A 69,454-nucleotide genomic window follows, 5' to 3' on the forward strand; every position below is an offset into this window, starting at 1 on the left:
TTTCCCGCTGTTACCGGCAGGCTGACCCCCAAGTTCGGGGGACCCCACCTCTCTCTGCTGACTGTCTGACTTCAGAAAGCCCCTGAATTCGAGCGAGGGAATGACCCTCAGAAGGAGTCCGTGGGGCAGCTCCGGGTGGGCTGTATGTATGTTGTGGACCGGGCTGTGGCCAGCACGTTCTGAACAGATGCTGAAGGGACCCCTGGGAGGCATATGTTCCTTCCGGAGCAAGTGTGTGTAGCCAGGAGAGGGTGTGACGACGATGGCCTTTGTGGACAGTGGCAGAATTGATTTCACCCCTGACCCCTCCAATCAGGAGGCCCCCGCTGCAAAGGCATCTGGGATTCAAGTTGAGCAGAGACCTCGTGGCCACATGGACACGGGGGACCTCCGCAGCTGGCAAGAAAGCCAAGGTGCCCCGCGGAGCCAGACTTGCCCGCAGGCCAGCCTCCCTGCACACAAAGGCGGTATCCCGGGTGTGGCTAAGCTCCGGAATGTGGAATAATAGGAAGAGCCCACAGTGTGCCAGCGAGGGCCAATGACAGGCCCCGAAGGAAAAGGGAAGGAGGCTTCCCAGGCAATTAATTACACGGAAACAAAACCTCAATCTGCTCCTGTTCTCCTTCAGGTTGGGAGAGGGGGCCAGGGCATCTACAAAGTATGTGTTTTCTTCATTGGGATGAGGGGAAGATCGACCTTATCTTTACAAATAATAGGTTTTTGTGTTGTGGCCTTGGAACACATGTGTCAGAGTTTATGGGGTAAAAAAGGGGCGGGGGGTTAGATGCCAACCTGCTGCCAGGAGCCTCATGCTAAGTACAGGTCTCCTGACCTCTCCGGAGCCTCAGCCTTCCTGCCTGTAAAATGGGGAGATAGCATCTGACCTCGCCTCACAGGGTCATGGTAACATCCAAAGAGGACAGATGATCCCCGATCTGGAGAATGTTCTAGAATGTCATCATCGCTGCCCTTCAGTGCCATGGGGGACCAGGTGTGACTCAGGTACATACAGGAGGAAAAACTCAGGGCGTGAGGTTGGCTTCCAGAGAAAGGACTTAGTAGTGGTTTCAGGGGACTCCTGGTCTCCAGCTGTGATGGGATCTTGGGCTGCCCACAGCGTTGGAGGGAGTGGCTAGAGCCGGGCCCAGGACAGGAGGGCCTTGGAGGGGAGCGGCAGGGCCCGGCCCGAGCCTCCCCTGCTCTGGGCTGGCGAGGAGATGCATCAGAACCAGGCGCCCTCACGGGACCGGCTCCCAGGTTTGCAAAGGCCCGAGGCTGCGGCTCAGGTGCACTTATTTGCTTTGAGGAGAGAGGACAGGCCACCGGGGCAGCCAGTCCAGCAGGTTCTTCAGGCCTCCTTCCGTTTCCTGAGGCCCAGCGGCCCTTTCTTTGAGTTCATCTGCTTGCCGCCATCCCAGAGCCCCCCGCCCCTGGCCATCCCCGACAATGCCTGAGCTCTGGCTGCCAGCTGCAGGCCCGAGGGTGGCTTGACCCTACCTGAGGCCACCCGCTGTTAGGGAGGTCAGCATCCACTGACCTCAGCCGAGCCCACGCATGAAGAAAGGGCCCTGGGTCCGCGTGTCTGACCCGTCACGGGGGCTGCAGAGGCAGGACGTGTCGCCCAGACCTCACTTGCTCACCGGACTGGAAAGCTACAGTTTCAGATGTCCAGCCTCCCTCCCCACCGTGTCCTCCTGCCCATTCTCCCATCACCTTCTGAGTCTGACCTGCTTCTAAGCCAGCGAAAGCCAGGGCAGCTGCAGCTCCTGGACTCTGGATGCTCTGGAAGTCCACTAGCAGCCTGAATCTGTCCTCACCCCTCCCTCTGGGTCACCTGCCTTCCCCCCCACCCCACCCCCACCCCCACCCCCGGGCTGCACGACCCTCCCATCTGAGCCTTGCCTGGGGCCCTGGCCTCTGCAGGCAGGCCATGTGATCGGCCAGGCCTGCCACAGAATTCGTAGGACCACAGCGTGACACCTAGCTGGGGGCCCTCAGAGCCCAGGGCCCTGTGTGAGGCTGGTCACCTGCGAACGACAACTGAGTGACGTAAGGGTTAGCAGGAACCGACTTTCCAAGACGGGAAAGAGCACATCAAGGATGGAGCCCATGTCTCTGCTTTAGCTCGGTGACGGCGTTTCAGGAACAGGGGCGGAAATTTCTGGGTGGGCCAAGCAATGGCCGGGCCACGGAAATCACGGGAAGCCCAGGAGGCAGAGCCATTTTGATTTCTGATCGCTGCCCGGGAGGGGCCCGGGGACCGGGCTAGTGCCCACTCAGAAGGGGGAGAGCAGCTCCGCTTCAGCAGAGGACCCGGCAAAGGCCTGCGGGGCGGGGGACCCCTTTCTTACAGGGGGAGGCAGCCGTCCTGAGGCTCGAGCGGTAGGAGGGAGGGATGACTCCCCAGCTGTGCCACGGAGGCCAGGGGTCCTCACTTCTGCTTTCGGTTCCCCATTCGCCATGAGGCGCTGTGTTAGCAGAAGCCCTCCCCAGCCTCTCCAGGAGCCAGAACGCAGAACTAAAGGCGGCTGTGCCCCTACACCTTCCCCTGGGGGCGTGGCCTTCCCCTGGGGGCGCGGCCTTGATCCTCAGCGGCCTGACCAGCTCTCCCCAGAGGGTCTGGGCCTTTGGGGAGTGGGGTTCAGAAAGCCACGTCAGGGCATAATTCTGGGGGTACCGTGGCTTTCCTCCAGGATTTGGAGAGGTCCCTGCCCTTTCCCAGGGAGGCCTGGGCCCAGGTGGGACATGGGGTCAGGGGTCCCAAGAATCCAAGGCTGGCAGGAACATGTAGACCCTGCTGTCCCTATCCCACCCCCTACCCCAAGGTCCCCGAAAATCTGACAAGGAGGTATGTGCTCAGTCAAGCCACCAAGCCACATGGCTGGTGGCCAGTGGCCAGTCTGACCTGGGGTTTGGCTCTGAGCCCAGCGCGTGACCCCAGCTCAGGCCCCGCCCCCCACCCGGGGTGCGCAGGCTGCTGGCCCGGGGCAGACTCTCTGGCGGGGCGGGGCGGGGCCCGGGGTCACCGGGGGCAGAAAAGGGCGCCCCGCCCTCGGGGTGTGTCCGGGCACCCGCGCCACCACCTTAAGGGCCGGGCGGGGCCAGGGCCAGAGCACGGGGACCAGCGAGGCACGGGCAGAGGTTCCCGGGTGCGGGATTGGAATCGGGACCCGGAGCAGGACAGGAGCGGAAGCCATGGCGTCGTCCGTGCCAGCCAGGCCACCGCTGCTGCTGCTGCTGCTGCTGCTGGTGCTGCTGGCGGGTGCGGCACGGGCCGCCCTCCACTTCCGCCCGGGCCAGAGCTGCTACCGGCCCCTGCGCGGGGACCAGTTGTCCAACCTGGGGCGCAGGTCGGTACCAGCTTGGGGGGCTGGCCTATCCCTGGGGCTTCCCGTGCATCCCCGCCTCTTGGGGACCCTGCCACCTCCTTGGGGCGCCCTGCCTCCTTTGACCTTTGAGGGTCAAATCCAGTTTTGGAGGTCTCTCTTCCCTTTCACATCCTGGGGAGCCCTGGTTTTTGAGGGGCTTGACACGTGTGAGGCGGGCTCACGTGGATGGAGCGCCCACTCACCCTCCCTCTCATTTGGGGGATGGGAGGGGGCCCTCGGGAGTCCTGTCAGCGCCCAAAAGCCCCCGCACTGACTCTGTTGGTGGTGCTTCTCCACAGGACATACCCACGACCTCACGAGTACCTGTCCCCGTCAGATCTGCCCAAGAGCTGGGACTGGCGCAACGTGAATGGGGTCAACTACGCCAGCGTCACCAGGAACCAGCACATCCCCCAGTACTGCGGCTCCTGCTGGGCCCATGGCAGCACCAGCGCCATGGCGGGTAGGTGGGGGCCCATGGCCCCTCCACTGTGGGCCAGGGAGGCCCATCCAGGCTGCCTCCTTGTCAGCACAGGGTGGCCACAGCCCAGGGGCCTGGGGCCTGTCATTTGGTGCCAAGACTCAGCCTGGGATGAGGTGTCTGAGCCCTCAGACCCAGGAGAGCTGGCCTGTGCCTGCCGCTGCCCCCACCTGTGAGGGGGCCAAGGTGACATTGGCAGGAGGCCGTCTGCACTGGGGAGGGTCGGCCTGCCTGGGGCCTGCAGGTGGCGGGCATCACCAGGACAGGAAGCGAGTGACAAGTGGGTTGCAGGTGCCTTCTCTGTCCCCAATCTTGTGAACCTGGCCATTTGGGATGGAGCCAGAAATGCAAACTCAGGGAACCTCCTGCCGGCGTCTGGGGTGGAAATGAAGCCTCTTTTCAGCCCCATTTAACAGTGGGGGTGACCGCCTAGCCTGGGCTTGGGATGTCAAGCAAGGCTGGTCCCCTGTCCTCATCTGGGCTGTAGCCATCAGCCAGGGAGGAAGGCCGGCTGATGAGGTAAGAACCACTTGCAGAGGCTGCGGGGCCTGGCCTTGGGAGGAGGCAGCGGAGAGACCAGCCTGCAGGTTTATTTGGGCCCAGGCCACTCACCTGGTGGCACGTGGGAGGGTCTCTTTGTCCTCAGAGGCAGCCCGGGGTTCCAGAGGCCTGCCTGGCACTGGAAGTCCCTTGGAGGAGGGACTCTCCCACTGGGAAGCTGCCTCAGGAGGCTGGGGACACTGTCTCCTCCTCGACTTGGGGAGCCCGCCTGGGCAGGCCAGATGCCAGAGTGGCATCTGGCAGGGTCTCCCTGGTGGCCCTGCCCCATCTCTTTTGGGGGACTGGTGAGGAGACCCCTGAGGGCTTCAGTGGACACCTGACCCCTCAGGAAGGAGGAGGAAGGGGGCAGGGAGGCTGAGGCCCCCTGTGAAGGTGCAGGAACCCCCTGGGGAGCTGGAGGACCGGGAGACCGATTGAGAGCAGAGGTTCCATGCTCCAACTGGGCCCAGACAGAATAGAACCTCACCCTTCCTCCTGGCCCTCTGGCCCTGGGCAGAGGAAGTGAAAGGGCCTGTGTCAGGGAGGGGAGGGGGCCCTGCCCCCAGGGAAGGCGCCTGGGGAAGCCTTGAAGGAGCTGAGAGAGGGAGTCACGTGCCCAGATTTGCATTTGTGAAAGGCTGGGGCCCTGGGGGAGATCTCTGGGCCCAGGTCACTTCTCAGCTGGGTCAAGCAGCCACAGTTCTGGAGGGGAATTTCTCTCCTGGGCAGAGGACAGCTTCTCCTGCTTTCTCCTCGAACTTCTAACACCCACCCCTCCCCCACAGTGGGGTTCTTCTTCCTCTTTCACTGAGAAAAGGGGACTTCCAGGGGCACCAGGCCCAGCTGCCACCCCATGCAGCTGACCATAGTTTTTGCATTCCCTTCGGCCCCTAGCACATGAGTCCCTGGGCTTGGACTCAGCCATCCCTGGAAACAGATGAGCAAGGGTGTGACCCCAGATTGCCTCCAGCCAACCACCCAACTCCTCCAAGAAGAGGGTCTGCGGTCCCAGCTTCCTCCTCTCCATTCCTGAGTCCACTGAGGCTTCACTCTACAAATGCCAACTTTGCCCAAGTCCCCAGCAAGAGGCCGCCATGCAGCAGGTCCCGTGGTCAGCCCCGGGCCCCGCCTCACGGGCTGGGCTTCCTTGCCTCTCCTTGTACTGCTCCTAGCACTGCCCCGCCCCCTCCTGCACTCCCTGGGCTCCTCGTTCTCCCCAGGTCACTAATGAAGGTCAGGTTCCCCAGGACTGGGTCCTTGGCTCCACTCGGCCCTCCACCCGAACTCCAGCTTTACACCCAGCTGCCCACTCCCCCTCTCGCTTGGCCACCTGACCCTCAAACCTCATACGTTCAGACCTGACCGACCCCCTCACCCCCATGCACAAAAGAATGCCCAGACCTCTAGAGAGCGCTACTGGCTTTATTTGAGCCCAAACTGAGGTTCCTGGGGAGCAAGATCTCAAATGCCCTGAGGACAGTTTTACAGCTTCTTTCACGCCTTTGGAATTCAGGAGGGATGTGCAGAGGATTCCAGGGATGTGAGACTGCAGGTCAGGATTCTGTTACCTGAGGGTTAGCAAGGTCAAGTGCTCTCTTGAGGGTGGTTTCTCTCCAGGGGTCTGAAAAGAGGCATTGCAAAGGTGCGTTCCCAAGGAACAGTGCTGGCTGAAGGCAAAGAGCAAGCCTTACTCAAAAAATGTTATATCCCTGGGGCTTGTGTGCGCACCATAACCTGCCCAGCGGGGAATTTATAAGCTCACCCTGTGAGGTTACTTTCCATAGAACCCCATTTTCATCCACACCCCGAACCCTGTCTTCTCCGTCCTCCCCAGGGGAGCTCCCTCAGGGAAAACGTCACCCTTCCACTCAAGCGCTTCGCCAAAGGCTGAAGTCATGCCCCAGCATCTCTGTTTCCTTCCCCTCCTGCAATCCTGCAACAAACCTGGTCAATCCAAAATACCTTGCCAACTCCTCTGCTTCTTTTTATTTTTTAATTGTTATTTATTGTGTTTAGAAAAAGAGCGAAGGAGAGAGAAAGAAATGCTGATTTGTTGTTCCACTCACTTACGCATTAATTGGTTGATTTCTTGTATGTGCCTGGACCAGGGATCAAACCTGCAACCTTGGCCTATGAGGATGATTCTCTCACCAACTGAGCCACCTGGGCATATCCTCTGCTTCTTGCCACCCCCAGCCTGAAGCACCCCTTCCCCCCACCTGCGTGTGGCACCTAGCCTGCTCTCGGGGCTGCTAGACTGGTCTCCTTGCCGCCCGGTCGCAGACAGCAGACCGAGCTGGTCAAACCCGGGTCGGGTCATGTTTCTATTCTGCTTGAAACCCTCTGAGATTTCATGCAGATAAAAGACAAAATCCTTCCTGCACCTGTCAGAGCTCCCGATTCCATGCATGGACCCCAGGGTGGAGGCCAGGGGCCAGAGCATGGGGTCAGGGGTACCTTCTCAGGCCAGGACCCTGCTCCCTGCACCCTCCCTCCCAGGGGTGCCACCCCAGGGAGGTCCTCAGCCACCCTCTCTACATGTAGCCCCCACCCGAGTTCTCTGCTCCCAGTTTCCCTGGAATCTGCACCCTTCATGCTTGTATACTGGTTGTTCTCTGTCCCTCACCCCACAGGCCTCATGGCCAGAAGCTTTTGTCTAGAGGAGGGGCATGGCTGCCCAGAGGGGGCTCTGAGCCCAGCTTCTGGCTTGGATGACTTCTGGCTGCGGGGCAGGGTAGGGGGATGGGATGGGACAGGCAGAAAGTGAAAGGAGGCCCTGAGGGAGCACCTGGCACCTGTGAAATCACCTTGGGACACAGAAAGCCAGCCCTGGGGACCGGGGTAGGATGGCTGCAGGGCCTGGACCCAGGGTGGTATTCTCTCTGTTCACGGAGACGGAAGCAGGTCTGTGGGCCCCAGGTGGTCCCTGGCTGCCCGCAGTGGGGTGTGGGCCACCCCCCCAGGTGATGAGAGTGTCTACACTGACCAGATCCTGGCTGGCCACTCAGAACCCTCCCTCTGCACCCCCAGCCCCATGGCCCAGGCCCCACCAGCAGTGGGCGCAATTCCCTCCGGGGCGGGTCCCTGCCAGCCTCCCCGAGTGAGGGAGCTGGTGGGCCTGCCGGCACACTGTGGAGGGCGGGGGGGTCCTGGGCTGCACATGATGACCAAGGTGCCCACTTGTCTGTGCTCCTCAGCAGGCACCTGCAACCACAGCTCACAGCCAGGCTTGGCCCTGCCCTCAGGGCACTTCCGGGCGGGGGGCGGGGGAGGATGAGCAAAGGAGGCTGTGCCAGGGGAGGGCTGGGGGCAACTGCCCTGCAGAGCCCAGGCTTCCTTCAGGAGGTCCGAGCAGCGGGCCCTGCAGAGCAGGCGGCTGGGCACTGACTGCAGTGGGTGCGCCTGGCAGATCGGATCAACATCAAGAGGAAGGGGGCGTGGCCCTCCGCCCTTCTGTCGGTGCAGCACGTCCTGGACTGCGCGGAGGCCGGCTCCTGCGAGGGCGGCAACGACATGGAGGTGTGGGCCTACGCGCACAAGCACGGCATCCCTGACGAGACCTGCAACAACTACCAGGCCAAGGACCAGGGTAGGCCCCACTGCCTCTTCCAGGGAACGGGCGTGCCTGGGCCTGGGTGCTGGGGGAGGCTTGGACCCTGTAGGTTTGGGGGAGCAGGGAGCTAGAGCCCTGAGTCCTTGTTAAGGCCCCCTGGTGAGGGGTGTCTCCGGCCTTCTGTCCTTGTGGCCAGGGCTGGCTGGCCATGGTCTGGGGTTCTGATATGTTGGATTCTTGGCGGTTTCGTGGGCCTTTGTAAGAGGGGCGCAGGTGGCGGTTACCCAGGGACCAGTCAGTTTTCTGGGATCCGGATGCCCAGCTGGAAGGACGTGTGTGGGGGGGTGGGCCTGGTTCCCACCTCCCGGCCCCGGCCGGAGTACACTCAGGTGGGTCCGGAGCCCAGGGGCCCTGGATGGACCGCAGCCCCAAGCTGGCCTGGAATCCCTGAGGTTGGCACATTCCTTTCAGGCTGCTGCCCTTGGAAATGAAAGGAAAGAAAAGGTCCAAACCCCAAGCCCGTAATTGGCAGTTTTAAGTCACCTGCCTCTGTGGGGCTCCTTTGTAGTTGGCGCAGAGAGCTGGATCCAGCTCCAGGGCTGTGTGAGATCAGCGGGAGGCAGGGGGAGGCCAGGGGCTTCCCTCCCTGCCCTCTCCTTCTGCGCAAGGGAACGCCGGCCCCTGGGCCCTCTGGAGCACGCAGCAGGCCCAGGTGCCCTCCAATACCCACGGCCCTCAGCCTGCCTCCTGGGCCGTACTGCCCAGCCTCGAAGAATTCCCCCAGACTGCTCGTGCGAGTCTTGTTGAAGTGGTAAACGCGGCAGGGGTCAGAGCGCCTGGGAGAGGGGCAGATGAAGGGAGGAGGGGGTGACCACTAGGAACCAGGAGTCAAGCCGGTCCTGGGGCCTCACCCTGCCCAGCTCAGCCCTGAACTGGTCTCCTCTGGCCTCGGCAGCCCCTTGAACCCACCAGCGGGCAGGACGGGCCCTTGGAGCTCCAAAGGAACCTGACTGCGATAAACAGGCCGGCCTTGGTATCAGCGAACGTGGCCACACGTCCGGCACTTTCCAGTTGTTCTGGGCGTTTGGTGACTGTGGGGCCCTTTTAACCTTCCAGGGGTCAGTGCCCTGGCGAGGCACCTGGGCTGCACCAGCAGGCCGAGGTTCCAGGGGGCACAGGGAATGGGGGTCGGGGGTCTTACAAAGCTGAGAGCTGAATTTTTTTTAAAGCCTAATTCTTAATATCACCTCAAAGCAAAAATAATCAGAAAATGCTATTTTTTCCAAATATTGGCCTGTTCACAAAGTCATCTTATTAAGAGCTAATCATTTCATTACACTCTATCTTCTTCAGCTATGGAGGACTGGGAAAGGGCCCTTCTGGGCCCTTTCTCTCCCCTCCCTGAGCCTTTAGAAGAAAAACATCTGCCTTTTGAGTGCCTACTATGCGCTAATGAACCGCCTCCGCTTTCCGCCAAGGCCCAGGGAAGGGCTTTTCACAACTCCTCTGCAGCTGGAAGAGCAGCCCATTAAACAGCACCCGATGGAGGGGCGGCTTCTGCTATCAGTGCTGGTCAGGGAGCCGGGTGGAGGGGGGTCTGCGCCATGCCGTGCCGGGGTGGGGGTCACGCTGACTCAGCGCCCCCCCCCCCCCCAGAGTGCAACAAGTTCAACCAGTGCGGCACGTGCACGGAGTTCAAGGAGTGCCAGCCCATCCAGAACTACACCCTCTGGAAGGTGGGGGACCACGGCTCCGTCTCCGGGCGGGAGAAGATGATGGCAGAGATCTATGCCAATGGCCCCATCAGGTGGGCCACCCCTGCCCCCGCCCACGTACCGCCACGCTCCAGACACAGCTGTCCCTGGAGTTTTCTCCCTGGGGGAAGCTGGCTGAACCAAGGGGCCCCTGGGTTGGGGGGCCCTGAGAGTGAAGGGCAGGGTGCTGCAGCAGGGGGCGCAGGGCCGGGACCCCAGGCAGACTCCTCCAGCCTGCGTCACCTGGGTCGGATTTACTCTGATTCACACTGAAAGTGCCTGTTCTTTGCTTGCTCCCAGCTGCGGCATCATGGCGACAGAACAGATGGTTCGGTACACCGGGGGCATCTATGCGGAGTACCAGGAGCGGAGCTACATCAACCACATCATTTCCGTGGTGGGGTGGGGTGTCAGCAACGGGACCGAGTACTGGATCGTCCGCAACTCTTGGGGTGAACCGTGGGTAAGGCAGTCCCTGACCCTTCCTCACGCCCATGGGTCTGTGGGTGCTGTGGCTAGAAGTGCGGCCCAGGCAAGCACCAGTGACACTCAGGGGCAGAGCCGAGCTGTGTGGGACCATCGCTGGCGTGGCCGCAGGGCGTTTAGCAGCATCCTCTCCGCCAGTTGCCGGGACCGGACAGCCACTCCTCCCTGCCCCCGGGGTGACAACCAAACCTTTCCTGGAGAGAAATAGCCTAGAGGGGACTCCACGTGGAAGTTTCAGTTTAGCGACTTTATTCCTGCACAGCCACCCCAGTTTCTCCTGCCAGTCTCGGCTCTGCTCAGTAACCCGCCATTTTTTCAAAAACAGTCTGGATGTGGGTCACAAATCCAGGGGAGATGAGCTGAGTGCCAGAATTTCAATCTCTAAGACCTAGTGGGACTGTTAACGGTTCAAGACATAGATGTTCGTTATTAGGAAATGGGGGGAGTGGTTAATGTCAAGGCGGTGAAATGCCAGTACTTTCTATTAGATGACCACAGATGGAGGTATTAATGGGCAGTTAAGTCACCTGGTCCAAAGCAGCCACATTCTGGTTACCAGGAGGGGCCCCTGACATGCAGGGCATGCTCACCAAGAGAAACAGTTCACACAGCATGCAAGCAGGGCTCCTGCGTGGGAAAGGGAGGGGCAGTGGGCGGTGGAGCCTGGGCTAGTGACGGGGTCCGAGTGCTGGGAGGTGGGGCGGTGTGCTGACCAGCTGACGGAGTCCCTCCCCCGCAGGGCGAGCGGGGCTGGATGAGGATCGTGACCAGCACCTACAAGGACGGGAAGGGGGCAGACTACAACCTCGCCATTGAGGACACCTGCACGTTCGGGGACCCCATCGTTTAAGGCAGGCGTCTGGGACACAAAGTTCTTCAGGGAATATCATGAACCGAGACCAGAGGACCCTCCTGTTCTGGGCCCTGGGTTGGCGCTGCTGTGACCCAGAGGAACTGAGGGTGGGGGCACTGGGCACCCGGAGGGGCCCCGGCCGGGTGCCTGCCCAGAGGCACGTGTCGGACTGCACGGACCGCCCACCTGCGGAGGATGCGATCGGGGGACACGAGTTCCGTGACCTCCATTTCCCTCGACGGATGGTTTGGTGTTTACGCTTTGGCAGCCGTGGTCTATAAAGTGGCATTTACCAGCAGCTCTCTCGTCACCTTGCGTGAAATGGGGGCGCGGGCGGCAGTTGCAGGTCGCCCCAGTGACGAGTACACACAGGACTCGAGGGAGAACGGCGCCTGGGCCCCACTCACACGCAGAACACTACAGCACCCGGGTTAGGGCTCACCCAATGGCAGGCCTTTATTCGTTCTTGCAAAATTAAAACCGCCACATAAAATCTCTGCTAGTCAGGTTCTCGTGAGAAAGCTTGAGTCCACTTTGCAAGCGGTTCAGCTGTGTCTCAGCCTCTGCGCTCGCACCCCCATCAGAGCGGGGACGCGGACCCACCCCGCGTGGGGGTCCAGTGCCGTGGACGGCGGGGGGGGGGGGACTGGGGGGGCACTCAGAGCAGCGCTCACGTGTCCTGCCGCTGTTTTCCTTTTCACCAACGCACCTGCCTCTCCCCACACCGCGTCCCAGGCGCCAACATAGGCCCCTCCGGTCTGGAGGGCTCTGCGAGTCAGCTCACCAGGATGAAGTTGGACTTGCAGTGAGCTTCAACAGACAGGAGGAAGCAGTCAGTTAGCCACAGGCGGCCACACAGTGACGCTTGTAACTAGCAAAGGCACACGCGCCCACCCTACCAATGAACTCCGCCACAGGGTCGTGTTCACCCTCAGTCTTAATGGTGCCTGCGATGCTGTCGTTCTCCAAGATAGGGAGGAAAAGCTGCACGAAGTCAGAGGTGTACGGAGGAGCGATGACATCCAGCACCTGTGTGGGGAGGACAGCAGGTCACTCCTCCGGCATGCCCATGAGCAGCGTCCAGCCACAGGCTGATGAAATGCCAGTCTGGAGAAAACCGCCATGCCCCCCTCCCAGCCCCTTATTGCCCCCTGGTGACAACGGCCATCTCCCACATCCAGACGCCCACCCAGACGGCCCCGCAGGCAGGAGGTGCCTGGTGAACCAGTATCTGTGCCCCACCACCAGCACAGCTGTCAGAATGTGCCGTTCTCGGGGTCTGGTGCAAACTGCATGAACGAAACTCAGATGGGCACCGCCGGTGTCCACAGCATGAGACATGAAACAGGCAGTGGGCTGCTGACCTCGGTCACGAAGTAGCGGATGAGGGAGATGTCAGTGTCCAGCTTCTCCAGACACTTCCGGATGTAACTGACTACAGGAAGCACGTAACCCCGACTCAGCAGGTGGACCATCCTGTCCAGCAGGGTCTTCTTCAACTCAAGCTACGAGGGTGGACATGGAGAAGGGGTCAGGCAGGCCCCCCCTCACGGCGGCATGTACCCCTGGCCTTGCTCACCTGCTCCATCACATCCAGCTGGGAGTGCTCGGTCTCGAAGAGCTTCACAAGCAGCTGCAGGACCTGGGGGTGCAGCAGCTGGTGGCAGGTGCTGATCTGCAAACAGGCCAGAAGCAGCCCCGCTGAGCCCCAGGACCAGCTCCCTGGCTCCTCAGCACACCGAAACCACAGCCACTGTCGCCGCCACCACCCACAGCTTCTCCCAACAGCCCTGAGAGTGGCAGGCCTCGCACACAGCCTAGGGCCAGCGGCTTCTGAGCCATCTCTTGCCCTTTCAGGGAACCTGATAACGGACACATCTACACAGTCAACGAAACGAGTTCCCTAAAAGGAAAACCCTCGTTTGGGCTAGCCTCGAGGAGAACATCTGAATGAACGGGTGTGCCAGAAACACAGGCACAGTGTGGCAGGTCCCCGAATGACACTTCACTCAGCATAGCTTCCCTATGACGTGGACGGGTGCTGCTGGCACTCGGCCGTGGTCTGTGTGCACTGGCCTGTGAGGAGCCCGGACCCACTGCGTGCTGCGTGCGGCCCTCCGGCCCCTACCTCGTCCAGCAGCGCCAGGTGCACCGGGGTGTGGTCCGTCTGCAGCTGGAAGTACCGCGGCTCTGACACGGTCCAGTCCACCCACTTCAGCACGCCCATCGCTACCACTGGGAACCTGCCCGTGATAAGGCACAATGCCGCCTTTCAGCGACATTTTCCAAAAACAAACACCAAAACCAAACAAAGGTGTAAAACACGGACAACAAGCTCAATCCACCCCATCCACCACTTCATCTCCGACTGAAGCGCTCTGAAGAGGTGTCTGCTGCAACACCCCTCCCCACGTGCGGCCACCAGCGGCTCTCAGGCCTCAGCTCCTTCCGCCTCCTCACTGCACAGTGTGACCACTGCCTGCAGGGAGCCGGGGCTGCACGGCACTTAAGCTCTCTCCTGTTCAGCAAAGCCTCTCCTTGTCCCGACAGAGCAGGTTAACAGGGAGGGTCAGGTTCCCAGAGAACCCCTCTCTGTAAGAAGCTTCCCTAGTGAGCTCTTATTGACGTGACTGGCATAACTGCTGGTCTAACTTTTATTGTAAACATCAACAGACCCATCTCTCCAAATCAATTTTCACAATTCTGGTTGATCTTCCATCGCCGGTCTGATCTGTGAACAGCCCTCCTTGGTCCAGCTGCCCCTGAACATCACTCATGCTGCCCTCACAGCCTGAGGTTCTCTGTCTACGCCCCAACAAGGAAAATTAATAAAACCAGTAAGTATCTCTGGAGCTTCAGTGGGCTGTTCTGAACTTCCAACAGGAACGTCACCCCCCCCACCCCCCGCCCAAGGGCGTGGCCGGGCGCTCACCTGATGCATTGGTAGAGCGTGCCCAGCTCCGCCACCAGCTCCGAGGCCCCTTTGTTCTCATTGCAACACAGATTGTGCACAGTCTCCACCGCCTTGGATGTCGACTTCAGCTCGTCCTTGTTGATGCTCACGCGCTTGTTCTGAAAGCATACGCCCCTTGGTGAGTCCCACGGTGTGCGTGCCTGGCCGCTCTCTGCAGACCCCTCCCTGCTCTCAAGCCAGGAGTCCATCTACTGGTCACCCTCCCCAGTCACACCACAGAGACTCTGAAACCCAAGGAGACGGGGATTTGCGGTCTAGGGAACAGATATTATTCTTCAGCCCCACACACCCCGAGAAGGCGGGTGGCCTGTGCCCCAGAGTGCCCACGTGCCCCCGGAAGCGAGCACACCTTCTTCCAGGCCTCCACTACGCTGGCCGCGTAGGCCAGGATGTGGATGTACTTGTGCTTGTGGTCCTGGTTGATCCTGGCCCCGGGCTTGAAGAGCGACTGCATGAACAGGTCCAGGAAGGCGGGCACCCGGATCTGCAGACACATGACTCGTTCAGAAGGGATGCGGGAGAGGGAAGGCGGGCAAGCCCACACGCGCCAGTGGCGGAGGGGGCAGCCACGCCGTGCCCCGCAGGTGCCTGGTGCCTGCAGGCCCCGTGAGGGAGGGAGCTGCCCAGGAGAGGCACGGGAACATCCCGACAGGGGCTCGCACTCTCTGACCTGCGAGATTAAGAGACACACGGGCTCTCCACAATCACCCTTCCCGTGCGGGGCCCTGCTTTCCCACCGACATGGAGCGCAACTTACAAGTTCCACTGGAGGCGGGTCCATGCTGGTGAACATCTTGAACAGGACCGTGATGTCAGCGGGGTTCAGGGCCCCTTTGGACAGCATCGCCCCCAGGGCCTGGCAGGCCCGCGGGTAGGAGGCGGCCGTGCCGAGCGCCAGCGTGATCTGACTGGCATCATGGCCTCTGCGTGAGAACCACCACGGGCCCGGCGTCAGCAACCCCTCCCTCCCTCCTCTTCTCTCGTTTACCACTCCGACGTGTTGGGACCCCTGGGTTTTCCTATTGCTGCCTCTCGGGGGTACGCTGGCTGGCTGACCCGTGAACACAGCATTGGGCGCTCCCTGGGAAAGGGTTCTAATGCAGCCTGCAGGTTTTCTAAAGGGAACCGTCCCTTTTAAATACCTTCTTAAGACTCCACGGGTAGAAAACAAAGACAGTAAGAGCTGGTTTTGTTCTACGATATGGACTACAATATAACAGACTACTGAATAACTCTTTCAAAATTACTGCTGATTGCTGTCAATAAATCCCGATGTATGAAAACAGAGGTTCAAAGCCCAGGGAGTTGAGCAACTGACAAGCGCAAACGACACATCAAAGCGACACTTCAGGAAGCAAGCTCTGTACGCGCTTCCAGCTTGCTGCGCAAAGGGCGGTCTGCCTGCATGTCCCAATACGGGGGCCTAGGGTCCCGTGGGGGCCCAGTGGGATGGGGTGAGCCCAGATGCTGCCTCACTTCTCCTGGGCGAAGCGCTGCACCTCCTGGGCGACCCTGCGCACGGCGGAGCCGCCCTGCTCCTCCTGGGCCAGCACGGACATCATGGCCTGGGCGAACAGGTACGTGTGCTCCCCGTGGCACGCCATCTTCTGGAAAACGGCAGGGGCGGGGGTGTGGGTCATGGGGCAGCAAGGACAGTACAGGCGAGCGAGCCAGACTCCCTCTGCGCCACTGCAGGAAGCTGGGACCTGGGCAGGGCTGCGGAGCCGGCGTTCTCTATAGGGAAGGAGCACCTCACATCTAACAACGCGTGACCCGACCACTTCCTTCCAACCTGAGACAGGTGGAGAACTTACGGCAAACTCCGGAAGATTCTTTTCAAGGTTTTCTTCGCCCCCATCCAAGATGGTAGCCAGAGAGGTGCGGAGCACTCTAGAAAACACCTCCAACTGTTGGCAGGCGGTGGACACGCTGGTGATCTCCCCTTGGTAGCCGGCATCGGAAATGAGCTGCCACGCGGAAACAAGAAGCCAGACAGAGCGTCAGCGAGGAGTGACCACACCTGTCCTAGAGAGCTGGCTGCTGTCAGTGTCTGTGGTAACATGCCACGAGCAAGCACTGGTCTCTCTCAGGCGTCACGCCCTCCCTCACCCCAGCTTCGCCTCTCAGAGGCCTGTGGCCCCACTCACTCCCAGCTCCATTTCTTTGTGTGGGTGACGAAGGAGACAGGCCAGGCACCCCTAACACAATGGACTCCAGAAGCCTGTTCCCGCCAGACCCTGGAAGCACGGGACACGTCAATCCGAAAACACGGACACCCCTACGCGCTCTCCTTTCTCCACATGAGACTCACTCACGTGAGACGGTGAAGGCCTTTGCCAGAAAAGCACATTCGACCTCCCAAAGGAGGAAGACCACCCACACCAACAGCACAACGGCCCTCGCTCATCAATGCTTTTGCCCTTCCTTCGACGCTCGTCCTCTTCCTACCTTAACAGTGAAGTTGAGCATCAGACAGTCTGGATGGGCTTCGGCCAGTTTGTAGAAAAGGTCTCTCCACGTGGTGTGCGCGATCATCTGTTCCAGCCAGGCTGGGGTCTGCCAACAACAAACAACAGCGAGGGAAGAAGCCCCACTCCAGCGGAAGTGAAGGTCACGTCCAAACAACCGCGGGGCACTCCAGCTGAGCAGCAGGGCCCTGGGAGCGCCTGGATGTGGCCCCGAGGTCCCAGAGTGCTGATGCCACCCTGCAGCGGAGTGGCAGAGTTGGATGCCTGCTCGTAGCTCCTGGGAGACCTGACTCCACACAGGGCATGCCGGGGCACTTCCCAGGGACTTCCGAGAGGCCCATGGAAGCGTGCGCACAGTGGGGCAGCATCCCACGCACCATGACCTTGTGCTAATCAGCTGTGCCTGCGCACACAGAGGAAAAGGTGCCTTAAATGGCACTGGTGTTCTGTCCCTCATCTCGTAATAGGGCGTGACACGGGGCCTCCCCACCGTCCCACCAAGCAGCTGCCAGAGCTGGGGCTGTGCTCTGACACCCCCTGCACCATGGCCGGGCTCCCCTCTGGCCGCCCCGGACCAACTGAGGGACCGGCTCTGAGGGCAGACCTGCTGCCAGGGGACATTGGACGTTGGAGCTCCAACGGCAGGTGACTGTGGCTTGTGAAGACTGTGGTGGCATTGCTGACACTTTTTGACCACTGCACTATTGTCTGGGACTCTTCCAGCCCGCTGTCCTTCTCTCCCTCTTGTCTTCAGGGGTCCGACCCACATCACAGCTCCCCAACCCCCCTCCAGCCGCCACCATCTCCTCCACTGGTCCGTCCTTCAGAGTCTCCCGCAGTAACCCTGTCCTGACACCCACTTCCCGGAGGCCCATGGAGACGGCACGCCACGCAATGAGGCCACGCCCCAGAGTTCGGGTGAGATGGGTGGTGTGAGTCCCCTGTCCCTTCTCTGTAGCTCGGCACCTGCGTGCCTCTCCTCCCCTGACCAAGTGCGGCACTTAAAGGGCGACTCTGACTCAATGCGCCTTCCGTCTCACACCTGGGCTCCTTCCCCAGCACTCACACTTCCTACGTGACACGCCACGCCATGCCCCGCCACACACGTGCAGTCAGCAGAAGGCCCCAGGAGCCGGTATGAGAAAAGGGACCCTCACCTCTCCTTCTTCAGTGAAAATGGAATCTGCTTTGCGGGGGTCGAAATGTTTGATCAGTAAACTCTTCAGGTGATTTTCCACTGTCTCCTGCACCTGCACGGGCTCAACGCCTGAAAGACAGCGGCCGCCTCTCAGTGCACCGTCACTTCGGAAAGAGCACGCAGGTCAAAGTCCGCAAGGAGCCACTACTGACTCCGGAGTCTGGACCCTTGCAAAACTTCGTACTAATCAGAGCCAAGGTTCGAACCAAAACGAGCACAGAGCAGAACTCACAGGGACACTGGGCCCATCTGTGTGGGCAGGAAAACGTCTTCAAAACCTCACTAAGGACAAGGACGGGTGACCCAAGCAGACAGGAGGATGGAAAGGCACATGCTCCACAGGACAGAGAGCAGATGCCAGCCAGGAGACGCATTTGTGTCCAATCACAGTGGCAGCAACCAATGGACTATTTTCTGGAAAGTCCTCACCCAGTGACGTCATCTGCACCCCACTCAGTGACCTGCAATAAGGCTCTGCTTTGCTATCAGCTAAAAGCCATAATCACACTCAGTCCTACAGTGCCCCTCTCAGAAACGGCACACGGAACACCCCCTGCCCTCCGCCGGGCCCCGCGAAGCCCCGGGAACAGGCTGGCTGCAACCCTGCGTCAGCGAGTCAGGGACGAGGATGGAGCAGACGGAGATAGGCAAGCAGTGCAGTTCTGACTTACTGAAGTCTTCAAAACAAAGATGCTTTCCAATTTCTCAGCACTACAATGACCCAAAGATCTTTAAGAATGTCGGGGAGGTGACCAGCCAGGACAGGCCCCCCGCTCGAAGCACCTGTCTGAATGAGCCACTCGGCCAGCAAGTTGACGGTCTGGGCCACGGCGGTGTAGTTTTCCGACAGGAGCTGGATGACGTTCTCGGGAGACCCTCCTGCTTGGAAATACCTGGACCAGGTAACAGACACACTCTTACACCCACTGCATGGAGACAGGGACAGTGACAGCAGGGAGGTTGGTGAGGCGGAGGACGGGTCACTGAGATGTCTGCAGTGCGGGGGACCCCGGGATGCCATCCACTCTCATGTCACATGGCCCTTACTTGTACCTGTCCTCCTACGGGCCGCCACCCCCCGCCCCACCCCAAGAGCCCTGACGCGCCTCTTCAGCGTGTTGAAGATGGAGGGCTCCATGATGTAGTCCCGCGTGGAGAACGTGCGCAGGCACTCCTGCTGGACCTCGGCGTCATCCTCCCCCTCCGCGAACTCGTCCTCCTGCTGTGGGAGACACTGCGAGCTCGGCCACTGTCCACGACCACAGACATCCTGCGGTCTCACTTCTTGAATCTCTGTGACACTGTCTTTTCAAAAGTGCCCCACCCACATCGTCAATGGGACTCCCCTAAGAACCTCAGGAAGTGGCTGGACAGTGACACGTGGCTAAGAAAGTGGGACCCGTGGTCACACCAAGTGGGCCTGCCCTGTGTGTCCCCCCCGGGGACTTCACCCCGTGGTCGCACAAGCTACCTCGTTTGTGGGAACCCTCCCTATGAACAAAGGTCACCAGCTTGCCGACCCCCCTGTGGCCATGTGAGGATCCACGAGCTAATTTTAGGAAGAGCCAGGCACGGTACCTAACATTCAGTAAGAGGTCAATAGTCGTTAGCTATTATTGTTTCTATTATTATTATTATTAATTCGTATGTGCCGTTTCACGCTTTCCGACCAAGGCCATGCGGTGATTCTCCAAGACACGCACCGCCCATCTGCTGTCAGAAAGGAAAGACAGTGACCTGCTTCGAACGGGCAGGCCCGGCTGCACCCCCAGCCCCGCCCTGCATGGAGCTCTCCGTGGGCCGTCATGGACCCGTGAAGGGGGGACGACAGGGCCGACGGCCCCGTGGTGGGTCCAGCTCACATGCTGCTGCCTCATTAACAGGCATGTGCTTCTGAACACTTCCTATGCCCTGAGCAATGTGCTTGTCACCAGGGACAGAGGGAAGTAGAAGACAGGGTATGTCTCTTCCCACCTGGGGGTTCACGAACTAGCCGCAGAGACCAGCCTCCACGCACCCGACTCAGCAGCTGTGGCCCAGGGCCACATCTAGCCAGCCCTCCTCCTGTTTTTGTGAATAAAATTTTATTGGAGCAACACTCCCTTTCTTTTTTAACCCTCACCTGAGGATATGTTTATTGATTTGAGAGAGAAACATCGGTTGGTTGCACCCTGTACACACCCTGACTGGGGACCGAACCCACAACCCAGCTATGTGCCCTGCCTGGGGATCAAACCTGCAAACTTTTGGTGTATGGGGTAACGCTCCAACCAATTGGGCTACCTGGCCAGGGCAACACCCCCATTTTCTAAAAACAGTCTCTGCGGCTACTTACCCCCTACAACAACAGAGCCTAAAATACTTGCCCTTGGGCCTTCAGAGACATTGGCCTGCCCGTGGGGCCCAGGACCCTCTCTGAGATGGCACTGGACGGGGGCGAAGAGGGCCGGGCTCACCGGAGGCCCCTGCGGATGCCTTACTTAGCCTTGGGCTTCTGCCTGGGACCCCTGCTCTCCTCTTCCGTCTTCTCTTGGGCCATGCCACCTCCCTGCCCATGAATCTCGAATTAAGCTTGGGTCCACTGATGGATGGACGGATGGATGGAAACCCACCTCTCTCCCTGTCCAGACTCAAGAAACAGCCCACACTCATTTCCATCCAGACATCCCCCACCCAGTACTCCCAACTCACTCCTTCCAAAACTGACCTCGACTTTTCCCTCTAGCCAGGGGTATGCAAACCACGGCCCGCAGGCTGCATGTGGCCCAGGATGGTGATGAATGCGGCCAACACAAAATTATAAATTTAATTAAAACGTCATGAGATTTTTTTTGTGATTACATGCTACAATGTATTTAATGGTGGCCCAAGACAATTCTTCCAGTGTGGCCCAGAGAAGCCGAAAGGTTGGACACCCCTGCAAATAGATCTTTTCCCTGCAGCTGGTATTTCAGAGGATTCCACATCCACCTGCTATCCCAAACCCAGGACCTCAGGTGTCCCACTCCATTTCTCCTCCATCACCGTGTCCTCCCAGCATTGGTCCTCGGGGGCCCCTCTCACCATCTTTCCCTCCTTCATCAAAGCAAGCCTGGCTCCGCCTCCTCCGGCCTACCATGCCGATGCTACCACAGTCCTCTGCACAAGCCACCACCCTGATGTCTCCCTCTTGCTCAGAAGAAACACCTAAGCCCTCACGTGTCCACAACCTCCCAGGTGCTCACCTGGCCAGCCTCACCTCTCGCCACCCCCATGGCCATCCTGAGCTGTTGGCATTTCAGACGCGCTCTCAGCACCGTACCGTGTGGGCTCCACGACACCCGTGGACATGGCCCCAAGTGAACAGGATGTGGGTCATACAGATGGTCCTACCACAGACTTCCAAACCCCGGTCCCCTTTCTTGACGTTCAGCCCCTGCTCAGACAGTCACAGTTAGGATGACCGTGGAGGGGGCATCTGGTCCACCCCGCCCATCACGGGTCGAGGTGGAAGGAGGATCAAGACCAAAGCTCTCAGTCCCGGGTGCAGACGGGCTCCGCCTGGCCTCCCACAAAGGCGCGGACTCGCCGAGGGGAGCTCAGCCCAGCCAGCGAGGCCCGGCCCAGGCGGCCTGGGCATGCCCTGTTCTAATGCTCTGGGACTCGAAGGCGCCCTGGGACACGCGCTGTGGCTTTCTGGGCAGCGTGCTGTGAACCCCACCCCGCCTCCAAGTTCATGTCATCTGGACCACAGAGGTGGCCGGCGGTTGGATACACTGGCAACAGAGACCAGGGGCCTGGGGTCACTGCGCCTGGCACAGAGCCCGGCCCCAGGCAGAGGTCAGCGGGTCACCTCGCGCCACGGCTGGGCGCCGCCCCTCGTCGCCACGCCCTCACGTCGCCAGTGCAGGAGCAGGGCCGCGACGCCGCGTGCGTGACCCTGGCAGGCAGGGGGCGAGGGGCGGGTCCCGCCGGCCGTGGCTGGCAGTTGGCCGGCTGCGGGGCGCGCGGTACTTGTACCACACGGTGACCGCGGGGTCGGCGCGGCGGTGGCGGGGGCACCCGCTGCCTCTCACCTGGCCGCTGTCAGCCTCGTCGCCCCATTCGGCCGCGCTCCCAAAGTAGTCCTCGTCCATGATGGCGCCCGGCGCGGCGCCCGCCATCCTGTCCCACGAGCAAGCGCGCGAGCACGGCGCATGCGCACGGCCGAGCGGGAGAGCGCACGCGCGGCCCCGCGATTCTATTCCCCCCGCGGCCGCGCGCCTCCGCCTGAGCGGGAGGCTGGGACGCTGCGGACCTGGAGGAAGGGGCGGGGCCAGGAGGGAGGGGGCGGGGCAAAGGGAACTGCCCGGGGCAAGTTGATCCAGGTGCTCAGGGCCGGGTCGGTGTTGGGCGGGTGCGGGCCCGGGAACTTCCTGTATTGACCCAGCAGCACAGCCTAGCCAGAAGTTTTGAACTAGGCTCATGCTTGGCATGGGTTCCCGTCCCTCCCATTTCTTCCCTGCTACTTCCAGCCCTGAGAGCATCAGTTTCCTCGTCAGACAGCTGGCCACCTAGCATGTCTGACTTACCAGCGTCTAGCGTCCACGAATATGTTTTAATTTTTTTTAATCTGAAGAAAAATAACTATTGCAACAATGAGTCCAGCCTGGATTATATTAGGATATGTATAACTGGTATAAAGAACTAATGGAGTATAATATATAATTTAACTATTTCTTCATGAAAGAAGGGCCCATGAATGTCCTAAAGGAGCATAGAAAAGAGGGCCCACCTCCTGCAGAAGCTGCTGAGAATAATTGAGATATTGCTTTTTAAGCCTGTAGCACGGCCACGCCCCTGCCCTGGGGGAAACTACCTTATACTGAGAGAGCAGAATGAGGGGAACAAATAAATGAACAAACAAAGGCCAGTGTACTGAGATATCAGGAGAGAGTGACTTTGGGCAATCAGAGAAGGCATCTCTGGGGCGCATGACAAAGTGAGCCCAGCAAGCCGTGACCCACAGAGAACATTTCAGGAGATCAAAGCTGCTTGCATCTTGTTCTTCGAACCCAAAGACCATTGAGACTGGTCCCTGGCTGGCCAGGGAGAAGCCCAGATGAAGTGGACGAGGCAGACAGGGCCAGATCCTGGTGGGGAGTTAGGTTTTAATTGAGGGCTTTTAGGAAGGATGTAGAGCACTGAGCATGGAGTTTGCACACAGTAGGTGCTCAGTAAGTATTAGTTACTATGATGAAGAAGAAACGTTTGGGAGGTTTTGGTTTTGCTTGCTTTGAGGGAGCGGCAGGACCCTATCCGGGTGTTTGACGCTGTGTCCCATAGCTGATGGAAGCCTTACATCTGGGAGCCTGGAGACAGGAAAGGATGTTAGGCCTTTGTGAGAGTTAACTGGGCTGAGCAGGGCAGCTCCCAACGCATGGCTGCTGTAAGATGGAGGTTCGGTCAGAGAATAAGGCAGCATCTGCTGGGGCGGGCCCGTAGTGGACCATCCCCGTAGCAGGTTTCTGCAGGGGACCATCACGAGCTCAGATGGGGACGGGGACGCACAGAACTGCAGGTGCCACCAGGACCCCCTTGCGGAGCTGTCTTGCAGCTGGCTGGAGGTGGAAGTCTGAGACTCCAGATTCAGTGCCTGAGTTCTAGCTTCCATTCACGGAATGAAAGCGTGTTAAGTTAATGAATGGCTCTGCTGAGGGCTTGTTTCAGGGTTCGTTTTCACATATGTTCTGAAATGTTGCAAAGAATGGATGGCTGTTAAACTCCTACCTCTTCTCCTCTTGGATTTTCTTTTTTAAAATAGTGCCTGAATTGAAGGCAAATTAATATAAGTATAACTAATTGCTCACATTGAAGCAGGGATTATTTAACTCACCTCTCCCTCAATGAAAAGGTTACTCATTAAATGAATTAACAAACAGCCCCTAATGAAAGCATCACCTTCAGTAAGTCGCAATGATTTAGCATAATTGTGTGCATAGGTCTTGTCTCCTGAGCTATTGTTGACTTGTTTTTGAAAAGCCTATCTAAAATGTCCAAATTAGCTTGCAAATTACTTTAACATAAATACTCTAAATTCATTTAAGATGCTTTCCTGTTTAAGACAAATTTTGATGGAAAATTTCCATAGAAAGGAGGAGTTGGTTTCCCCTCACCCGTTCGAGGAGCATTTCCGAGTGTGCTGGGCTGAGCTGTAAACCACAGACACAGGTCAGCGCCAACGTCAGAAAAGAGAAAAGCTGTGTCTCAGGACAGGAAAAGTGCAGAGGGCAGGGGCCCATGCACCCAGAGCATGAAGGGATACCTTTCTAGGGAAATGACTTTCAGGCTGAGACGTCAGGCTTGAACCTGGAGCACAACGAGAACAGGGCACAGGAGAGCAAATAAAGGTGACAGAGAGAGGAAGGGGCTGGAGTGCAGACCTGAAAAGGGGGAGAGAGATGCCAGAGAGAAAGGCCAGAGCCAATGACCTCATCACATGCAAGAGGCTTGGCCTTTGTCCCTGTGGGCCCAGGTAGCCATTGAGAGCCTTTAAACATGAGAGGGGCAGGGTCAGATGGAGAGTTTTGAGAAGGGTGTTCTGGCTGCCCCAGAGAAAGGATCCAAAAAGAGCAAAGCAGAGGGTGGCAGGCCAGTGGGGATGCCGTTGACAAGATGTCCAAGTGAGACTGGTTGGTGACCAAGATTAAGCAGGCCTGAGTATGAAACGAATACATTTGGGAAAGGCTCAGGAGACCAGAAGACGGGGTCCGAAGGGTCTTACCTGGTGAGTGCGTAACAAACACCTGAATATTTAAGTTCTTCATCTTCTGTTTGTGTGTCTGCCCACTCCCCTCCTCTGTGCCCTTCATGCCACTGAACAGCACCTGCCAAGGCCAACCTTTTTGCCGCATTCAAAGAACACTTCTGTCTTCATTCTAACTGATCTTTCGACACACATTGGCACAGACAGCTCTGACCCTCTTGAAATACTCTCCCTCCTCTGTGTCCACAGCACCGCACCTGCCCGATCTGTCTCCCACCTCCACAGCTGTTCCTTCTCTGATGTCTTCCCCTGTCATCCCCGTACGTGTTCTCCAAGTATTTCCGTCCCCTGGGACCCAGGCTTGGAGTCTTCACTACCTCCCCTCTTTTCCTAAGGGGTCTCATCCTTCCCTCATCTGCAAAACCACCGTTGGGCCGAGAATTCTCGACTCTGTATCTCTAACCCTCGTGCCTTCTCTGATCTCCGGACTTGTGTACCTAAGTGACCTAATTTCCCCTTGATGTCACCACTGAGTTTCCCCATGGACATCTCCGCATCTCTGTGAGTGCCCCAACATGGTCCTTCTGCAGGAAACGGGCCGCCAGCTCCACAGTTCCCCGTACTGATCGCCTGGAAGTCATCCTTAACTTCTGTTCGCCATCCAACCCAAAGGCACTGCCTGGGTCAGTTCTGCGTTAAAAGTGCACCTTCCATCTGTCCACGTCTCTCTGTCCAGGTCTCCACTAGGTCTCACCTAGTCAACTGCAATAGCCTTGCACTAACCTGGCCACACCCATCCTTGCTCTCTTATAGTCCATTCTCCAAACATCCACAAAGTTTTGCCTTTTAAATTTTGCTAAATCACTTTATCAGGAAGAAAACCACCAAAGATTGCAAAACTCCCCCTGGTTTTTGCTATATTTTTGTCCCTCTGACACAAGTAAACTGGATAAATATTTATGGAACTTCTAGATGGAAGGGGAAACTAGATGGAGGTGAGTACGACCCATGCCTTCAAGGAGCTGCAAATCCAGTCGATCATATAAATCCCTGAAGTGTGCAGATAAGGGTGGCCTGCTGTCAGAGACGTGCTGATAACGCTCTCTGGAAATCCAGGAGAAGACGATCTCATTCCCAGCTGAGATGGTTAGGGAGTGTGTCTGGGAAGAGACAGCTTTTCGAGCAGACAGAAGGGAGGCAGGATTTGAGCATGTTGAGGTTAGAGAAAAGGGCATTTAGGGAGAAGGAACAAGAAGCAAAGGAAAATAAGAAATGACTCGGTTCAGTTGATCCCTAGGAAAGGGTCAAGGGCCATGAGAGAGAAACCTGAACAGCAGCACGAGACCTTGGAGTGCCTTGGATTGCGGGCAGAAGGTGTTAGCCTCCTGCTCTGTAGGGGCCGGACAATGGGAAACTTCTAAAGTTTCGAGCAGGAGACTCCCACGCACAACTTTACTGTGATGAGAATAACCCAGCAACTGTGCATAGGGTGATTTAGAGGGTGTACGGTTCCCATCCCTAAATTTCTGTTCTGCTGCTCCCAAGGGTTTTACTACCCCTCTTGACAAGAGGTAGGGCTTAAGCATGAGACATCACAGGCTAGGCCGTAAAAAGACACTGTGGCTTCCATCTTGGTCCCAGTGTCTCTTGGATCACCCACTTTGGAGGAAGACAGATGCCAAGACATCGACAACCCTACAGACAGAAGCACGTGGAAGGAGCTGAGACCTAGGGCAGCCAAGGAAGTCCCAGCTGACATCACGAAGGCGACCTCATGCGAGACCGTGAAACAGAACCTCCTAGCTAAGATGCTTCCAAATTTCTGACCTACAGAAGCCATGAGATAATAGACATGTGTTGTTTTAAGCCAATAAGTTTAGAGTAATATCTTATGCAGCAATAATTAACTTATACAAGTTTCAAGACTATTCTTTCAAAACATTAATCAGATTAGGTCCCTCCTCTGTTTGATACCCTCAGTGGCTTCCTGTTTCAACTGGAAAAAAAAATCCAACATTTTCTTCTATGTGGCCTGATGACAAAGCGAGGTCAACAAATTGTGCCCCCCGCAAAAGCTGGACAAAACTCAAAAATAGCCACTGCAGCCCTCTGGAAATAAAGACATACAACTAACTGGGAGGTGTCTGTTGATGACAGTTGCTCAACTCTGGTGAGAACAGTGTGCATCTGCGGCACTCTCACCTGTGCGTGCTCCTGTGCTTGAAAGCAACCAGGGAGACACCATTAACAACGGTCTTCTCACAGGAAACAAGGGAGACCGAAGGCAGGAGAACGACATACTCAGAATGGGGAAATTAAATTGTCCAGCGAGACTCTATACCCAGCAAATATAAAAAACAAAGGGCAATAAGAACATCGTCAGATAAACTAAGTTAGACCGAAAGAATTTGTTGCTAGCACACCTGCCTCACAAGAGATACTAAAGGAAGTTCTTGAAGTCGAAATTAACACTAGACAGTAACTTGAATGCGCGAGAAGAAATGGAGGTTACCAGAAATGGTAAAGATAAAAACTCTATAAATAGGTTGCATTTCTTCCTTGCCTTTTAAAAATATATAAGTTGGGTGGGGGTGAAGGAGGGTGTAAGGGGGATAAATGGTGATGGACGGAGACCATATATAGTTATGTAATTATATATTATAATTACCAGTTATATATATAATTGGACAAAATAATTGTACCACTGCATGATTGGGTTTGTTATAGCCAAAAGTATGGGGGAGAAAAAAAAGGGACATATTGGAGCAAAGTTTCTATATTTTATTGAAATTAACTTAGTATTATTCTGAAGCAGATTGTGCTAAGTGAAGATGCATATTATGATCCCGAGAACTATCACTGATAAAATAACTCAAAAAATGGTAAAAAGATCAACAGATAAATCGCAGTGGTTCGTGAAAACATATCTACCCTGAAATAAGGCAGTAAAGGAGAACAAGGGACACGTAAACAAACAGAAAACAAATAGCAAAGTGACAAGCACAAATCCCGTCACGTTAGGAATGTCATGGAGTGTGACTAGACTAACTGCCTCAAAGACAGATTGTCAGCCTGAATGACAAAGCGAGACTCGCCGGGTGTCACTGTAGGCTGCCTGTGAACAGACACGTCACGGCTGCAAAGACACCCACAGGCGGGAAGCAAAGGGGTAGGAAAAAGTTCTCCGTGCAAACGAGAACCATAAGAGAGCTGGAGTTTTTCTATGAACATCAGACAAATAGACTCGAGGACTGGAAAATAAATCATCACGATAAATGGGTGAAAACATGAGGTACACAGCAACAAGGATAAATGTGCATGACGTGGCAACCTCTGCTGGGCAGCCCAAAGCCAGCGAAGGGGAGGCTGACTGGGGTGAAAGGAAAAGCAGACAATTCCACAGTAATAGTTGGTACCTCCCTTTCAACAGTTCACAAGCAGCAGGACACAAAAGTCAGCACGGGTAGGATTGCAAATGGCGCAACAGTTATGGAAGACAGTATAGCAGGTCCTCAGAAATTAAACATGTAATTCCCACAGCATTCCACTTCTGCGCGGAGAGCCAAGAGAACTGAAAACAGGGATTCAGACTGTTTGCACACTGACGCCCGTAGCAGCACTTTTCACGGTAGTCCACGGGCAGAAGACACCCCAATATCCTTCGCTGGACAAGTGGTAAACAGTGTGGTCCATCCGTAGACTATTCCTCAGCCTTGAAAAGGAAGGGAGGCCTGTCACCTGCTACAACACACAAGAACCCCGAAAATGTCACATTAAGTGAAATAAGCCAGTCACAAAAAGCCAGACACTGTGTGGGAGTATTCCACGTACAGGACGTATCTAAGTAATCACATTTACGGCCACGGAAGGGAGAATGGCGGTTGCCAGCAGCTAAGGAGAGGGGGCAATGGGGAGCTATAGTTTCATAGGTGTAAGGCTTCAGTTTTGCAGCGTGAAAAAGTTCCAGACTCTGGAGCTCTGTATCGTAACTACTTACTTAACATATACTGAACACAACCGAGCTGCACATGTCAAAATGGTTAAGATGGTAAATTTTATGTTATGTGTTTTAACCACGATACAAAAAGTCAACAAGGATTTGGAAGACTTGCACGACGCTACCGCCCGACTCGACCTGACGTTTACACAAAACACCCCGAGGCTGAAGCAGACGCATGCTTTTCAAGAGCACAGGAAGAAACATTTTTCATAAATGAGTTCAGGACTTTACAGATTAGAACGATATGAAGTACGTTCTCTGGTCATATCAGCATTACCGTGGAGCCCACAATGGAAAGAGACCTAGGAAATTTTCCAAATGAAGCAGCACTTCTAAATAACTTCCGGGTCAACGAAGAAAACCATGACAAGAGAAGAAACACTGAAGAGAATTAAAACAAAAACTACAACATGAAGCAATGTATGAGCTGTAACTGAAGCCGTGCTTAAAGAGAAATTTACAGCTGCAAACGCCTGTATTGGAAAAGAAGCAAGCTCTCAAGTCCATAACGTAAGCTCCCCCTTCAAGAAATTAGAAAAAGAACGAACTAAACCAAAGCCAGAAACATACAGAAAGAACTGTAGACCTTTTTTGACCAAATGGAATGTTAATGTCCAGCCTGCATGTCAGAAAGTGTGACCACCAAAAGCTCCTAAATTTACATCTCCACCATTCAAAACATTGTGCAGGTGAAGACCACAGTATCACGGCGTTCCATCCAATTTCCTGAGTCGGAGACTCTGATAACAGCCTGGATGAGGTGTCCATCCCTGAATCAAGGAAATGATTCATTGATTATATAGGAAACATATCATTCAAGGAATCAGTCCGTTTCCTCTAGGTTATTACAAATCTGTGGGCAAAGAGTTGTTCATAATATACCTTCATCGTATTTTTTACTTCCTTTATTATATTATTAATTCCCATGACATCTGTAGTGATGTCTTCTCTTTCTTTTCTGATATTAGTCATTTGTGTCTTCTCTTTTTTTCCTACTTAGGCTGGCTAAAGGCGTGTCCATTTTGTTAATCTTTTCAAATGATCAACTTTTGGTTCTGTTGATTTTTCTCTATTGATTTCCTGTTTTCAATTTCACTGATTTCTGCACTGATTTTTGTGAAGTTTCTTCTTCTTCTTCTTCTGGATTTAATTGGTCCTTCTTTATCTAGTTCCTAAAGTTGAAGCTCAGACGGTGGGTATTTGATCGTTCTTCTCTTCAAATGTATGTATCTGATGCTGGAAACCCTCCTCTAAGCTCTGCTTTCACCGCACTCCTCAAACTCGGAAAACTCACATTTTCATTCAGTTCAAAATATTTTAAAACTTCTCTTGAAAATATTTTGTCCCACGTATTCTTTAGAAGTATGTTTTTTAATCTCCACCTATTTGGGGATTTTCCAGCTATCTTTCTGTTAATAAATTCTATTTTAATTTCATTGTGGCCTGAGAGAAGACATTGTATGATTTTTATTTTTTAACGTCTGATTTATGGCCCAGAATGTGGCTTGTTTTGCAGGTTGGTGCATTGTTTTTTATTTTTTTCCTGCACAGCACTAAAGATTTGGTTCCCCGTGCTTCTGGCTTGCCTGACTTCTGAGAAGCTGATAATGTCCTTATCTTTGCTTCTCTGGACGAACGTGGTTTCACTCCTCTGGCTTCTCTCAATATTTTTCTTTACCTTTGATTTTCTCAAGTTTAAATACGACATGCCCAGGTTTATGTTTTTGGCATTTACCCTGTTTGGTGTTGTCTGACCTTCCTGTACCTGTAATTTGGTGTCTCCCATTAATTTGAGGAAATTCTTCATTATGAGTGTTTCCGATGTCTTTAATGTTCCTTTACCCCTTGCTTCTCCTTCTGGTACTCCATCACGGGTATGCCACGCGTTTTGCAGTTGTCTCTCGATTCGTGGCTATTGTGTTTCATTTCGTTTTTGTTTTTCCCAGTGTTTTCTTTCTCTTTGCTTTTCCGTTTTGGAAGTTTCTATCACCACATCCCCAAGCTCGGAGATTCTTCCCTCTGCCACCGCCAGGCCAGCGTTGGGGCCTACCTTGGAGATGCGGTGGCTTGGGTTCCCAAGCACGTCGAGCGGGTGTAACCTTGCTGGTGGAGGGTGTGGCCTTCAGTTTGTTAAAAAAAAAAAAAAAAAAAAAAAAAACAAGAAAAAAAAAAACACCCAACGTTTTTGAAATGCGACAACATGAGGTCTGCCTGTACTAGTGAGTCCATCAAAGGCATTCTTTTTATAGTTTTTTTAATCTCTATCATTTTTCTGTTCTTTCTGAGAATTTCTCTCTGCTTACATTACCCTTGTGTTCTTGCATGCTGCCCACTTTTTCCATTAAAACTGTTAGCTTGTTAGTCATGCTTTTAAAAGCCCCTGGTCTGATCAGTTCAGACTTCCTGTCATCTCTGCATCTGGTTCTGGAGTTCACTCTCTTTCTTTAACTTGTATTTTTTGCCTTTTACTATGCCTTTCAGGTTATTTAAAAAAATACTTTATTAATTTTAAGAGAGAGGGGAAGGAAGGGGGAAAGGAGAGAAACATTGATCGGCTGCCTCTTGCCCGCAACCCAGGCACGTGCCCAGACCGGAAATCGAACCTGTGGCCACTCTGTTCACAGGATGATGCCCAGCCCACTGAGCCACAGCAGCAAGGGCTCTGCCTGTTAGTGTTTTGTTGGGAGGTGGACACGATGTACTGGGTAACGGGAACCACGGTAACGCCGCAGGAAGGCGTGGGGAGGGGAGGCTTCTACAGCCCCATGAGATATTCTCAGTCCTTTGCTGAGCCTGGGCCAGGGACCATGAACTTTGCCAGTGTTTCTGTACTGTCCTTCCACCCCTTGGGTGGGATAGGGTGGCTGGGGACCTGGAGTTGGGTGTCTCTCTCCTCCCCGTGGGAGGCTCAAGCCCCGTCGAGCTGGGTGTTTCCCTCACCCCCAACCCTGAGGCTGTGCCTGATTAAACCCTGGTGGGGAGGCTGTGTGGCTCAGCAGTTTCTCCAGACGGCTGGCCTTGTTGAGAGTCCAGGGCTTCAACCTATTGAAAAGCAGGACTTGCCTCTCCCCTGCCTGGAAGCCAGAGGGCACTTTGCTCAGATACTCTGTGGGAGGACCTGGTGAAGCTCCTGGAGGCCAAAGCACAAAAACATGGGGGTTCTCCTACCCTGCCGTCTCTCCCCCAGTTCTTAGCGCTCAGAATTGTCTACACTGAGGCCCCATTATTCCTCGATTGGGGGATTGCATTTGGGTGTTCCTGCCCCGCGCTGGCTCACAGGGAGGTGTCTGCACCAGAAATTTGGCCTGTATCAGCCTGTGTGTCTCTTTAACTCGGGGACTGGGTGGCAGCCAATGGCCCTGTGATCTAAGAGTCGTCGATATTTTAGTTTGTTCAGTTTTTTCCCTGCTTGGATGGGGTGGTGACTTCTAAGCTCCTTCCACGCCAGACTGGATACCCGTTTTTATTTGCAAACTGTATTTTGCATTTTTCATATACATTTTATTTTAGTATTATTTTTTATTTATTAATTCAGGGGGAGAGAAACAGCAATTTTGTTGTTCCACATATTGATACACTCATTGGTTGATTCTCGTAAGTGCCCTGACTGAGGATCGAACCCACAACCCAGGTGTATTGGGACAATACTCCAACCAACTGAGCTACCCAGCCAGGGCCTCACATAAATTTTAGAATTTTACAAAAGTCTTCCCAAGATTTTGGTAGGTATTTTACTGAACTTATAGCTCACTGTAGGTGGAATTTACATCTAGATAACAGTGAGTATCCCCCACCACCCCCACCTCCATGAAAACAGGCTCTTGCTCCTGTTCCTTAGGCCCGGTGGCTCCCTTTCGTGGCTGTTTGGTGGTTTTTAGCACGCAGGTGTGGGGGTGCTTTGCTAGACGTTAGCCCACGCATTTCATGGTTTTTAGTGCCCTTGTCAATGGTACTTGAACATATTTATTTTGTGATCGTTCGTGGCTGGTGTCTAGAAATTTAATTGATTGAATTGGCTTTGTATGCCGAGACCTGCCTAATTGCATCTATTAGTTCTAGAAGCTTTTGAAAGAGGAATCTGTTGTCTTTCCTACGCAGATGATCACGTCCTTCAGGGATCGAGAGTTTCATTGTCTATCCCGACCCTCCTGGACTTTTATGTCTTGTTCATGTGCTGGCCGGCAAGGGCCCCTGGTCCAATGGAGGCGGCGAGAGTGGACATCGTGCGTTGTTCTTTCTCTTCTCTGCAACGTGAGTGTGTTCAATACCTTTAGAGAAATGACACATTTGAAAGTAAACTTTTAACAGGTACAAAAATATATTTGTGTTATTTGTTTTTGAATTTAGGAGAAAGCCTTCAGTTTTTCAGTTAAATATAAATTACTTGTCAGTTTTTTGTTAATTGCCCTTGATACCATATTATGCCGTGTATAATGCACACGTTTTTGCCCAAATTTTGCAGGAGAAGTAAGGATGCGCATTATACTAATTCCGTATCTATATAAATGTTTTAAATTCTTTTATTTATGCTTATGTATTAGTAACTCTAGAAAGCAATTACAATATCCATATGCAAAATAATACCCTTTATAATACAAAAGACAAGTATCAAAATATAAATAAATAAATAATCAAATAAAAAATTAAAATGAAAGATTTTTTCCCTGAAAGTTTGTGCCCAAAATGCAGGTGTGTATTTTACACAGCAATGTACGCTTTCCTACTGTGTGGGAAGCTTTCAGCTGACTCCACGTCGAATTGTGTCAAATGCTTTTAAATTTTTCTTTTTTGCTTGTATTAAGAGGTTCATATGAGTTTTGGGGTGTTCTTCTCTGCCCTACTGATTTACATTAATTGATTATGGAATATTGAACCAATTTTGCATTCCTGGGTTAATCTCCACTTTATTGTGATGTATTATTCTTTTTACTCATTGCTGAATTCAGTTTGCTACTATTTTATTTCTCATTTTTGCATTTGCATTCATGAGGAATAATGGTCTGAAGGTCCTTTTTCCTGTCATATTTATTTCAGGTTTTGGTATGGGGTAATGACCTCAAAAATGAGTTAGGAAATAATTTCTTTTCTTCTGTTTTCTGGAAGATTTTGTGAGAATTTGTATTATTTGTTTAGTATTTGGCAGAATTCACCCCTGAAGCATTTAGGCCCAGAATTTTGAATTTTATGGTTTTGTTTTAAACAAATGCAGTTTCTATATTAGATATAGGAATAGCTACATCACCTCGTTCCTCTTTAGTCAGCTGAGGAAGTTTATGTCCTTCAAAGAATGTGTCCATTTCATTTAATTTGTCAAATATATAGCTATCATGTTTAAAATACTACTTTGTCCTTTTAATGCCTAAGATCTATAGTGTGAGCTCGCTCGTTCTTTCTCGTACTTCTAGCTAATGTCTTCAGGGTTTTTTCTTAATCGGGCTGGAGGTTTCTAACTTTTACTGATCTCTCTGAGGGACCATTTTCTGGTTTACTTGATTTTCTCTATATCTTTTCTGTTTTCAGTTTCACTGGTTTCTGCCTTTATCTCTAGTATTTGCTTCTTTCTGCTTACTTTGGGTTAAGTTACTCTTCTTTTTCTAGTTTCTTAAGGTGCTATCACAGGCCATTGATTGGAAACCTTTCTTCTTTCCTAATATAAGCATTTAATGCTCTCATTTTTTCTCTAAGTATTTCTTTAGTTTTATCCTGCAGCTTTGATTGGTTTTGTGTTCGTTGTCATTTAATTCAAAGCATCTTTAATCGCCCTTTGTGACTTTCCCTGGACCCGTGGGCTGCGTAGAAGCGTGTAGTTTAATTTCCAAACGTTTGAGGGTATTCCAGATGGCTTTTGTTCTTGGTTTCCAGTTTAATTCCTTTGTGGTCAGAAAACATATTTCATGCTATTCCGGTTCTTTCAGATTTGTTGAGGTTTGCTCTATTTCCCAGAATACGGTCTAGTTCGGGGAATAGCCCACGTGTACTTGGAAAAGTGTGCGTTCTGCTGTGTTACGTGTTCTATCAGTGCCACTTGGCTTTCTTCATTCAAACCCCATTTTAGTCCGCTTTTCTGTGTCTTGCCCCTGAGATGTCCCTGCAACTAAGGAGTTATAACTGGCCGGGTCCTTTGCCCAGTCCTGTGGCCACAGGGGCGAGGTCCTCTGACTGGCCCCCGCTTCAGTGTCACATGACTGGCGTTGAGGGTGACTGCTCCCTGGAGGCATTGGGGGTGCTGGCCGGCCACCCCTTGGCTGTCATGTGTCCGTGCACACTCACAATTCCCACCTGTTCAACGTTTAAAACTCCCCCATGTGTAGCTCCCAAATGACTCCAAATCCGACTTGTTTTGCAAGTGAAGACAATGCGAAGCCACTTCCAGCTAAGTCGCTGTTCTCGGCGCAGGTCTTCCCAGTGGGCCATCTCCGGTGTCGCCGCATGCCTGCGCATGATTCCTCCCGCTCCCGGAACCAATGTGCTAGATGAACGAACACGCTCCAGCCCCCTTTCTCTCCCTGTGGACATTTCCTAGACAGGGAGCCATACAGTGCACGGCCGTGTGTGACTGGCTTCCTTCACGGAGCATCTCATTTTCAAGTTTCGTTCACATTTCAGCAGGCGTCAGAGCTCCATCCCCTTCTCTGATGAAACACTCTGTTGTGGGGATGGATCATGTCTGGTTTGTCCGGCCACCAGTTGGTGGACATTCGCGTCGTTTCCACTTTTTGGCCGTGACGACTAACGCTGCAGCCGTGAGTGTCCGTGTACAAATTTTTGTGTGAACACGTTTCTATTTCTGTTGGGCATAGCCCTGGGAGTGGAATTGCTGAGTCGCTGGGCAGTAACTCTGTCTTCAGGCTTTTTCGGGAGTGCCAGTCTGTCCCCAGCACGGCTGCACCAGCTCGTATTCCCATGAGCGATCTGTGAGGTTGCAACCCTGCCAACCTTGCCAACACTTGTTATTGTCCATTTCTGATGAGACCCGTGCTAGTGGGTACAAAGTGGAGTGTCCTACCTTTTAGGTCAACGGGAAGAGGGGGTGTATCTGCATGCGTTTGCTCATTGCTGTGCAGGACAGCCCTGGGGCACTATAGGAGGAACTAGCAGCCCCCCACTGCCCCCGGGGAGGGGAGCTGGGGGAGCTGGCCGGGGTGGGAGGGAGGCTTCCTACTCTCTACACGGCATCACTATACTTTAGAGCATGTGGAAGTATCAGCTGTCCAAATGCCTGAATTAGTTTGAACCGAATCACAAATTAAAAACTACACGTGTTGACTGTAACCTGTGGACACAGAGCTGGTACCTGTGGACCGAACCTGACCTGCCACCCACTTTGGTGTGGCCAGTGAGCTAAGTAGCCCTTGCATTTTTAAACACTTGAGGGAAAAAAACCCAATAAAATACGACTCTTTCGTAGCACATTAAAATTATTTGAAATTCAAATTTCAGGGTCCACCGATGAACTTCTGTCGGGACACAGGCACGCTTATTTTCAGTGGGTGTTGTCCTGCTACTGTGGCAAAGGCGAGTGAGTGTGACACGGACTGTATATGACACCCTCGTCACGGTCCCCTGCCGCTAGGAATAGTGCAAAGCGTACTTGGTCATAACTCAATGGTATTTTGGGCATCACACAATATTGCCACACTGTGACTTAAAAAAAATTCCCAGCGCATGTCCTGGATGTCAAAACAAGAAAAAGAGACACAAGAGCAGCGCAAACGCCACATTCGTAAGGCGCAATGCAGGGTGGGCGGTGCTGTGGTTGAATCGCATGGCAGGGCGTTGCGTTTATTGGGCAGTGACGCTGTCGCTGGCACAGACCACCGGATGCACCCACATACCAGACTGAGCCATCTGTGAAAGACCCCCAGATCACAGGAAAGTAAGGGTCAGAAAAATGAGAAAATTTCAAACAATGTCTCATGACAGACTTCTTCACACAAATAAAAAATTAGAAAGTATGGGTTACCCAGTCCTGGATGGTGTTGCTCAGTGGATTGAGCACCAGCCTGAGAACTTAAAGATCAGCGGTTCAATTCCCAGCCAGGGCACGTGCCTGGGTGGCAGGCCAGGTCCCCAGCTGGGGCGGGCGAGAGGCAACCAATCGATGTTTCTCTCCCACATTGATGTTTCTCTCCATCTCTTTCTCCCCTCCTTCTCCTTTGTCTAAAAATAAATAAAAATAAAATCTTTAAAAAAAAAAAGAGAGTTGGCTACCAAAATAAGTTATCAAGTGGCTGTTTGGTTAGCCAAGAAAGAAAGCCGTTTGTAAGCGCTAACTTAATTAAATGGTGTTCGATTGCAGCAGCTGCATAAAGGTATCTGGGGAAAAAAAAGAACACGTTGAAGAACATGAGCCTTGCACTGAGAATTGTTGCTTGAAGAAGTTAGGACTTCGAGAGCAATAATAATTTATAAACAGGGTGCTGTAACCGCTCCGTCATTGTTTGTTCGAGGAGACGGAGTTAGCAGCGACCAAAGAGCTGGCCTCTACGACGCATCTGTGCTGCAACTGCAGGTGAGGGCATTTCCGCAGAAGGTGGTATCTTCTTGCAGAATGAAGTCTTTCATTCCTTTGAAAAATGTTAATATGATGCCAATTAGATTAGACTGGGGGTGAGGATGGCAATAAGAAGAAGAGAACCCTACCTGGCCCCGGCTGGGGGATACTCGAGGATGCACACACGACTTTGAAAGCCAGGAAGTAAAGAGGAAGAAGTGGGTGCGGCCTTGCCTGCCCCACGCGGGCCGGGGAGCCGGTGGCCAGCGCGGGGGAGGTTTCCAGGAAGCATTCCCGCTGACAGGTGCAGAAGGAACGCTCCTGCAGGTTTCTGGGCACGTCTTCACCCCTGATGAATTCACCAATGTAGACACCGAACCCCGGGTGTGCTTTTAACACAAAGAGAGAAAACGCGTCGTCATGACCTTCCTGCTGGAGGTAAGGCAGCACCGCCCACGAAGTCGTCTGGCCAAGGCGCCCAACCTGGGTCTGAGGGAGCCTCCAGGGCCAGCGCCAAGTTCACGAGAAACAGGACGGGGACCGTGTTAGACAGCAGCAAAATCCAAGCAGGAGGAAATAATTGTCTCAAGGAACTAAAAAGGGAGATGGACGGGGGACCCACGCACTCAAAAGAACTTGAGAGTTACATCCAGGAATCTTGGTTTTGGGTCTTCAGTTGTTATTTTTTGAGCAGTTTTAGGTGTGCGGCAAACTGAGTGGAGGTTCCGAGGTTTCCCCTTATACATCCCCCACCCCCACACACGGGTGCTGGCCTGTTGTTCACACCCCCCGCCAGATGGTACCTTCATTACAACCGATGAACCCTACGTGGCACGTCATTGTCCCTCAGAGTCTGCATTTGGCACTACCGTTCACCCTCGGTGTTGCACGCCGTGTGGGTCTGGACACATGTATGATGACATGTAACTGTCACTGTAGTATCACGCAGAGTAGTTTCACTGCCCCCCAAATCCTCTGTGCCCCACTTATTGATGCCCCGCCCCCCATCCTCAGCACCTGGCAACCACTGATCCGTGCTGTCTCCATAGCATCACCTGTTACAGAATGTCGTGGTGGAGCCAGGCAGCAGATAGCTTTTCACTTAGTAACATCTGTAAGGTTGCTCCGTCTTTTCACAGCTCGAGGGCTCACTTCCTTTTAGCACTCGATGCTATTCCACTGTCGGAGGGACCTCATGTCTTTACACACCACCTACTGAAGGACGTCTTGGTGGTTTCCAGCACCTGTCAGTTATGTGTAAAGCTGCCATCAGCACGTGTGTGGACGCAAGCTTTCGACTCCTGGGGGCAAATAGCAAGGAGTGGTGTTTACCAAGGATAGGTGGATTGTAGAGCAAGAAGATGACTTGTTTTGGAAGAAACCGACAAACCATCTTCCGAAGTGTCCCTACTGTTTTGTGGTCCCACGAGCAGTGACGGAGAGTCCTGTCGCTCCACGTCCTCACCAGCACGTGGCCTGCTCAGTGTCTGGGAGTCTGCCCGTTCTAACAGGGGCGCGGTGGTCCCTTACTGTTGCTTTGGTTTTTATTTCCCTGATGACATGGCATGTGGAGCTGCTTCTCAGTTGCTTACTTGCCATCTGTGAATCATCTTCGCTCAGTTACCTGTTAAGGTTTGGCCCGTTTTTAAAATCATTTTGTTTGTTTTTTTGTTTGTTTGTTTCCTTTTCATTAAGTATTGAGAGGGGTTTTTTGTGTATTTCGGATAATGGTCCATTAGCAGATGTGTCTTTTGAAAATAGTCTCTCTCACGCTGTGCCTTATCTTCTCATTTTGTCGCACTGTCTCTGGCAGAGCAGACATTTTAAATTTTAATAAAATCCACCTTATCGATTATTTATTTTTATGGATCGTGTCTGGGTGTTTTATCTACCAGGGCGTCCCCCATCCAAGGTTACCTTGGTTTTCTCCTCTGTCACCTCCCAGGAGTCTCGTACGTGTGTGTTTCCATTGAGGCCTGTGATCCCTCTAGAGTTAGTTTCTGTGAAGGGTGTCAGGTCTGGGTCTAGATCCATTTTCTGCATGTGGATGTCTGGGTGGGTGTTTCAGAACCATTGGTTGAACAGGCTGAGTTCTCTGTATTGAGTCACCTTTGCTCCGCATCAGTTCGCTCCATGCGCGTGGGCCTGTTTCTGAGCCGCTGCGCTGTTCCTTGGGTCTAGTAGTCTGTCTTTTGCCGATACCCCCCATCTCGATTACAGTCCGTTTATGGTAAGTCTTGAAGTAGGGTGGTGCCAGTCCCCCAACTTTGTTCTTCTTTTTCGATACTCTGTTGGCTATTCTGGGTCTGTTGCCTCTCCGTGCAAATTTTAGAATTAGTTTGTTGATACCAACAAGACAATTTGGGGGGCTTTGACTGGGATAGCAATAAATCTGTAGATCAGTTTGTGGGGGACCGACAGCCTGACGGTATCTAGTCCTCCTCCTCGTGGACATGAACTCTCTCCATTTATTCAGTTCTTCTTGGTTTCCATTGCCAGACTTCTGTCGTTCCCTCAGGCCGATCTCCTGTGACGATTTATACCTAAGCATTTTCTTGTTGGACAACTCATGTAAACGTACTGTGTTTTTTAAAAATCCAATTCCACTTGTCACTGCATCATTGCTGGTGTACAGAAGAGCAATTTAATTTTGTATTTTAAATTGGTAGCCTGTAAACTTGCTTTAACTGCTTATTAGCTCTAGGTGTTTTTTGTTTTTTTTTTTTGGTCAATTCTTTGAATTTCCTACATATATGATCTTGTTACCTGCAAAGACAATTTGATGTCTTTCTTCCTCATCTGCATACCTTTTTACGTCCTTTTCTTATTGCATTAGCTAGAAATTCCAGTACATGTTGAGAAGCAGAGGTGAGAGGGGACACCCTTCTCTCATACTTGACCTTAGGGGGAAAGCTTGACTTAGAGGGAAAGCTTTGAGTGTCTCGCCATTAAGTAAGAGGTCAGCTGTGGGCTTTTTGTAGATATTATTTTTTAAAAAATTTATTTTGTTACTGCGTTGTTTCCTTTACCATTTATCCCCCCTATCCCCTCTTCCACCTCCACCTGGGGCTGTTCTTTACAGGTTGAGGAAGTTTCCCTCTATTCCTAGTTCACCAAGATTTTTATCATTTATGGATGTTGGATTTTGACAAATACTGTTACTGCATCTGGTGGTTGATCATGTGACGTTTTTTCATTTTTAGCCCATGGATGTGATGGATCACACTCACTGATTTTCAGATGATGAACCGGCCTCCCTGCACACCTGGGACACCTCCCACTGGGTTGTGGTGCATGCTTCTTCTCACACGTTGTTGGATTCAGTGTGCTAATATTTTGTTGTAGATTTTTGCATCTATGTTTTTGACAGAGATTGATTTGTAGTTTTTTTGTAATGTCTTTGATTTGTTATGACGGTACTGTTGGCATCATGGGACGAATCTGGAAGTATTTTCTCTACTTCTGTTCTCTGAAAGAGACTGTAGGGAGTCACTATTGTTTCCATAAAAGTTTAGTAGAATTTCCCAGGGAACCTATTCTCAGGCTGTTGCTTTCGGATTTGGAAAGTTGTTAATTATTGATTCAATATCTTTAATATATGGGACAAAAGTCAGTTTACAGTTGTTCACATGGAAAATGATACAATAACTAATAAATAATGATACGAGAATAAACTCTGTGTTTCACGCACTCACAACTATAAACCTACTTTTGCCCCACCCCGTGTACAGGCCCATTTAGATTGTCTAATTATTCTTGTGTGAGTTTTGGCAGATTATGTCTTTCAGGGGACTGACCCATTTCATCTAGGTTATCACATTTTTGGGCAGAGAGTTCACACTATGCCTTTAATATCCTTTTAATACCTGTACAGTCTGTAGTGATGGTCCTTCTTTTATTTCTGATATTAGTAATTTATATTGTCTCTCTTTTTTTCTTAGCCTGGCTGAAGGCTTATCAGTTTTATCCATCTTTTCAAAGAATCAGCATTGGTTGCATAATTTTCTCTAATGATTTCCTGTTTTCAATTTTATTGATATCTGCTCAAATTTCTATTGTTTATTTTCTTTGGCCCACCTTAATGTTTCTTTGTCCGTTTTCCTCAGGTAGAAGCTAAGGTGATGGATTTTAGATCTCTCCTCTTTTCTAATATGTGAATTCAGTGCTGCCATTATTGTTTGAAATATTCCTGAAATTCACAGCTTTGGCTGCACCCCAGCGATTTTCATAAGTTATTTTCATTTTCATGTCTTCAAAATATTATCAATTTCTCTTGAGATTTCTTCTTAGACCCATGTGTCGCTAGAATTGTGTAGTTTAATCTCTGTGCCTTTGGGGATCTTCCAGTTAATCTTTCTGGTTTTGATTTCTAGTCTAATTCCATTGGGTTCGGAGAGGAGACATTGTCTGATTTCTGTTCTTTTAAATTTGTGAAGGTGTGGCCCAGAAAGTGTCCTGTGTTAGTGACTGTTTCTTGTGAGCTTGGGGAGAGTGTGTGCTCCTCCGTTGCTGGGTGACACAGTCTGCAGATGTCAGTCACATCCAGTTGACTGATGGTGCTTTCTGAGTTTCCGCCTGCCAGCGTGTTCCCCTCCAATGGAGGCGTGCCGAATTCTCCACCTGTGAGAGTACACACGTCTGTTTCTCTTCGCACGTCTACTAGTTTTTGCCCCACGTGGTCTGATGCTCTGCTGGAGGCACATGTGCGTTAAGGGCTGTTCTGTGTTCTAGGAGAATTGACTGAGCCCTTTGTCATTATGTGATGCCCTCCTTAGTCCCCGGTGACATTTCTTAACTTTCTGAAGCCTGCTCCATCTGGAATGAATACAGCGTCTCCTGCTTTCTTTTTATTAGTATTAGGACGGTATATTTCTCTCCATGCGATTACTTTTAAAGGACGCGTGCCTTTAAAGTGGGCTTCTTGCAGACAATGTACAGCTAGGTCTTTTCTGCTCACTCTGACAATATCTGTTTTTTGTAAATTGCTGCCCTTAGACCACTGGTGTTCAAAGAGATTATTGATAGAGTTGAAATAATACTTACTGTATTTCTTACTTTTTTAACTTATTGCCCTTGTTCTTTGTTCCTGTTTTTTTGTCTTTCACTCTTTCTGCCCCTCGTTGCCTTAACTGAGCATTTTATAGGATTCGTTTTCTTTTTTTTCCGGCATTATCACTTGCTCTGTTTTCTTACTGTTTTTAGTTGTTATCCTAGAGTCTGCCCCATACACTGCCAGCCTATCCAAATCCACTTTCAAATCACGTCATACCGCTCTGGGGGTAGTGAACGGGAGACCACTCCTAACCCCTCCCCTGCCCCGTGGCACTGCTGGCGCCCATTTCATTCACGCAGAAGCATACAGAAGCATGTGTGCATACATAATCAAATACACTGCGGTCATTGCTACTTTGAACAGAATATGTTAGATTTATTAAGAATATGAAAAATAGAAGGTTTTGCGTTATGTTATCTTCACTACCCCACCTCAGTGCTCTTCCTGACTTTTTATGCAGATCTGAGTTTCTGACCTACGTGATTCTCCTTCTCTGTTAAGGGCTTCTTCTCACATTTCTTGCAGGGGGGTCTACTGGCAACAAATTTCCTCAGTTTGTATTTGTCCAAGGAGACCCTGATTTCTCCCTCACTTCTGAAATCTTCACAGGTACAGAATTGTAGGTTGGTGGGGTTTCGTCTCCCAACACTTTACATAGTTCACGTCGCTCTGTTCTTGATGAAATGATTTTTGAGGAGAGTCAAGTGTAACTCTCACTTTGGTCCCCTGCGGGTAAGGTGTTTTTCTCCTCTGACTTTTCTTTTCTTTTCTTTTTTTTCAGGATTCTATTCTTCTTTGATTTCCTGTAGTTTGAAAATGATATGCCTGGATGTAGGGTTTTTTTACTGTTTTGTTTCGCAGTTTTCCTGCTTGGTGTTGTAGCTTCTTAGACGTGTGGTTTCGAGGCCGGCCTTAACTAGGAGAAGTTCCCCGTTGTTACTGTTTTAAACGTTTCTTCCGTTCCTCTCCCTCTCCTCCTTCTGGGTTCCATTGCACAGATGCTGCACCCTTTGTAGCTGTCCTATAGGCCTTAGATATTCGGGGGGGGGGGGCTTCAGTCTTCTCTCTGCTTCTCTGTTTTTGAAGATCCTATCGGCATAGCCTCTAGCTCAGAGACTCCACCCCCCGCCATGCCTAGTCTACAAACAAGCTCATCCGAGGCATTCCTCAGTTCTGTGACTGTTACAGCATTCCTTGTGTGTGTGTGTTTTTTAATTTTTTCTTACAATTTCCATCTCTGCTCACAACCCATCTGTTCTTGCATGCTGTCTATTTCATCCATTAGAGGCCTTAGCATATTTTCCTCATTGTTTTAAATCCGTGGTCCGCTCTTTCCAGCATCCTTGCCGCATCTGGTTCTAATGCTCGCCCTGTCTCTTCCAATTGCTAGTCTTTCCTTTCAGCGAGTCTTGTGTTTTTTCCTTGGTAGCCAGACACCGTGCACTGGGGAAGGGGAACAGCTGTCAAGGGGCCTCCGAGAGGTGGTGGTGAGGTGTGCGGGAGGGGAGTCAGGCTGCAGTCCCCAGGTCGGGCCTGAGTCCCCAGAGAGCCTGGGCCTCTGGGCTGGCAGCGTCACCCATGTTTCTCCATCGTTTCCTCACCCTTGGGTGGGACGGGTGGGCGGGGGGTGTCAGGGTGGGGCCGGAGTTGGGTGTTTCCCTTCCCAGGTCACTGGGGCGCAGGTAACCCGGCAGGTCAGACTCTGGGTAACTAGTGTTCCTGGAGGCACACCTCGTCCAGACCCAAGCGCTCTGGGGTATTTCCAGAAGGGCGCCTTTCTCCTCCCCCTGCTGGAAGCCTGAGGGGGTTTGCTCAAAGGTTGACTGAGGCCCTAGCTGGTGTGGCTGAGTGGATTGAGCACCAGCCTGTGAACCATAGCGTCGCTGGTTCAATTCCCAGTCAGGGCCCATGCTTGGGTTATAGGCCAGGATCCCCATGGAGGGGCTCGTGAGAGGCAACCACACATGGATGTTCTTCTCCCCCCCCCTTTCTCTCTCCCTTCCCTTCTCTCTAAAAAATAAGTAAATACAATCTTTTTTAAAAAAGTAAAAAAAAAAAGAAAGAAAAAACGTTGACTGTGGAAACTTGGGGGAGCTCCAGCAGGTAAATCTCACTGTGTTGGGGGCGCCCTCTGTGACCGGGGTTTAACTCTGCACATTGAGCCCCCAGCCATTCATTCAGGACAGTTCGCGCTACGCTTCCCTGGTGCTGGCGCAGGTCCCCTCTCGGTCTTGGCTCACGCGCCGCTGCTGTGACAGCCACTCCCAGCACCCCGGCGTGGCGGTCTCTCCGTAGGTTTCATTTCAGTGTGCGCATGCGCAGAAACAACGAATGCTACTCAGCTGTGAAAGATGAAAGGTTGCCACCTGCAACTTCGTGGGCGGATCTTGGGGGTATTGTCTACCTGGCGAAGTCAGACAAGGTCCCTTCCACCCTGAGGCAGCGGTCGGCCCTGTGGTCTCCGGCGCTTGCCTGGCTCCCAGCAAAGTTATTGGGTTTTTTTCACTCTGTTTAGCTTTTTGCTTGTTATTGGTTAAGATGGAGTGGCGACTTCCGAACTCCTCACTTACAACCCAGAAGCTTGGGATCCCTCTAACTGTGATCCCAAGTGGGGTGAGCCCATCCATCACCCACACGTGTCCCTGTCTGGCCAATCAGACTCCTCCATTTCTCTGACTACAGTGATTGGTTCAGAAAGGGGCATGTGATCTCAGTTGGACCAATCAGAATCCTTCTAAGGATTTTCTTCTATGGGATTAGGAAAGAAGCACTCTCTTCAGCTGGAGTCGCTAAGGTGTGATATGTGTGCTTGGCTGTGGGAGGCGCATTGGAGAGAGCTGCCTGGGGACATGGAGACAGAATTGGAGATCTGATGACATTAATTGGGATCCAGCTCTCCTACCCACCAGACTTTTGAATTACTTTAACCAATATATTTCCTTTTAAAAAATTAGTGCCACTTGCAATCACAAAATCCTGATGGATTAAGGTACATGACTTTTTTTTTTTTTTTTTTTTTGCATCAAATGCTAAGCTAGGGACCATCTATTGCTTTGTTTGCCAAGAAAAAACAAACAAAAAAACAAACAAACAAAACCAAACCTCTGTCCCTCCCTGCAAACCCTTCTCCCCAGTTATTCTGGGAAAGCTTGTTCTTCTGTCCCAGACTTGTGGTGTGAACAGAAGCTGGCCTTTTCCAGGGCCCACCTTCCCGGTCACCTTTGACTGGCCCAGGAATGGCTCCTAATTCAAATCTGGCCTATCTTCCTTTCTTGAGATTCCCCCCGCCCCCAAAGAACTGGGAGATAAGATAGAATCCATTAAAATAATACATTACTTTTCTGAGAGAACAGGAACACATTCATAGTGTTTAATATCCTGTGAAAATCTCTGACAGGAACTCTTGAAAATCAAGTAGAAAATTATAGGAACCCTCATAGAGAAAAAGGAAAAGATGTGAACACGCACTTTCTAGAGGAGGAAAACTAAACGGCCATCGAGCGCATGAAGAGATCCTTAAACTTATCAGGAATCAGAGCGCCATCACTTAGAATAGTAACTGCTATCATTTGGCACCTACTTGACTGGCAAAATTGAAAAAGCTGGTGATTGCCAACCGCTGGCAAGACGTGGGGCTACCCGCACCTTCCTGCCTGCTGGCCGCAGTGGCTGGAGCGCCCTTCTCCTTCCAGAGAGACATCTGGCACCACTGAGTGAAACTAAATTCGTGCCCTCCTGCCCCGAAATCCCACTCCTGGGTGTGTGTCCAGAGTGGTGGTCACGTGGGCCTGGAGGGGCCGAGTGCGGGTACCGCTGTGCGGAGTGGCAGGGAGGGGAAGGCCGTTCCACCTACGTTCCAGCTCTTTCTCTCTCCCCAGTCCCACGGTAGCCCTGACCTTCCCTGCCACTTACAGCGAGGTGGAACCGTGTGGCACACTTTGGCCACGAAAGGGTTTAATCCATTATAATCTGGGCAGAGTTTCTTACTGCAGCGGAAGCCGCTCCCTCAGACGCACACAGCGGCCACCTGTAGACACCACGCAGGTGCACCGCCTGGTGAACAGATCTTAACCACAGTGCTGGGCGGCGGAAAACACCGATTGCGGTCTACAGCATAATATCATGTTTGTGAACTGAAAAGCGATGTGCCCCATACCTTTTTCATGCCTTTCCAAGGACACACACGCACACCAAAACGGGTACTCAGCAAGCTCTCGGGAGCTGCAGCCAAAAGCAGAAAGGGAAAAGCAGCAGGAAGGGAGGCACCTCTGGTCTGGCCGGGGATGGGGACCCTCACTAACTCGGCGCTCTTCCCCCCAGTCCAAGGAGGGGAAAGAAGATGCCCCCCACCCCAGATCTCTTCCCTGGAGTCATCCAATGATAGCTGCTCGCCGTGTATCCTGCTAGGGGCCTAGGCATAGGTAAACAGACGCATACTCCTCCAGCCCCACACAGCCTTTCATACAAACGAAAGCCCCCCCCCCCAAAGTCTATGCCGATTGTTTGCTGCCTGTTTCTCAGGCTGCCTTTGACCTTGAGCTTGGGAGGTCTGCGACATGGCACATGTTCCCAATATCTTCCCCATTTTCTTAAGATATTTTACATTGAGTTTAAGTTACAGAGAACCAAATGCTGCCCAGCACATGCAAATGCCTCTTTGGCCCGACATTGTATTTCCATATACTCGGACTCGTTTCCGGCTTTCCTGCTGGGGTTCAATGCTGGATTTTCGCTGCGTTTCTAACACGTGGAACAGGGTTCTGGCTGGTAGGGTGCGTTCCCTGTCAGCAGCCTTCATTTTCAGAATTGCATTTGCGATTCTTCTAGATGGCGGTCTGCTCTTTTGGGCGAACTGTAATATAATTTTGCCACATTAAAGACATCAGGATGGTCTGCGGTGGCGTTGCATTTAGAGGTTACTTTAGAGGGAATCAACATCGTTAACACGGAGTCCTCACAGCCCAGAACAAGGAGTGATTGCTCATTTATTCAAATTTCATCTATTTCAGTGAAGTTATCGTTCTTAATGTAATAAAATTCTGTGCTTTCCATGTTATGTTTATTTGTAGGTAGCATCTGTTTTTAAAAAATGTTTTTGTTTGTTTATTTATTTTAGAGAGAAGGGAAGGGCAGGAGAAAGAGAGAAACATCAACCTTCCCTGCAACCCAGGCATGTGCCCTGGGAGAATTGAACCAGCGACCCCTAGCTTTGCAGGAAGATGCTCAAACCACTGGGCCACACGGGCCAGGGATGTAGGTGTAACCTCTCTTGTTGCTGTGAGTGGTGTCTTTTTCCAGTTACATTTTACGGTGAGGCTATCCGCGATAGACGGGGCGTATGTGTGTGCGCATTTAGCCGCTGAGTGACTTCTAGGCTGGGTCTGTTTATTGCCGGAAATGGAGACTCTGCTGGAGCAGCTGGATGGGCGCGAGTGTAACCGAGTGGTGGCCAGGGAACCCAGTATAGAGATGCGGCAGCCCTCAAAGGGACGCGACCCGGGTAGCCAGGGGGACCGAGGACCCCGATTCCCGGCCCCCTGCTCATCTGCTCACCAGCCCCGCCTCCCATCTTGGCGCCCCTACCTTGGCTCCACCCTGTGGGTCCTCCGCGCCCACCACCCCGGGCTGCTCCCCAAGTGGCTTCCCTCACCGCCCTGGGGAAGACGTCCGAGGGCTTCGCTGCCCCTGTCTGTGACCGCCAGCCTGCAGCTTTTCTGCGTCTGGGCCGCACGCTCTTCCCTCCTTCAGTCACCTGTCGTTTGGATTTTTAAATTATACACGGACGGACGGACACATGCACGCACGCCCATATAACTCTGGGCCCTCAGCAGAACAGTTTCCGTTCCCTTTCCAGGGGTTCGGGCCGAGCGGGTCTCCGAGGTCCCGCAGAGCAGAGGGCGCGAGAGCAGGGCCAGGGCGGGGATTCTGCCGCAGGAGCGGGGCTGGGCGGCTCTGCCCCACCCAGCACCCCCCTGCCCCCCCCCATTTCAGGCGCATGCCTCTCTGGCCTCGGTTTCAGCCTCTATAAAGGGTGGGATTTAAAAATATTGTAAGATAGTATAAACTGTCCATCATTTAATGTGAACTAGTATTTCCCATTATACACATGTAATTATAATAGGATGCGAATGTAGTAATAATGCAACAGTAACCTATATTAATCTATCATAAAACACAATGTGGTGTAGTATGATAAATTAGATATAATTTAATATGTAATGTATCACCTTATACATGTATAATTATAATATAAAATATGTTGTAAATATAAATGTGGTAATATAAACCATAGCACAGTATTAATAATCTAGAAACTAAAATTTATAATGTACCACAGTACAGTATTAATTATATATAATTAATATGTAATGTTTCACATATGTGTAATTATAAACTACATTGTAACAGTGTACACTACATAGTAATTACTATTAAAATCTAGAAGGTTGTATAATCTGACACAAACGGATTAAAGCCTCTTCGGATTGTGAAGAGGATGAAAGTGTGTTGCCCCGGCCTGGCACTCGGGGGTCAGAGCCCTGGAGCAGCAAAGAGCCTCACAGTGCGTGGCTCAGGTGGGCACCGTCCCCCCCCTCCGCCCCCCCCCCCCCCCCCCCGCACCGCTGTTTCTATGGTTACACGGTGTGTGAGTACCAGCTGCTCCGCACGGCGCCTGGCCCTCGGTGTCGAGCTGATGTGCTAGCAAACTCGGTGACTCTCCTTTGGGCTTTTCCTAAACCTTGCAGCCGCGCACACACACACACACAGGTCATGACATCATCGCCTCCTTTCTCAGGATGTTAATTCCAATGATTTTTTTTCTTTTCTTTTGCAAAATTGCACTGGAAGTGTAACATGAACTTCAGAGCAAAGTTAATTGGTAGTGAGGACAGTGGGCACCGTTTTGTCCTTCCTGACTCAAGAAAGATCAGAATACTGCTGGCCGTGCGACCTGTACACACAGGCACGCACATGACCTGGGCGACATAGGCACGCACACGACCTTGAGGAAGCGCCCAGGGCTTAGAAAACAACCAGGAGGGGCCCCGTGTTCTCAGGGGCCTTTTCTGTCCCCACTCAGCTGCTGAGGCTGCCGTCCCCTTAACCCATTAACACGGGAACCGTGTTGGCGCCTTCCCGGCGCTCCTCCTTCGGCCGGGGCTCACCCGCTCTGGCGGTGGTCTGGGTCCTGTTTGCTGCGGTGCAGTCCGTCTCTGACTTCCCAGACAGGTGTCTCAGGAATCAGGGCCAGGACACAAAGTATCGGTATCATTTTAGGAAGAACCAAATGAGCGAGAGGCATTAATCTGTGTTAATCTATCAGAAAATCTATTTGCTCCTGATAAACAGGCCTGTGGCTAGCGGGACTAATAATGTAATGTAGTGTAGCATAATAAATTCTATGTAATTTCACGTGACTTCTCACCTTACACACGTGTAATTGTAACACATGAAATATGTCACAATATCAATATGCAGTGATATAAAATGTAATACTATTTTAATAACATATAAAATAAATATCTATACAATTTATGCTTATATATTATATATAAAATATAATATATATTATATAATATATTATATAATATATAATGCATATTGTATAATATATATTATATATTGTATTATATATTATATATATAATATATATAAAATGCCCCCACATGACAACATTCTCGTAAATGTTACCAAGTTGCTGAACCAGCTTTGACGAACCCAAAGCTGCAGTGAAATGCAAAGAAAGTTTGTCAGAATGGCTCATTTTGAGAGCATGGACAGAAATGCTCTCAAACCTCCTTTGAACTTGAACTCCCACCATGAAGTGGGAACCAGAAGGTGCTCTGAATTACACCTGTGGAAGGAAGCCCTTGCCTCCATCTGATGTGTGAGTTCATTCCACGTCCAAGTTTAAAACAAAACTTGTAGTTGAAAAAAAAAATAGTAAGTGCCTGGCCTTGTGAATCCAGTGTTCATTGGAGGCACGTCAGTGTGGAACAAACCCTTCCTTTTTCTGAAGCAGAAGAAATACAAGACTGAGTTTTTACTTCCCACACTGACAAGGTTTGTGGGGGGGGACCTTCATGGCGTGGATGCACAGGTCCCAGGCACGCACCAGGGGCCACCCTGCCTTCTCTACTCCTGGGCTACTTACAGAAGTGAAAGCGGGGGTCCAAACTCTCGGCCTCTCTGCGCCACACTGGAAGCAGTAGAGTTGTCTTGAGCCACACATTAAAGACATTGCGATGCATAATTACAAAGAAAATCTCATAATGTTTTAAGTAAATTTATGAGCTGGTGTCAGGTCGCATTCAGAACCATCCTGAGCCGCCTGTGGCCCGTGGGCCGCGGGCAGGACGCCCCCGCTGGGCAAATGATAAGCTACCGCCACGACTTCAATTTACTGCCGAACCCATTCTGCGAATATTCACATCTCTATACGATAATGGAAGTGCTTATCTTACAGTTGTGGATGGAAGCAATTACGGAATTCTATTTGGGGTAATTTCTCAACCGGCTGCACAGTGAGCTATAATTTTAGGGTTAAAGGTTTAATGCTGTCGTTTTTGGATTTAACCTGGGTTACCTGCTGATTTTTCGATTTCCGGTTACGGACTAAGGGAAGGCCTCTTCTCGTCTGTGAAATGCGTCCTCTCCGCATCGCCCTCTTGTTCCTGGAGACAGAAAACCATTTTTCTAGCTATTCCAGTGACAGTAATTCTCTTTTGGGGAAAGGCAAGAAACCTGGAGTTTTTCCTTAAAACTTTCCGTCCCGGCAGTCTGGCGTCTCTTCCCGCTTTGCCCACGTTTCGGTGGGAGCCTTTGTTTCTTTGACCTACAGCTTTGTATGGCCCATCTGTGTGGGATCTGACACTGAAGGGGTGCTCGGTCTGAAGTTAAGGGGAGCACTGCAGCACCCGAGTCCCCCCGGGAAACTGCACCGACGCCCTCCTCCACCTCCAGGAGCCCCGGGGCGCCGCGGTGTGGGGCGTCCTCGTGGACGCCGTCGCCCTGGGCCACTAGGTCGGGAACGACCGAGCGGAGGGGGAAATATCGCATCTCCGCAGACCTCCCCAATGCAGTGTGATTTGCAATGGGGCTGCAGACGCTCGCCGAGAACTATGAAATCCCAGAGTCCCAGAGAACGCAGCTTCGGATGCCCTCGCTGGCCGGGTGTTAGTCGCTGATAGATACTCACTCGGCAACGGTCCCTGAAATTCTGAAGCACCGACCAGAAAGCCGGGAGTCAGCGATGGGAAGGCACAGACGCAGGCTTTGCTCCTGGGGCACCTCTGCCACCCCAATCCCGTGGGCAACTGTCCGTTTCTCCAAGTCCTTGTTCACTGAAGCCCAACGGAAGGGAACTCCTCTCTCTGAGGGGCCCTGACCCTGAGTTCCAGGACCACAGTATTTTTTTTCTTTAATTATTTCTCCCCTCCTAGAAAAGGGAAAGAACCAATTCTCATCTCTGGTTCAAGGATCCTTGTTTCCAGTGGCCGATCTCAATTATCCCCAACCTTCAATTTCATCTTTCTTTTTTAAAGATTTTATTTAGTTTTAGAGAGGGGAAAAGAGGAAGAAAGAGAGGGAGAGAAACATCAGTGTGTGGCTGCCTCTCCAGCGACCCCCTACTGGGGACTGGGCCGACAACCCAGGCATGTGCCCGACTGGGAATCGAACTGGAAACCCTTTGGTTCACAGGCCAGCACTCAGGCCACCGAACCACACCAGCCAGGGCTCAATATCTGCTCTTCACAGATATTTTGTTATTTGCAAATTGGAAGTTTGCAGTAACTCTGTGCTGAGCGAGTCTGTTTGCGCCATTTTTCTGACAGTATTTGCTCCATTGGTGTCTTTCTGTCATATTATGGTGATGCTCACATTTCCAATTTTTTATTATTATTACAGCTGTTACGCTGATCTGTGATCAGTGATCTTTGAGAAATCATTTGTGAGAGGAAGAATCAATTGATGTAGCAAACTTCATGTTGTCTTTTTTTAAAATCCTCACCCAAAGACATTTTTCTTTTTCATTGCTTTTAGAGAGAGGAAGGGAGGCAGAGGGAGAGACATCGATTGGCTGCCTTCTCACACACACCTCGACTGAGGAGCGAACCTGCAAACTCTCAGTCTACGGGACAACGCTCCAATCAACTAAGCCCTGTCAGTCAGGACTCACTGTTGCCTAATTTTAAGAAACTGCCACCCCAGGCTTCTGCCCCCCCCCCGCCCCCCCCCACCCCAGTTAGCCAGCATCAACATCAGGACAAGACCCTCCACCAGCAACAAGATTACAACTAGCTGAAGGCTCAGATGATAGTTAACATTTTTAGCAATAAAGTATTTTAAAATTAAGGTATGTATGTATTTTGAGATACAATGCCATTGCACACTTAATAGACTATTGTGTGATATAACTTGTATATGCACGAGGAACACACACAGTTCGTGGGACTCACTTTATTGCGATCACTTTGTCGCAGTGGCTTGGAGCCAAACTTGGAGCATCTCTGAGGTCTGCCTGTATATTTCGGATAACGAGTCCTTATCGCATACGTGGTTTGCACGTATGTTCTCCCATTCCATAGTTTGCCTTTTCACACTCTTGATTGTTTCTGTTGTTGTGCAGAAGCTTCTTCCTTGGATGCAATCCCACTTGTCAATTTTCGTTCTGGTTGCCTGTACTGGCAGTGTTACATCAAAAAAAAAAAAATCATCGCCCAGACTAATGTCAAGAAGCAGTTTATCCCTGTCTGCTTCTATTAGTTTTATGATTTCAGATCTTACATTTAAGTCTTAATTCATTTTGAGTTGATTTTTATATACAGTTTGAGATAAGAGTCTGATTTAATTCTTCTGTGTGAGAACGTGCAATTTTCACTTAGCATTTAATGAAGAAACTATCCTTTCCTGCTTGATACTCGTACTGAAGATGAACTGACTATAGATGTGTGGATTTATTTCTGGGGTCTCTATTCTGTTCCATTGGTCTCTATGTCCATTTTTATGCCAGTACTACACTGTTTTGGTTACTGTAACTTTGTAATATATTTCAAAATCAGGAAGTATGATGCCTCCAGCTTTGTTCTTGTTCAAGATTGCTTTGGTTGTGTGGAGTTGTTTGTTATTCTATATTAATTTTCGGGTTTTTTTCTATTTCTGTAAAGAACACCTTCGGGATTTTGATAAAGGTTGCATTGAATCTATAGATCATTTTGGGTAGCATTGACATTTTAACAATATAAATTATTCCAGTCTGTGAACATGGGATGTCTTTCCATTTACCTGAATCATCTTGAACTTCCTTTATCAATGTTTTATAATTTTCAGTGTACCAGTCTTTAACCTCTTTGGTTTAGTTTATTCCTGAGTATTTTATTCTTTTTTTTTTTGCTATATGAATGGGGTTGTTTTCTTAACTTCTTTTTTTGGATAGTTTGTTGTTTGCTTTTAGAAATGTGACCAACTTTTGTACACTGATATTTTTATCCTGCAACTTTACTGAATTCATTTATTCTAACTTTGTTGTTGAATTTGAAGAGCTGTCTACATATATGATAATGTCATCTGCAAAGAGATCATTTTACTTCTTCCTTTCCCATTTGTATACCTTGTATTTCTTTTTCTTGTCCAGTTGCTCTGGCTACAACTCGTAGTTCTATGTTAAACAAAAGTGGCAGGAGTGAGTATCCTTGCCTCATACTAGGTCTTAGAGGAAAAGCTTTTAGTTTTACCCCACTGATCACTGTGTTAGCTGTGCCTTTTCATGTATGGCCTTTATGGTGTTGAGGAAAGCTCCTTCTAGACCTATTTTGTTGAGAGGTTTTTCTTTCATCATGAATGGATGTTGAACTTTGTTAAATGTTTTTCTCTGGATCGGTTAAGATAATCATATGATTTTTATCCTTCTTCTGTTAATGGAGTGTACCACATTGATCGGCTTGCCAATGTTGGACCATCCTTGCATCCCAGGGATAAATCCCACTGGGTCATGGTGTAAGATCCTTTTAATGTGCTGTGGAATTTTTTTTATTTGTTGGCACTTTATCAAGGAGTTTTGCATCAATGCTCATCAGAAATATCGGCCTATAGTTTTCTTTTTGTGTGATATTTTTATCTGGTTTTGGTATCAGGGTGATGCTGGCCTCATACAATGAGTTTGGAAGTGTTCCCTCTTGTATTATTTTGGGAGAGTTTAAGTAGAATTGGCATTAATTTATCTTTGAATTTTGGGTAGATTTCACACATGAAACCATCAGGTCCTGGGCTTCTCTTTGTTGAAAGGGTTTGGGTTACTAATTTAATCCGCTTCTTTGTCATTGGCCTGCTCAGGCTTTCTATTTCTTCTTGATTCAGTTTTGGGAGGTTGTATGTTTATAGGAATTTAGCTGTCTCTTCTAGGTTATCCAATTTGTTGGCATATAATTGTTCATAATTATCTCTTATGATTCATTTTTTTCCTGAGTCATCTGTTGTAATGTCTTCTTTCATTTCTGACTTTTAAAAGATTTTATTTGCTTATTATTAGAGAGAGGAGGGAAGGAGAAAGGGAGAGAAACATCAGTGTGTGAGAGAAACATCGGCTGGTTGCCTCTTGCATGCCCCCAATTGGAGACCTGGTTCACAACCAGGCATGTGCCCTGAGTGGGAATTGAACCAGTGACATTTTGGTTCATAGGCCGATGCTCAATCCACTGAGCCACACCAGGCAGGGTGCATTTCTGATTTTTGAAATTTGAATATTCCTCTTTTTCTTAGGGTAGCTAAGTGTTTGTTGATATTATCTTTTCAAAAAAAATCAACTCCTACTTTTTTCCTATTGCTTTTCTATTATCTATTTGATTGATTTCTACTCTAGCTTTATTTTTTTTTTCTTTGCTACCTTTAGGCTTGATTTGTTGTTCTTTTCCTTGAGATCGTGCCACTTTTAAAAAATTTATTGATGTGTGTGTGTGTGTATTTGAAAGAGAGAGGGAGAGAGAAACATCAGTTTGTTGTCCCACTTATTCATGCATACATCGGCTGATTCTTTTACATGCCCTAACTGGGGGGGTCGAATTTGCAACCTTGGCGTAGGTGGGGTGATGCTCTAACCAACGGAGCCCCAGTCAGGGCTCTTTCATCTTTTTTAATGTGAGTGGTTATCACTATATCACTGACACTAAGTCCCTCTTAGTATTGCGTTTACTGCATCACTCTGTAAGTTCAGGTATGCTGTATTTTATATATTTATCTATTTTTGTCTAAAGATACAATTTAAATTTTCTTTTAATTTCCTCTTTGACCAAATAGTTATTCAAGGATGTGTTATTTAGTTTCCAAATATTCATAAATGTTCTCGTTTTCTTGCTTTTATTGATTTCTAGTTTCATTCCATTTTGGATGGGAAAGTTACTTGGAATAATTTTGATCTTAAATTTGTTAATATTTGTTTTGTAACCTAATGTGATTTATCCTGGGGAATGTTTCATGTGCATTTGAGAAGAATGTGTATTCTACTGAGTAGAAAGTGCTGTATATCTGTTAGGTCTCTTTGGACTATAGTGTTGTTCATATCAGCTGTTTATTGGTTTTCTTTCTGGATGATATTTCCGTTACTGAAAGGCTATTGATTTTGGCATGTTGATCTTATAAACCTGTTCTTCACTAAATTGACATGTTTTAGTAATTATTTTTCTGTGAATGTTTTGGGGGAATCATGACATTTAATTATATCATTTGCAGTAAAGGATAGTTCTACTTCTTCCTTTCCAATTCTCAGGCCTATAATTGCTTTCTTTTGTCTAATTGAATTGGCTTATGTGTCCAATACAATGATAAATACAGTACAGTGATATGAGGCATCCTTGTCTTTTTTGTATCTTATTTCTGACCTTATTGGAAAAATTTTTAGAGGTTCCTCATTAGGTAAAATTTTGATTTTTGGAGAAAAAATATATATTATGTACATATTATATATGTATATACATTGTACTATACAAATTATATGTAAATGTATGTTATATATAGTATACATGTGTGTTAAATAGTCATTATGTTAATGTTTCATTAATTACCATATTATTAGATTTCTAAAAATATAAATGGGTATTAAATTTTGGCAAATATTACTGTTTTGCTAATATTGAACCAAACTTGAATTCATAGAATAAACTTAATCCTATCTAGGTATGATATATTATCTTTTAAATCTCATATTGTATTCTGCTTGCTTGTATTTAAAAATTTTCATGTTGATATTCATAAGTGAGGTTGGTCTGTAATTTTACTTTTAGATGCACTCTTTGGCATGTTTTAGAATCAATGTTATACTTGCTTCACAAAAATAATTTTGAAGTTTTCCTTTGGCTTTACTCCAGAATAATTTAAGTAGAACTTATATTATTTGATTTTTAAAGATTTAGTAGAATCCCTTATAAAACTACGTGGGCCTGGTGCCTTTTTCCCTTATTGTCATTCTTTTAAAAATTAAAGTATAATATACATACTTAAAACTGTACAAATCATTGGTGTATAGTTCAATGAATGTTCTTAGATGAAATGCATTTCACAGTCTAAATGCTGAGTAAGCAGGCACTAGCACTGCAGAAGTCTCCCTCATGCTTCGTTCTGGTGTCCGCTCCAAAATGGCCTGGGGCCATCTCATCACGATGTTCTCCAACTACGCTCGGTACATTTTTCCTATGGTAAGTGGTCTGCTGAGATTGTTTTTGTCTCCTCTGGAGTCAATTGTGATAAACATCATTTTTCTGGACAATTATCTATTTCCTCTAGGCTTTCAAACTGACTTACATAGAATTATACAAATTAGTTTCTTATTATTTGAAAGTTTTTTTTAACCTAATCCTATCTCCCCTAATCCTTACAAACTATAGGCACTGCACATATTTTTCTTGATGTTCCATCGAGATCCAAATTATAAATCCTCACGTGTGTGTGTGTGTAAGAGTGCTATCGAGTAGATGTTTTTCTGTTTAGCTAGCTGTGTATCTAACCATCTACCTGTTTGTCTTGCTATCTGGGCATCTTTGTCTATGTCACTGTGGTGGAGAGAAGGAAGAGCATTAGCCTCAGGCTAAGGACATGATACTATCTTACAGCGGTGCAAGAGAAGCCAAGAGAATTGTGGCAACATTGGTCCTGCCTTTGACGGGCTGCTGAAATCACCGCGGGAAGCACCTGCCTCCAGAATTTTCGGCAAATGAGATACGAGCCTGGTTTTCTGGGCCACTCCAAGTCCACATTCGGTTATTGGCAGCTAAACACATTCCTAACTGAGATAGAGAATAAGATAGTCAAAACCAGAAAACTTAGGTGTTCACAGTATATGAATGTGTAAACACAGGACAATCACGGTGGAGATGCCAAATCACTCGGCTCCAAACTAAGGAGCAAAACGGGGAGCAATTACTCAAATTAAGTGCATATTGCAACAGCTTTTTAGTGTAACCATTATTAAATGACTAAGTTGCATGAATCATTCACACTGTTTTAGATGTAATTTATCTTTTTTTGTTGTACAATGGGGTACAGATTGGCTACACCTGGTACAGATAATAAGGGCACATCTTCATAGGGTTTCAAAATGATTGCACGAGACAATCCTTATCAAGGGCCTACCACAGTTCTTGGCAGCTGGTAAAGTGCTCCATAAATGCTCATTCTAATGTTTTAATAATTGATATTAATCAGAAATACTGCTGGCTACTTGTACTTGGATGCCTAGCTCCTCCTCATCTTTGTACTTCCATAGGAAAAGTCACCTCCTCCAAGAGTCCCTCCCGGCTCTTCTATCTAAAGTGGAATCTCTCCCCTGATCTCTCCCATTCCCTATTGTCCCCAACTTGTTTATGAGCTCAGAGGCCTTGTCACCATCTGTATTTCTTTAATGATTTATTGGTAAGTGCATGTCTCCCCCAACAGAGGATAAGCCCTGTGAAGCAGAAGTCCCAGAGGCTGGCATAGATTCTGTTTTCTCTCTCTCCAGTCGTTGAATGATAAAATGACCAAAAGTGTCCAAAAAATGCATGCATTATGGTAAAAGAATGCCATTTGACATAGAAGGGGCATTTCTTCTGAGACAATTTTGCGCACATTAAAATAAAAGGCAAGGTGGGTAAAAATTCTGCCCAATCCAGGCCCTCCTCATATTAGGCCTCATCAGGGGGCTTAGTAGTTTATTTTTTTTTAATTTCTTTTTTAAAAATTTTATTTCTTTTTAAAATTTTTATTGTTATTCTGTTATAGTTGTATGCCTTTTCTCCCCATTATTTTTATTATTTCTTTAAAAGGTCAATGAATAGTTATTTATAGTAACTGGCCTATACACTTTACAAAGTGTGGCACAAATTGTTACATTTAGAAAAATATGTTGTTTTGCATTTGAATAGAGATAAAATTCAACTAAAAATATTAAAACTAATGTCTTCTTGTAATCAAAGATTTAGATGTAATTCTCCATAATTTTTTGGCCTGCTGAAGACCCTAGAATTTAGAGTTTAGAGTAGCCCTATGAGAGTTTGGTCTGGTACCAGGTCAAAGGGCAAATGGAAATGAAAATGGTTCAGAGGAGGGATGGACTGTGAGGAAGGGAAGGGACCCTCAGACGCAAACGAGCGACTGGAGGTGGCCCCACAGCCACCCTCGGAACTGGTGGGAAGGCAGGAGCCCCTCCCCCTCCTGCCCTGTCCCCACCACCCCATCATCACCGCCACATGTGGAACCCCAGAGAGCCCCGCAGGATTTCCCTTCAGGGTCACAGGTCACGGAAGACAGACATCCTGGAAAATACACCAGGACGCCATTTCATCTTTTTCTCCTCCGTCTCCCACACCAGCCGTCTACAGTGCCCCAGTGAAGCACTGGGCGTCACCCGCCCCAGTTTGAAGGCCATTTTCCCAGCTTACTGGTCTTATCTCTCGGGGCAAATTTGGCCTTCCTAGGCCTCCATTTACTCTTTGGCCAAATGGCGGTAACAACTGAACCTATCTCACTGGACAGATTGGCACATAGTAGGCGACTTTTATTCCCTCTTTCTAGAAGTCCTCAAAGTCGCTGCCAGTTTGGACCAGCAAGGGGGAGACGCTCTGGGGTATCATTCTCTTGGTATAACTGCTCTGTGGCCTTGACATTTTTCTAATTTTGGTGGATATGTGGCTAGTGCTGTGGCCATCTTATGCGGACTACTCAGAGAAGGTTCCAGAAGTTCTACGTATAAGTGGCATACAGGTGGTCACCTGGAAAGGGGACTATGGGACTAGCGTTGAACCCATTTGCTGCTAGCATAGCTTTTCCTTGGATGGGCGTTTGTGTGGTCAGCTGCTCTGGTGGTAATACTTCACAGCTGGTCCCAGGTTCTAATTAGTTGTGTTTTTTTGGAGTACTTTGTGGGATTATGGGAATTTGTGCGCTGGTCTTCTGGCTATATTTGCATAGTAAGCAATTATGTAGATTATGTTAATTTGGGCATTTTTTTAAAAAACTTTTTTTTTTCCTAAGAGAGAAAGGGTAACATTGACTTGTTGTTCCACTGAATGTGTACTCATCAGCTGATTCTTGTAAGTGCCCTGACAGGGATCGAACCTGCAACCTTGGAGTATCCTGACGGCACTGTCACTAACTGAGCTACCTGGCCAGAGCTGGGGGTGCTTTTGAGGGTTGTTTTGTAGCCTAGTCTACAGAGCAAGCACACAATTTTTATGTGGGCTGAATATTATATAGGGAGCTTTATGCAGATGGTGTATTTGGGACTTTTTCTTCCCTCCTTGGGGCTCATTTTGCCAACAATTCATTTGGCTAGGATTGATGTGATTTGGAAAACGGGAAGTGGATTTTTGGCCTGAATTACATAGTCAACTTGGTTAATGTCCCATTGGGCCCATTTCAGAAGGTGCAATGGTTGAAGCTGGTGTCTCCTCCCACCCACCTGGGGAAGCCACACCATGGGTGGGCGCATGCTTAAGGGGTGACCCTGGGGATGAAGGGCTAGAGAACCCAAGGGGACCTCAAGTCCAAGTGGCAACCCGCCATGGCTTCGCAGGGTCTTGGGTGCCAACAACCACCCCCTCCCAAGGCGCAGGTTTTACTTGTATTTCATTTATGGTTCAGGTTCCACGTTCCCCCCAATGTATTTTTTTTAATTGCTTGTTCATCCATTTTGCCCATTTTTGTGATGGGTTTGCTTATTCTTCTTGCTTATGAGGGAAATTAACTCTCTGGGACAGATTTTTATCCAGTCCCCGCCCCCATTCATATTTTATGTGATTTGAATTTTTGTACGATCCTCCCCCCGCCATTCTCCCCTCCATGGCTTTGGGATCTTACATCACGGTTAAAGATTTATACTATGTACACCAAGATTTTAATTGTAAAAATAGCCATTTTTAAAGTACCTTTTTGTATTTAAACATGTGATTGACTGATTTGTGTATCAAATGAGGTAGGGCTCCAGCTTAAAATTTTCCCCAAATGGCTATCCAGTTATTTTAATACCATTTCTATTTACTTGATAGCTCTTACTACCGCCTATTTTGGGGAGGTTCTGGGTACACAGACACCCTGGGGTGTAAGCTGAGAGAATCTTTGGAGAGGGCACCATGGACTGAAGTGCAGAATTCTCAAAGGGCCTAGTGGTTCCTCCCCCACCCCTGGGGCATTGTTTGGGAGGAGGATGGGGGTGGGTGTGTTGTCTGCAAATTGTCTTCAGAAACCCAAAGATTAGGTCAAGAAAGGGGCAAGACTTTTACACCCACTTATAAGCCTGGGCCTTGTCGCCTCAACGTGGGGCCTCCCAACTTTTAAGGCCATCGACTCTGCGACCGACCGCTTGTGCGTGAAACCTGCCGCAAATAACGCAACGGAGTCGCAAACTGCTCACATTTAATTTTTTATTGATTTTTAATGCTGCACAAGACAATATTTATTTCATTTAACTCATTTAATGATTTCTGTTTGCTGCTGTTATTTTAATTACTTAAAGAGAGAGGGAACCACCATGGCCTTTTTTTCTTTTTATCTGAAGGCCGCCTTAAGCTTTCTAAATTTAGAATATTTAAGCAAGCTGAAAGGGAGAGGGGGGTTTCGCAAAATCACTCAAGGGGGAGAGGAAAGGTTGCTTTGTCAATCATGCCCTATGGTGGGTGATTAACTGCGTGTACAATTACATTTCATTTTTAATTAACTGTGCTTAAGGCTGTGGTTAAATTTGGGGTTCCCTTCTTACAGCAGCTCATACTGACGGAGGTGCATGCGCTGGATGATGTCGCGGCAGTCGTTGAACACACGGCGGATGTTCTCGGTGTCCACAGCGCAGGTGAAGTGGGGGTAGCAGTAGTGGCGCCCGTCCCCGCTGGCGGTGCTGATTCTCTGCGGGGCGGACACAGAAAGTGGGTCAGCGCCTCCTCTCCAGAACCGCCCCCCCGCACCAAGGACCCTCTGCCAGCTACCGATGTTACGTTGCAACAAATCCCAGCGAAGGGGCCCCAAAGCTAAAAAGTTCGTGTGGGCTCCCCATGAAAGAAAACTGAAGTACTGGATGGTTTGATCCCCAAATGTGGGAGTAAGTCGATCTTCATCCCTGAGAACAAGGGCAATCAAAGAGAGAACTAGAGACAGTCTCTACTCACCAGAAACTCATCGCGGATGAAGTACTTGGCCCGGGTCACGCGTGGGTCCTCTCCAGGCTCGGGAGTAGCTATGAAAAAGATGAATATTTTGTTACTTAAGGTAATTAACCAGCATGCTTGCATCACTGCCACCCCTTAACCTCTCGGGTCTCTCCATAGGCACATGGGTGGGAACAGCCAATGAGCTGAAATGCGAGCCAGGTCATACGTACCATCCTCAGGAGTAGTGTAGCGAGCAAATTCTGGAAAGTAGTCCTCAATTTTCGATTTTCCAGCAAGGACCTTCTCAGCGAGCAGGTCTTGCTTGTTGAGGAACAGAATCACAGAGATGGTGCGCAGCCATCTGACAGAGAGAGGGGGCAGCGTTAAAGCCCAGTAAGAACGCATTCTGCTGCAGCGGGCTAGAGATGCGTGCCCAAGCACTTGCCCAAGATTCTGTTCTTTAACAGGGCAAATATGGGGCGGGGTGCGACCCCAGTCCCGGCCCCGGGGAAAAGTGGCCGGGATGGACCCCGAGGGCTGCCACACCCACCTGTTGTTCCAGATGCTCTTGAAGAGGTTCAGAGCCTCCTGCAGGCGGTTGGTCTGGTTGTCCTCCCGAATGACCATGTTGTAGCTGCTGCTGGCCACCACGAAGATGATGGCAGTCACATCTACGGCACAAGAAAGTAAAGGGATATGTGTTGGAGGCCAAAAGGATCCCTCGCAACTAAGCAAGCAAAGTGTCCTTAAACAGGAGAGAGGGGCTCCCGGCTCCCGTACCATTGAAGCATTGGATCCACTTGCGGCGCTCATCGCGCTGGCCGCCCACGTCGAACATGCTGTGGGAAAGAGGACACCCGGTCACTGCACAGGGCTGACCCTGGTCCCCCGCCCTGAGCGCCAGAGGGAACAGGGCCATTCACTTACTGGAAGTTGACTTTGTCCACCTGGAACTTGGTCTCAAAGATTCCAGAAGTCAGGACGCGGCAGCGAAGCAGGTCCTGCAGCAAAACCAAGGTCGACAAGTCTTAACCACAACCAACCGAAACGTTAAGATTCGCCCATCTACAGCCAAAGTCCTGAGGAGCTTGTCAAGAGGACTCTAAACCCTGCCTGCATACCTGATCGCTGGGGACGTAGTCGTCCTGCTTGATGACATCGATCTTGTCCAGGAAGCTGGGAGACAGAAAGAGACACACACTGGCGCTCAGCGCCGCCCCTGTGCCCGCCCTTCGCCTCCCCCCGGAGCCCGGCCAGTGGGCACCGCGAGCCCACAGCCGCGCGGCGGGGGTTCGGCCTGTGCTGGATTGCGTGCTTTTGGGTCTTTCAGCTTGGATTCCCAGCCAAGGGGCCGATGAATACGAAGTGTCCCTGTTCCTCAGCGGGGCAGCCCTTCCCTCTCCCTTTTAAGAATCGCACTGGTCCCAGAGAACAAGAGGACACACGCAGGCCCCGCCCGCGCCACCGCGCTGCACAGGAAACGCACACAACGCTCCCTTCCGGCCTGTGCGCTCCACGGCCCAGAAGAGTCCAGATGTGAAATCTGGAGTGTGAAGAAACCTCAGGGCCACGCAGGCGGCTTCCCGCGTCAGCAGGGCGCAGGCCCAGGGGGCGGGCTCTCAGGGACCCTCCTACCTGACCCCAGAGCTGGGGGCGGAGAAGGGGCCCGCCTCCCTCTCCACGGCTGAACGTGTTGCTTTTGTGTTGCTCTACTGAAAACACTATTAGGACAAATAACTTTTGTAGGACTAATTTAACTGATATAAAAAATTATTAAAAAATTAATGTTAAACTCATTTGGGGGGGTGGGGTGGGGGTGGGGGTGGGAAGTGCGTTCAAACAGGCTCATCAGAAAAGAAAATCCCGAAGGGGAAAAGTCTGCTGAAAGAAGTTCTCTAAGTTTTTTCCCCTTCCTCTTCACCAGTTGAGAGTCAGTCTGGCTGGGAGGGTGCTCTAACTTGCCCAATCAGTCTTACATTACAGCGCCAGGCCAGAAATAGCTCCCCAGCCGCCCTGGCCGCCAGCGCGTTGCCATGGCAACAGAACCACAGTTCTATAAATAGCTCATCAGTACCAAATCTTGTGAGAGAGACAGCTGGAGCCGGGCCAGCCAAACCCCAGTTCAACAAATAAAAATAGGCAGCTTAAGAAATGGGCAAGGCACCAGTATCTCAACTTTAACACGAAGGCACTGAAGGCAGAGGCGGGCTGGGTAGGGCCCACGCGGGCTCACGCAGGGCCCGGGATTCTTCGGCCTGGGGCACCATTTTACAAGTTGTCAGCTAAGTTCTCTTTCTCCCTGAGTTGCTTCAAAGTTGCCATTCACTGTGGGGATGTGCCACGTTGAGATAAAGTTGCAGGAGTCATTTAATGTTGCATTAAAAAAATAAAAGAAAGAAAACAAAACCAAGCAAAAAGTCACCCTGGCCACACTGGCCAAGGCGCGGGCCCGCCCTCCCTGTGGGCACCGCGGAGCCTGACCCTCTCTCTACCTGTCCTCCTCACTTGGACCCAGCACAGCCGCAGACAATTCCAGGATTTCCATCTGTTTTGCCTTACTATAATTAGCACTTCCAGCTCTGAGCTCAAACTTTTGAGAAAATCAGGACTTGGTTGGAGAAGGGGTGGGGGTCGCGGGGACGGGCTGAGATGGGCCTGTTTTTCTGGCCCGTGTGGAAACACACAAATCTGCTTGCCAATTAAGCCCCGAACACTCATAGCAGAGCCGTTACCTGCTACCGGGGCGGGGGAGGGAGGCATCTCTTTGTCAGGTTTTCCACGGTTTTAAATGGCAGCAATGAAATATTTCTACATTATCCGAAGAGTGAGCGCTGCCCCGCCTCCCTAATTAATCATGACCATCATCTGCTTACTTTAGTGGTCGCCGTTTTGGCCACCGGGCATTAATTGTTTATATAAAATAACGTCCCTGCACCAGAAAGTGCCACGAAGGGTTTTGAGCAACGTGACTCGGAGGAGCGAGCGGCCTCACTGCAGGTGGGGAGAATGGGCCGCTGCTCTGGACCGGAGTCAGGGCCGCGGGCGCCGTGTCCCGTGCCGACCGGGCGGCCACTTACTACTGGGCGCAGTCAATCAGCTGGTACTCGTTGGAGCGTTCGTAGCAGGCGCGCACTCCCTCATCCTCCCACAGAGCCTTGGCGTGCTCGTAGAACTCCTGTGGGTGGGGCGAGAAAGGGCGTCGGGTGCGGGGCCTGCAGGTGGGCCCAGGTGAGAGGGGGCGGGGCCTGCCCCCACGCGGCAGCCAGCAGGGTCCCAGGAGCCACTCTTCCAATCGGGGATGCGGCCCACGAGAACGTTCAGAGCCAGCACGTGGTGCCCGCGGGTTTGAGGGTACACTCAGTTAACTGGACGTCAGGGCTGGCGTGCCGTATTTAACACACTGTCGTTTGTCCCAAGATGCATAGAGAGGACAATTATGGGTGCCACAACTTATGACTTTTCTCTGGGGGCGGGGCAGAATTTTGCTCGTCCATCTTGAGCCGATTAGCTTGGGGTTTTGTTTGTGAACAGGAAGGATGCTTATGGAATGAGCTTGATTTCCTAAAGGTCACCACCCCTGAGGTGTGTTTTGCCCCACACAGGTATGGCTGTGACGCGGCGTGCCAGCTACCCTGCGGGGCGGGGGGGGGGGGGGTTGCTCCACAACCTCGCCAGGGCCTCAGCTTACGGGAGGGAAATCAAAGTCGGGCACATTCATCACGCTCAGAATGTAGTCCACGCGGAACTGGTTCTCAGGGTTGGCCAGCTCCACAGGGGGCACCAGGCTGCTCATGGCGGCCACGATGGTCTGAAAGAGATTTAGCAGGGGGTCAGGGGCAGCTCTGCCTGGCGGGGCGGGGGGTTGGGGGGCGCAGAGCGAGAACAAACCCATGCACGTACTTCGATGGCCTCCTTCAGATTGTTTTTGATGTCCTGCACCTTGGTGGCCTTCTCACTACAGTGGGAGCGAAGAGGAGAAAAATCACATTGCACCCCCCGGACGGACAGGGTCACTTTAGTCACGCTGTCCCAACTAAGCATAGTATTCTGTTCTCGAAGGAGCCGGTGGTGGGCTCGGATGGGGGGGGGGGAACTGCAGGCTCGGGAACCCGGGTGGTTTCAGATGACGCCCGCATGGGGGGCGACTGGCGAATTGGCATCTCGACCGAGGCTGCTTTACTGTACCAGAAGTTGGGCCCTGTCCTGCCACTCCCTCAGTGGTGGTCCTGTGGGCTCCCAGCCCCCACTGCACACCACCCCCTAGACCCATCAGCCTCTCTGTTGGGGGGTGGAGGGAGGGGGGAGGGGTTCCACTTGGGGCTTCCTGGGCCAGTGGGTTAGTGGGCTGAATGAAGGCGCTGTGTTAGTTGGATGGCAGGCTATCATGGCGGGTTATTTACGTTCGTTTACTTGTTTGAACAGCCACTGCAGCCAGTAGCAACGACTGCCGTTGCAGCTGTCAGTGCACCGGGGCGCTTCTAGGGGCACAGGAATGAGACTCTGCCCCCAGGAGTCTTTAGGATCTGGGACTTTTGTACGTGGGAGGGGAGCGCTCTTTGAGTAGAAGTTAGAGGTTTCGTTGCTTTAAAATTTTGACTTTGAGTTGGATCTAGAGAATGGCCGGCGTGGAAGGGTCACAGGCACTGGTAAAGGCCACACCCTTGGGCTTCTGGGCTGCCCCCCTCAGGATGTCTGCACCCCATTGTGTTAATTGAAATACTGTGTGTCTTTCCAAAACTGTCCTTCATTTGAGGACAGTTTTGAGGCTGTGCTGGAGAAGATGCCTCGGTTTGGGTTTTTAGGGACGAGAAGGGACCCCTGGCTTGGGGCACAAACCTTGGCCATGCCCTCTGCGCCCCCCCTGGGGGGGCTTTTTGCAGGCCTGCTTATGTATTGAAAGGGTACCTACTATGTACCAGGCCCTGGGATGTGACTAAGGAGGAAACTGAGGCCCATAGGGAACATGGGAGTCACAGAGGGACAGAACTTGTCTTTCTCTTGTCGTTTTAAAAATCTCTGGAAATCCCCCAGTTTAGAAGCGTTCACCTGGAGTCAGGGGCTAGAGGCAGTGACCCCTCAGAAGAGGACAGAGGGTTAAGAGAGGAAACGTGAGTGGGGGTGGGGAGGGTTGGAGTGTTAAGAGCAGCCACAGCCTGAGCATTAGTGGGAGTGGGGAGGGGCCCTCGTGCCCCCCTGCCCACAGCCCTGACCCCCAAGAACCTGGTCTTGCCCGTTTCCCATCTCCAATCAGAGCCCTCCCTGGGGTTTCATCTTCTGAGATCAAGGCCCGCGTGTGTGAGGGGTGGGCCCTCGCCTCCCAAAGGGGCTCCAGGCAGCCTTCCCAGGCTCAGCCTCTTCCTGTTACACTGGCCTTGGAGACCCTGCTCCTTCACCAGGAGGGGGTGGGGGGCTGCTCTCAGCAGCTGGGGGCACGACAGCGGGGACTAGGTATCCCCTTGTGGCCATGTTAAGTGAGACTGCTGCACCCTGGGGACTTGAGGAGCACCTGGGGCAGCAAGGGGTGGGGGCAACCGGGAGGGAGGGACCGCCTAGCCGCTCTGCTGAGGGACCCGGACCCCTCCGAGTCGGTGAAGACTTGCAGCCCCGCCCAGCGATCAGGACAGACAGGCAGACTTGGGGCTGCAGCCTAACATCAGTTCTGCGCATGTCCGCGTTTTAAAAGCACGCGCACCTGAGGGCCCCCGAGGTTTACCTAGGGATTCAAACTCACAGGAGACCCACAGGACAAATCCGCTCCCACCCACTAAAAACAGGCTCCATTTCCAGGGAGGCGGGAGCCGAGAACCTTTCTCTGGCTTTAAGGCCCCGCAATAATTAAAATGAGCTGCGTCTGGGCACTAGGCACCCAAACGTACCTTGCAGCCCGGAGTAAACGATCCCCAGAAAGCAGGTTCCTTCATTCAGCCTGACTTTTGGGTCTAAGTAGTAGTATGGTAATTGGAAACGTTCCCGTCTTAAATGCGGATATTTTGAGAACGTGTTCAGTATTCATCTACGTATGTGAGTAGGTGTGGGAGTATATCAAGTAGAAAACCGCTAAAACAGGAAATCCGAAATCTAATTCGGGCGTGCAATACTCCGACGTGGAATCCTGCCGTTGGAGCGAGCACCGTGGATTGTATGGGGGGGGGGGGGCCTTGCGCCTCAGGCTGGCAAGCTGCCTTCGCCCCCAGTCCCGCCTGGTGAACCCACCCAACTGCAGCATTCAGGGCGAAGTTCCTCAGGTGTCAGGCCCAATTGTGTGCCTATGGCTAGAATTCTGAGGGACCAAAAAAGCTGGGGCTCAAGTACTTTCAGGGCATTGGAGCTTCCCTCCCCCCTCTACGTATAAAGAAGCAGAGGAACTTGGTTCGAATCCCAAGGGCCCTCCCCCCCAAAGTGGTGGGGGTGTATCATTCAGTTGGGCTACCTTCGTGCTTTTATGGGGAAAGACAGACAAAAGAAGAAAGACAGAAAGACAGACAGGGACTGCTGAGACATGCAGAGAAGTTTTATTAATCACACGTGTTAATACTTGGATTTACTGCACACGCAGAGGGAAGAGCAGGCAGATTAGTAGGGTCAAGGGCGAGCACAGCCTCTAGTGCAGGGGGCTGCTGGGGAGTGAGGACTTGCCACTCTGTCCCGATGCCAACTTTTGGTACAGTACACGGACCATCAGTCACTTGCTAGGGAGATGCCTATTTGGGGTGTTACACTACATTTTAAGTATTTAAGTATTTTAAATACGACAATTAAGTATTTTCTTTTTTTTTGCTTGATTTTTGTGTTTTTTTGCTTTTTTTGTTGTTTTTTTTCTTTTTTTCATTTTTCAGTTATCTTTAGAGGTTAGGTAGTAGGGCCCATCCCCCCTCCCCCCCACAACAGCATAGTATTCTTATTAGGAGTTCCTAAGACGGGGCAGTTCCAGCATGCAAAGGGTGGTGGGGCATAGCCGGGAAGGAGAGGAACGGGAAGCCACCATCTAGAGATAATATACTCTAAAAGAAACAGATGAACAAACATGTGTCAGTTACTTTGTCCCGACCCAGGTCTCCTTTGCCCCGCCCCACCCTCAGAAGCTATTCCTCCTGGATGCCCGGGCCCGGGGGGATGGCCCTGCATGGTCTCATGAGAAACAGCTGCCCGATGACAGCATGCTGAATGCGCAGGCGCAGCTCGAGCGGCTCCCCTGGCATGCACGTGTGTGTGTATGTGGGCGTGTGATGGGTGGTGGGGATGCGGGAGTGAAGAAAAACAATTAACTCGATAATGAATGGAAAAAAAAAAAAAGGAGGATGCCATCGCCCATTTCCCGTCCACTAGCTAACTACAGTGCCTTGGACTCAAGTTAATTTGATAACTTTTAAAAGACTAGAAGCTTCTTGAGATCATTTGCAACAATGGTGTGCCTCCACCCCAGGTGCTGAGCATTTGGCACCCCCTCCCCCATTTAAGGAGGGTAGGGCACCACAAGTTTCAGGAGAGGAAAACTTTTTCAGAAGTTTGAAATTTAAAAATCAGAGTGCCCAAATGGGTGGGTGGAATTTAGTAGATAAGTTTTAAAAACAAGGAGCAGATTCAAATGGAGAGCTGGGGGGTGGGGGTGAAGAGCACCGCACAGGGCAGGAACCATAAGGAAAAACAGCAATTCTCAAAATCCTAAACTGATTGTCTAACGCTGAAATCTATAACTTCCCCCCAGCTGTGTCTAATTACACTTTAAGGATGGCCAAAAAAAACCCCCCAAAAAAACAGAAAACCAAACCCCCCCCCCCAAAAAAAAATTTTACATGGCACATGCTGTGAGATGGTTATGCAATTGTTTACGCGTCCTTTGCAAACGTGTCCCAAGGTGGATGATGACCCCTAAATGATTTTTGCTTTCCTCCCGGGGCTCT

The 69,454-nt window shown here is 50.8% G+C and overlaps 3 protein-coding genes across 12 annotated transcripts in view; 1 reads left to right on the top strand and 2 right to left on the bottom strand.

Annotated features, from left to right (window-relative positions):
- Nucleotides 1–3,057: 3,057 nt before the first annotated feature.
- On the top strand, nt 3,058–11,333 carry CTSZ (cathepsin Z). Its single transcript, XM_053926356.2, has 6 exons — nt 3,058–3,350; nt 3,668–3,831; nt 7,799–7,978; nt 9,599–9,749; nt 9,997–10,159; nt 10,922–11,333. The coding sequence occupies exons 1-6, from the start codon at nt 3,196–3,198 to the stop codon at nt 11,030–11,032; spliced, it is 924 nt and encodes a 307-aa protein (XP_053782331.1). The 5' UTR covers nt 3,058–3,195; the 3' UTR covers nt 11,033–11,333.
- Nucleotides 11,334–11,461: 128 nt separating this feature from the next.
- On the bottom strand, nt 11,462–21,888 carry NELFCD (negative elongation factor complex member C/D). The gene is made up of 15 exons (XM_053926355.1): nt 21,731–21,888; nt 18,782–18,897; nt 18,459–18,568; nt 17,635–17,744; nt 16,458–16,565; nt 15,824–15,976; nt 15,486–15,616; nt 14,767–14,932; nt 14,359–14,493; nt 13,968–14,107; nt 13,164–13,278; nt 12,615–12,710; nt 12,400–12,540; nt 11,935–12,064; nt 11,462–11,845 (listed from the first exon to the last, which is right to left on the bottom strand). The coding sequence occupies exons 1-15, from the start codon at nt 21,815–21,817 to the stop codon at nt 11,811–11,813; spliced, it is 1,773 nt and encodes a 590-aa protein (XP_053782330.1). The 5' UTR covers nt 21,818–21,888; the 3' UTR covers nt 11,462–11,810.
- A 38,931-nt stretch (nt 21,889–60,819) lies between these two features.
- The window catches only part of GNAS (GNAS complex locus), a 48,698-nt gene continuing 40,063 nt past the window's right edge, over nt 60,820–69,454 (bottom strand). For 9 of the 10 annotated variants that reach the window (XM_053926219.1, XM_053926217.1, XM_053926218.1 and 6 more), the window contains 10 exons: nt 65,454–65,508; nt 65,242–65,361; nt 64,631–64,728; nt 62,675–62,729; nt 62,481–62,554; nt 62,334–62,392; nt 62,104–62,224; nt 61,784–61,914; nt 61,572–61,639; nt 60,820–61,311 (listed from right to left, as the gene is read on the bottom strand). In XM_053926219.1, the coding sequence (XP_053782194.1) occupies nt 61,165–61,311; nt 61,572–61,639; nt 61,784–61,914; nt 62,104–62,224; nt 62,334–62,392; nt 62,481–62,554; nt 62,675–62,729; nt 64,631–64,728; nt 65,242–65,361; nt 65,454–65,508 (928 nt within the window). In that variant the 3' untranslated portion in view covers nt 60,820–61,164. Of the gene's footprint in view, nt 61,312–61,571; nt 61,640–61,783; nt 61,915–62,103; nt 62,225–62,333; nt 62,393–62,480; nt 62,555–62,674; nt 62,730–64,630; nt 64,729–65,241; nt 65,362–65,453; nt 65,509–66,458; nt 66,462–69,454 lie in introns of all 10 variants that reach the window. The other variant, XM_053926221.1, reaches the window with a different exon arrangement.

This window comes from Desmodus rotundus, chromosome 6, assembly GCF_022682495.2.
Source record: "Desmodus rotundus isolate HL8 chromosome 6, HLdesRot8A.1, whole genome shotgun sequence".
Classification (NCBI taxonomy): Eukaryota; Metazoa; Chordata; class Mammalia; order Chiroptera; family Phyllostomidae; genus Desmodus; species Desmodus rotundus.

What these genes read in the sequence shown, in the direction of transcription:
- CTSZ (XM_053926356.2), top strand. Translation starts at nt 3,196, where the DNA reads ATGGCGTCGTCCGTGCCAGCCAGGCCACCGCTGCTGCTGCTGCTGCTG. An exon ending in TTGTCCAACCTGGGGCGCAG is followed by an intron (nt 3,351 to 3,667) that starts GTCGGTACCAGC and finishes GCTTCTCCACAG; the next exon opens with GACATACCCACGACCTCACG. An exon ending in TATGCCAATGGCCCCATCAG is followed by an intron (nt 9,750 to 9,996) that starts GTGGGCCACCCC and finishes GCTTGCTCCCAG; the next exon opens with CTGCGGCATCATGGCGACAG.
- NELFCD (XM_053926355.1), bottom strand. Translation starts at nt 21,817, where the DNA reads ATGGCGGGCGCCGCGCCGGGCGCCATCATGGACGAGGACTACTTTGGG. An exon ending in ACGCTCTACCAATGCATCAG is followed by an intron (nt 13,279 to 13,967) that starts GTGAGCGCCCGG and finishes TATCACGGGCAG; the next exon opens with GTTCCCAGTGGTAGCGATGG. An exon ending in ACCTGGCGCTGCTGGACGAG is followed by an intron (nt 12,711 to 13,163) that starts GTAGGGGCCGGA and finishes GCCTGTTTGCAG; the next exon opens with ATCAGCACCTGCCACCAGCT.